This window comes from Dipodomys merriami, unplaced genomic scaffold (assembly GCF_024711535.1).
Source record: "Dipodomys merriami isolate MVZ:Mamm:240054 unplaced genomic scaffold, mDipMer1.0.p SCAF_489, whole genome shotgun sequence".
Lineage (NCBI taxonomy): Eukaryota > Metazoa > Chordata > Mammalia > Rodentia > Heteromyidae > Dipodomys > Dipodomys merriami.
Window position 1 is genome coordinate 754,475 of NW_027206056.1, and position 66,524 is coordinate 820,998.

At 39.4% G+C, this 66,524-nt stretch overlaps 1 pseudogene and 1 gene segment (V, D, J or C); one reads left to right on the plus strand and one right to left on the minus strand.

The window, feature by feature from the left end:
• The first annotated feature begins 52,180 nt into the window (after nucleotides 1-52,180).
• Nucleotides 52,181-52,797, plus strand: LOC138809183 (immunoglobulin kappa variable 1D-13-like). The segment is given in 2 exon segments: nucleotides 52,181-52,243; nucleotides 52,368-52,797. Coding segments are annotated over 2 exon segments (474 nt in total).
• Nucleotides 52,798-60,164: 7,367 nt separating this feature from the next.
• Nucleotides 60,165-60,531, minus strand: LOC138809184 (DNA-directed RNA polymerase II subunit RPB9 pseudogene; annotated as a pseudogene).
• Nucleotides 60,532-66,524: the final 5,993 nt, after the last annotated feature.

The following is a 66,524-nucleotide window of genomic DNA, read 5'->3' on the forward strand; positions in this document are numbered from 1 at the left end:
GTCATGCCATACATCTACCCGACTCTTCTTGCTTTAATTGTCTCTGCTGAGAAAGTTGCAGTCATTCTGATTGTTTTCCCTTTATAAGTGGATTACTGTTTCTCCCTGACAGCTTTAAGGATCCTTTTTGGTCTCACTTGATCTTGTGCAGACTACAATATGGGATGAACTGTTCTGGTCTGGTCTATTTGGGGTTCCAAAGGATTCTTGTATCTGAATGGGCCTATCTTTTTGGATGTTTGGGAAGTTCTCTATTAAATAAGATCCTGTTAAATAAGTTTCCTAGACCTTTAACTTCTGTCTCTAGGCCCTCCTCTACATCCATTAGCCTTCAATTAGGCCTTCTAATGGTGTCTTCTAAATCTTTTATAGATCTAACTTATTTCTTGGATTTGTCTTGAGTACTATCTGTTCTTTCTCTATTGTCTAGGCTCTCTTCAATCCCAGAGATTCTATCTTCTGCATGTTGTAACCTACTATGAAGATTTTCTACTTTGTTTTTTTATTTCCTTTTCTTCTAATTGGTCAGATTTGATGGCTTCAAATTCTTTTTTGGAGCTTGGTTTTAGGTCTTGTATAGACTTCTTTACCTCCTTCATTTGTTTTTCAGTGTTCATTCTCAAATCCCTTAGTTGATTGCTGATAGTTTCATTGGACTCTCTTTCCTTCTGTTGGAGTTCATTCAGCATTCCTTTTGTGTACTCCATGGATTACTCTAGGTTTCTGTTTGTGGATTCCATGATGCCTCTATTAATCTTTGTGTATTCTCATCCTGCTCATGCAATTCCTCTATTAATCTTTGGTTAGCCTCCTCACTCTCACGAAATTCCTGTATTCATCTTTGGTTCGCCTCATCACACTCACACATTTCCATTCCATTCTCATGCATTTTCCTGTCACACTCACACAGGGTCCTTTGCAGGCTTGCAATCTTTTCATTCAGCATGTTTAGCAGTAGTGTTTGTAGAGGATTTTGGGAACTCCCCTCTGTATTGTTCATTAAGTGCTCTGTTGCCTGATTATCATGAGCAGGGTTGAGATACCTAGACTTGCTTTTTTTCTTTTGTTTCTCTGGCTTGTTCAGCCCATTTGGGTATGAAAGCCAAACCAATTCTGAGATGGAAGACTATTTTAAAGCAAGTGTCAACCAGAGTCCTGTAGTTGTGTAGACTGACACAGTCAAAATGTGTACAAATGCAATCTAGTTCAACAATAAACTAGGGATCAATGGACAAAGAAAAATCAAAGAAGGAGTCAGCAGATCGGAAATTAATAGGTTTAGGGAGAATTGTGAGTAGAAAATAAGATTAGAGAAATGTAGTGATGGAAAGTGAGAGAGAAAATATAACTAATTCCTAAATTCAGAGGAGGGAAAGGATAGAAGGAAAGGAGAAGAGAGATGAAGAAAAAGGAAAAGTTTTAAATTTAAAATTTAAAAATGAAACATTTAAAATTATTTAAGCATAAAGACATATTACTACAATTAAAGGAGTTCAGACTGACAGTTTGTGAGTTGAGTAATTGATATCTGAAACAAGTATGCACATAATGAAGGATAAATTCTAATAATTGAAGACAGGTATACATCTGGGGATGAACAAAACAGCAATTAAGGCAAAAAAACTCAAAAATCCTAAAGGACCAAAATGGAAAAGATTATAAAGAGAATTAAAAAAAGAAACAGCAACAAAAACAAATAAACAAACCTAAAATTAAAATGATGAAAAACCAACAGTTTTTTTCAAATTATTTATTGTGATTAAGTGATTACATAATTTCCCTAATTTCACAGCATTGTGGAATAGTGATGCTAGTTAAAGTCACAAACACATTCTAACTTTCATGGGGCAAATTGTCTGTCGTGGTCAATAACATTCATGAGTTCTATGAGCTTTGACAATACAGTTATTTCTTCCACATTGGGATATGTACCTTTCTTTTGTTTTGCATAGAGTCAGCTGTTCCCTCTTTCCAGCTTGTTCCCTCCCTCCCATCGCTGCCATTGAGTTGCTTAGTGCGTTTTGATCAATGACCAGTGTAGCTGATGGGTCCTGTTGTATTGTTTTTCCCTGATTCCCTCTAGTTCTGTGTCTTCCTCCTGGTTTCCCTCGTGTGCACATATATACAATATATGTGATCAGCAGCATAGTGTTATTTAGTAGTGATTTGACCAGATGAGTGAACATCCTTTGTTTCCTTTTTTTATTCTTCTTAATGTGATATTTATTTTGAATTTTTTTTTAAAATTGTGAGTTCTTTGTTTCTTAAGTCTTGTCAACTTTGTCATATCACCTTTAAGTTTTGGATTTAACATCCACTTATCAGGGAGTCCATGTGCTGTTTGTCTCTTTGTTTACCTCCCTCAACATAATTTCTTTTAGCTCCATCCATTTCCCTGCAAATACCATTATTTTGTCCTTTCTAATGGCTGCATAATGTTCCATTGTGTATAGATACCACAGTTTTGGGATCCATTCATCTGTGGTGGGCCATCTGGGTTGCTTCCATATCCTGGCTATTGTGAACAGTGCTGCAATAAACATGGAGGTGCATGTGTCCTTGTATACTGGTTCCTGTTGTTCAGGATAAATGCCTAGAAGTGCTATGGCTGGGTCATAGGTGAGGTCAGTATTTAGCTTTCTGAGGATATTCCAGACTGCTTTCCAAAGTGGTTGTGTAAGTGTACATTCCCACCAGCAGTTCCTCTTTCTCCACATCCTCTCCAGTATTTGTTGTTGGCTGACTTGAGGATGTGGGCCATTCTGATTGGGGAAAGGTGGTATCTCAGGGTTGTCTTTATTTGCATTTCCTTTACAACCAGGGATGGTGAACATTTCCTCATGTGTTTCTTTGCCATTTTTAATCTCTTCTTCTGAGAAGTCTCTCTTTACTTCCCTTGCCCATTTAGAAATTGGGTTGTTAGGTTTAGGAGGGATTAGTTTCTTGAGTCGCCTGTATATACTGGATATTAACCCCATGTCTGATATATTGCTGGCAAATATTTTTCCCAGTTAGTTGGTTGTCTTTCTAGCTTGGTTGCTATAACTTTAGATGTGCAGAAATTTTTTAGTTTAAGGTAGTCCCATTTGTCCAGTCTCTGTCCATGGTACTCTGTTCAGGAAGTTCCTGCCTTTGCCTATAAATTCAAGAATCTCTCCTACTCTGTCCTGCAGTAGTTTCAGAGATTCAGGTTTGATGTTAAGGTCTTTAATACATTTTGAGTTGATGTTGGTGCATGGTGATAGGCTGGGGTCCACTTTTAATTTTCTGCATGTAGCCTCCCAGTTTTCCTAGCACCAGTAGTTTAAGAAGCTATTTCTTCCACTGTATGTCTTTGGCTCCTTTGTCAAATATCAGCTGACTATAGGTGTGTGGTTTTATTTATGGATTTTCTATTCTATTCCATTGGTCTTCGGGTCTGTTTTTGTGCCAGTACCATGCTGTCTTTGTTAGTATGGCTCTATAGTAGAGTTTGAAGTCTGGTATCAAGTTCCCTCCCATATTGTCTTTTTTACTAGAATTGCTTTAGATATTCTAAGTCTTTTGTTTTTCCATATGAATTTTGGGAATGTTTTCTGTATTTCAGAAATGAACATCATTGGATTTCTAACAGGAATTGCATTGAATTTGTGTATCAATTTTGGCAGCATGTCCATTTTCATTATGTTAATTCTGCTATCTAAGAGCATGGAAGATCTTTCCATTTTTTTTGGCAGGAGAATAAGTTTATTTACCTAACTGCTGCTCCCCCCCCGACCCCATGCATGGTTGAGAAGCATGGCTAAATAGGAAGGTGGGGGGGGGTGTGACCCACACCTGGGCCAGGACTTATCTGCGCCAGGGCGAGGAAGTGGTGTAGCCAGGTGGGGGGAAAGGTATGCCAACCTGGATCTGGATGTGACCTCAGGGTCTGGGAACCTCCTAACATGAGATGGGAGGCGTGTGACCAGAGGTGGCACAGGATGTGACCTAGCAGGAGGGGAAGGTGACTGCTTCCAGGTCTGCCAGTTACCTAGGTAACAGATACTTGGTGGAGACTTAGTGAAGAGGGAGGGAGGTGTCCCTGTTCAGACCTAATATTCCAGCCTTTCATAATTATGAAAAAGGGCAAAGATTCTCTCTGGCTACTTCCTGATGGCAAGGAGCATCGGCATTAGGGGTATTAGGATGAGATGTGGTCCCTTCTGGGAAAAGGCAGCAGGCAGCAACTGTCATTTGGTAGGCGTGAGTCCTTTGATGAAGTCTGGAGGAGGCAAATCTCTTGGAAGAAGTCTTCAGGACCTCATGAGGGAGAGAGGGGCATGGAGGAGTTCTAGGTCAGGATGGTCTAGGTAGGAATGAGTCCTGTCTTCTAGGCTGGAAGAGATGAAGTGGATCTACACTGCAGGTAGACTGGCTGGCACTGAACTACAAATCCAAACTGAACAAACTTCTCCCATGATGCCAAGATGGCACATCTACCACATGGTCAATGCTAGAGACAGCAGAGTAGAAAAGTGGTGTGGATGTGGATGTGAAGGCCAGCCATGTTGTTGGTGAAAAGTCTTGCGTGGTGTCTCCAGGCAGTTTGGTTTGCAGAAAACTGTGGTTAGGAAATTCTAACATTTCCAACTCAAAAACCCCATTCGAGTCATGGCACAATATGTAAGGTACATTAAATAGGTAGGTTTCATTAGGTAGCTGATGAAGAGAACACCACAAGCTATTCAGGCAGAAGTTTATTTCCCTAATTGCTGCCCTGGCATACATGGTGGAAAGCATGGCTATAAAGGAAGTGGGGGGGGTGGTCTTTCCATTTCTTAGTGTCCTCTATAATTTCTTTCTTTAAGCTTTTTATAATTTTCATTAAATAGTTCTTTTACATCTTTGGTTAGGTCAAATCCTAAATATTTTATTTTGGGGGGTGTTATTGTGAATGGGATTGCTTCCTTCCTTTATTTCCCCATCTGCTTGTACCTTGTCGGTGTACAGGAAGGTGACTGATTTTTGTGGGTTGTTTTTGTATCCTGGTACTTTGCTGAAGTGGTTTATAATTTCTAAGAGTTTGGGGATGCAGTTTTTGGGATAATGAAAGTAGAATATCATCTCATCTTCAAAAAAGGATAGTTTAACTTCTTCCTTCCTATGCAGATCCCTTTAATGTCTTTTTCTTGCCTTATTGCCCTGGCTAAGGGTTCCAGGGTTATATTGAAGAGGAGTGTAGACAGTGGACATCCTTGCATTGTTCCTGATTTTAGGATAATTGGTTGTAGTTTTTCCCCATTAAGTATAATATTCAACCAACAGTTTTTTAAACCAAAAAACTTTTTAACAAAACTAGGCAGAAAAAAAGAGTTCTTCAATTTTTTTTGAGGGGGGGGAACCTTGTGTCTCCCCTGTGTCTGTAATCAGTCTCTTGGTGGAGTCTCTGCTTTGCTTGTGGTGTTTGGTTTTCCTGTGGTTTGGTTAGTTTCTTAAATCAGCTTGTTTGAGGAGGCAAAATGAAGCTCTGCCTTACCTGAGTCTTTATGACAATCCTCTTCGGCTGGTTCAGTAGGAGGGTGATCTACTTTGACTATCACAAAAGAGGGATGTGGCTGTTTTCTCCAGCTTAGAATTGCTGCTCAGGAACTAGGTTGTAGGCAGTGCTGTGGAAAGTCAGCAATCAGTAGCTTGCTCTAGGATGGGCTAGCTCCTGAGAGAGTCAAGCAGGCCAGCCTGGAGCTATTCTCAGGATTTATGTGAAACAAGGTTCCAATTGTTTCACTTTCACCCTCCAGCAGCTGGAGTTACTGTCTATGCTGCATGGGTAGGTGAGCCTCTGGGTCTATTTACCCACTGAGGACAGTCTGCCTTGCGCAGGTGGAGCTCCCTCTCCTTGGGAAGGACAACTTTCCCCAGGGGTGGAGCTGAGCCCCACAGAACAGCTTCCTATGACCTGTTGAATGGTTCCTACTGTCTTATTCTAAGGCCTGAGTTAGATGTTATCTGCTCTGGCCTGTTCTTTCAAAAAATCAAAGATAGAGTTTTTCTCCAGGGATGAGGGATGAGCTACCATTCCACTGCTGCTATATGAGAAGGAGTGAGGATTTCTTGAGGGTATTAGCCTCTTTCCCTTGGTTTCTGGGCCATCTATGGTATGTGACTATCTATGGTCAGCAGGATGAAGATTTTCACTCTGTCAGTTTTTGCTGGTGATGAGTAGAATCTGCTTTTACACTGCCTCTCGTGTCTTTGTCCTGGACTCCTTCTGTTGATATGGTGGCCACAGTAGCAGCTGCTGCTGCCACCGCCACAGACCCTAGAGTGTTCGAATCTATCTGTGGAACCAAGCTGCCTGAAGTTTTCCTCTCTGGCCAAACTTTTTGTACTATGATGGCATACTTGGTGTGACTCTAGCCTTAGATTTGGCACTGGAACAGTAAAACTGGTTTCTACCTAAGAGCTCATTTAGCCCCCATGTTCTCCTCTGCCATCTTCCTCCAGACTCTCTTGGTTTACATCTTAAGAGGCAGCAACTTTTTCAAAAGTTAATGCACAGAATGGAAATACTAATAGAGAGAACATCTGAAGAGAGAATTATAAAAATGATTTAAAAAATACGACAACATCTACAAAGCAGCATGATTTTATCATTTAACATACATCCCGTATATTGCAAGAAATGTCCTTGAAGACAAACTTCTCGACCCTAGGAAAAATATTGGCAACAAACAAAATGCATGTACATAAAATGTGACTGAACAATTATCTCTCTCTTGTTCTCTCTTTCTCTCTGATCATACACACAGACATATGTAGACACACACACAGTGGATTTTTTCCACTGTAAAAGAAGGATGCTTTCTGTGAATGGCTATGGAATGATACAAGTATTTATTGTTACTAAATTAAAGAATTATTTGGAATATATTTTATATAAAGTAGAAGCAAAACGATTTGGTATTCTAATATTAGCAGGAAAAAAACACAAAACTACAAGAATACAGCAAGTGAATGTGATATCCAGTACCTGTGATACCCAGCAATGTGACAGAAGGATTAAAGATGTGATTTTTCTTTGAGCATGACTTCCTTCATTTTGTTAATTCTCACTGGGGGTGGAATATCAAACTTACACATATACAAAAGGGATAGAGGATGAGAAATAAAGGAAGGTGAAATTATGATTCTTTAAGAGGAAAAGGAAAATGTGAAAGTCAGAATATTTGTGAATAAGAATACACTCTCCTGAATTATTAGCTAGCCTTACAGTCAGATCAGTAGGTAATTTATTAAAAATAATATACAAATATAATCCTTGAATATCCAGGTGAACATAATTTGATATATTGAAGGTTGGACTTTTATTTCTCAAGTAATGAATTAAAATTATAAATTAAAGAAGCACCAATCATACAGTTTTCCTCTACAAGACCCCAGATCTCTGTGACCAGAAATGTGATTGAGGAAGAAGGGCTGAGACATTAAATAGTACATCATAAGAATACTGAAGAATTCCTAAAACATTTTATATTCTTTCCTTTTTTTGGAACCAGGAAGCAACATAGTATGTCAAGCACTATTGTCATCTTCATACATTGTGCTCATTTCATAAAAAAAGAAAGGGTTTTCTTTTTATTCAAATAAGATCATGAAAGTACATGATTTAGGAAATCAGTGGTTTAGGGAAGATAGCAGGGCATCTCATTCCTCTATGATCATCAAGCAGGTGTTTCCCAGATCCCAGGAAATTAACAATTTTAGAAGATGATGTCCAACTGGAACTGAGAATTTGAAGACAAGCTTTCCTCTTTGACCATAATTTCTTTCTACCCAATACGTCCCAACAATGACCAGGGAAGACATTAGCCAGAAAAAGAGATACTGCCTGTTAAAGCTTTAAAGCTTTTGGAACTTAGTCTCTGTGAAATCAAATGGTTTATTGAGTCATGTCACATAACAAAAGAAAAACATCATGTCCTAGGATAAGTTCCTATATCCATCAATGACAATACTGAATAGAAGTAGGACAATTTTCCTCTGGATCTAAACACCAAGAGCATTTTTGTCAGCCTTCACGAAAAGTTCTTGCAATAATTCTATATTAGCTAGAAATGAGAGAAGTTAGATTGTACATACAGAGGTCAAGTGTGGCTGTTTGTAAACAATGTATTTGGTGTTTAGGCATTGAATGGGGTTAGCAGACTATAAATTCATTGTTACTAAAGATTTCTAATTTATGTGTGGGTGGCTACTCAGGTTTTAGTATTTCAATTAACTTTCAGAAACCTTTTGTCAAACTTTCATTCTTTGGGCCTTTAATTTTTAAGTGATTAACTTCCCTTATCTCTCCCTTCTCCTTCTTCCAGCTTTCAAAATTTAGGATGATTGTTTTTATCATGCCTCATAAACAAAGAGTAAACAGAAAGTCTAGCACAATAAAGACTAACTGAATCTCTGGAGCCTAAGTCCAGTGACATTGAAGTCTCTCCAGTGCAACATAGGGAGCATTGGTACGGAGGATTTCCAGGCCTTCAAATGACAGAAATAGTGGTGGAGTTCCACTTCAGAGTCACTAACATCTAACTGAAGACTACATCTCACTAACTCATTTAGCCATAGTCCTAGATTATTCAGAATAAAAACATTCAGGAATTTAATGTCTAGAAAAGAATGACATCCATAGAAGATGATTGAAGAATTATATCCCTCTAATTTTTATTGTGTCCCTCCAGTGCTGTAACAAGGAGGAAGGAAGTTTTGAGGTTTCTTCTTCCCACTTGACCACAAGAATGGACACATTTTCCCAAGGATTGCTCATGTGTTTGGAATGTTTGTTTATGTATCAAAATGATTTTGGTGGTTTACACTATCACTCATCTTTTTGTTAAATTATTTCTTTCTCTCAAAAGATTTTCTATGTTGTTGTGTTTCCAAAGTTTGGTCCCCTGAATTCACAAAGCTAATTCACAAAAAAAATGACAGCATTGTGAAGAGGAAAAAGAAAATAAGGCTTATTATTTGTCACATGTCAAATTAGAAGAATAGTGAAGATTTGAAATCAAATCTCTACTATCCTACTAATCAGAGAAAAGGTCCCAGTTTTAAGACGCTGCTCAAGGGGTCTGCTCTAGGCTACATGAAAGATGTCCATCCCAAGACTAAATGGTAGCACAATTGGTTCTTATCTTTTGGTTTACTGTTGTCTCATCTCTTTAGTTCTGTGTTTGTGTGACAGAGATTTAATAACTTCCTGGGTTGGAGAGATGAGAGGTGACTGTCTGTTTGGGTTGAAAGTATGTTAAACTTGTTTTCCCCTTCATGGGCATGTGAGAGAGAAAGGGGAAAAAATGCAAGTTTGAATTTTTAGACATACAAATTTGTCCAGTAATACAAACTGCCTAGAAAAAATACAGAGGTGGGAAAGGACAGGTAGAGGAGAAGTAAGGCAAAAATTGACATTGATGTACAAATCAGTTTTGGAAATTCTAGAACCCAATTGAACAATGCACTAAATAGATATGTTATTACTTGATTAAGGCAGAAGAATCAATGAATATATAACAATACAATTTTTTAGTAAAAAATCAATGAAAAATGAACAGACAATTCCTCAGAGAATTATAGGTTAATTTAGTGATTACTATGGCAAATTGTATATAAAAACCTATAAAGGAAAAGATAAAAATAAGCTAAAAATATTTGAAAATTAACTGTTAAAAAGAGATTTATTTTTGCATTAAAGAGTTATACTGAATCACAATCAAATAACCACAGATAAAAAGCTGTTATACAAGAGAAGAGAATCTTGAAAAAAATTATGCCTATTTGCACAGGAAAATTCAATAACATCCTGGATTAATTTTATCATTAACATTTGAGGGTAGAATATAGTAGAATGGCTTATGTGACAATCAATAGAAAAGAAAAGCCAACCAAGAATACTATATTCATGACCACATACCTTAAAATTGAAAGCAAAATAATAACATTGTTTTTCTAACGGCAAATGAAGAGAAATTGGTATGTGTAGACATACTCTGGCAGAACAAGAAGCCTTTCAGAACCAAAGGAAGTGATAGGAAGGGCGCAGAACCTATGAAGGGAAAAGACCTCAAAAGGATTTCAGAAACAAGAAGCTAAAACCACATAAAAGTTCTCTCTTCCACTTATGTGATGGTCAAGTCTAGGAAACAAACAAACTATAATGCCACATGTTGGAACTGTCTGTTATGGATTGGAGGAGGGGCCTTTGCGAAACTTGATACTGAATTCCATGGTTTGTCTGAATTGTAGATCTGTGCTAAACATTGTACATTTCTTATTTTTGCTCTATACATTACATGTACTTTATACTAAGCAAAATAAAATGTCCAGACCTAAATTTGTAAACAAATACCTAGAAAATAAATAAGAATGACTCAATATTTATGGAAATGCATCCTTATCAAGAAAACTGTAAAACATACCAGAAAGGGTTGAAGAATTAGGCAGCAGACAAGAGCAGGAGGAATCATGAAGGCATTCCCTTTCTACAGAACACACATTAGATTTCTCTTGCTTTACTTGGTCCCAGGTAATGTCATTTGCTCACAGGACAGGCTCCACCCTCCCAGTGTCTGTTTCCATCTCACCTGACAGTTTGTCTCTCACCATTGTACCACCAGGACATTTGTATATTGCTCCTTAGGGAGGAGCTCCCTTGCAAGTACAACATAAAAGCTCAGCTCTAAGCTTGCTTGGACTGACCAGCATTGCTTACTCTCAAAATGAGGTGCCCTGTTCAGCTCCTGGGGATGCTTAGGCTCTGGGTATCAGGTAAAAACACAGTAGAGCTGAGGAAAGAGATGGGGAGGGGCTGAGCTCTGCTCCCCATGTGTCTTATGTCAACTCCTGCATATTTGCCCTCTTGAATGGAAATATGTATCTTTGAGAGTGAGGAAGATTCCAGAAAGAGCAAAGCCCCATGAAGTTTTTACAAATTCTGCTGTGTATGTGTGTGTGTGTGTGTGTGTGTGTGTGTGTGTGTGTGTGTGTGTGTTCATCATGTATTTAATGAACATTTTGTTGGATGAAACAAAAATTTAAAGAAAATATAGCCTGCAATAAGATAATTGTGAAAATGTCTCATGATGCCTGTAATTAACCCTGTCAACTTTTCTAATTATATTAGGATCCAGTGGAGATGCTATATTGACTCAGACTCCACTCTATCTGCCTGTCACCCTGGGAGTGCCAGTCTCCATCTCCTGTAGGTCGAGTCAGAGTCTCTTATATAGTGATGGAAACAGCTATTTGTTCTGGTTCCTACAGAAGCCAGGCCAGTCTCCATAAGCCCTAATCTATTTGGTTTCCAACCAATATTCTGGGGTCCCAGAGAGATTCAGTGGCAGTGGGTCAGGCACAGATTTCACATTGAAAATCAGCAGGGTGGAGGCTGAGGATGTTGGTGTTTATTACTGCTTTCAACGTACACATGTTTCTCCTGATACACACTGATACAGCCCTGAACAAAAACCACCCTGCCTGGTGTAGCAGAACTGTCACGTGTAGCCTTTTTTAGGAGTTGCACAACAGCTTTTCTGAGTGAATGTGAGAGCAAGGAGCTAGAGAAGTCAGGATAGTAAGTCACTGTTGTGCTCTCTGAGCCAAGCATTTCTGATACCCTTTAGGATATTGCAGCAAAAGCCATGGAATTGCACAGGCAGCCATATGGCTCCTTTGGCTGATGGGATGATAATGCATCATATCATTTGATAAATACACATTCTGATTCCATTTTCTTCTCTATCATTTGTCCACTCGATTTGAACACTGCAAATTGTATAGTTAATATTTAAAAACTAGTGCTTTTCAAAAAATTCTCATCTTTGGCTGTTGTGGTGGGATTTACCAGCTCAGTATTAACCTAAGCTATATAGTGACTTCCAGCCCTTAAGGGAACATGTGCACACAGCATGTCCAGTTGTGGGAGATGAGACAAGGCTGCAGGATCAGTGCTGTCCCCAGCAGGTCATCAGAGTCCTCTGCAGTGAGCAGGTCACTGCTTGTGCTCAAGGGCACAGACTGTGTCCTAAGCTTCATCATGCCCAGGCTAAGAGTGAGGGAAGGACAGCCCAGTGACCGTCCATTATACTTAGATTTTTTCAATTTCAGAATTTAAAATGATAAGTTATACAATTAAATATTAGTTTACCAATCAATTAATTAATACCTAATTTACTACTTATAAACAATAGACATATAGCTTTTGCATTCATGCATTTATGAAGTGTTCCTCAATGTTCAAATAAGAACAGACTCCAGTAGATTGAAGACTCTGTTCTTAAGACTCTGCTGACTCTCCTTATTTTTCCAGTCCCTCAGAAGCAGTGAGAAAGGCCCTTGAGCTTCCTTCCAGCACAGTCCTGGCCCGGGAGCTTTTTCCAGGGCCAGGAGGCTTTTCTGGAGGTTGGTTAAAGAGCTTTGCGCCCATTGGCCTTAGCTTTTCTTGGCTTGGGCAGGCGCTCGCTGCTTGCACACGCTGCTCTTGGTCTTGGCGAAGCCGCAGGTACAGTTCTCGCCAGGACTCACCCTCTGCTGGTTTTTCATCCTTGAATGCTTTGCAACAGCGGATTTGCCACAGCCTGTCTGTGCCACTGTGCCCCACTGTCCTCGGGTGAGTGTTCCCTTGAGGCTGGTGCGGAGAAGGGGTAGAAGTCTGGGAAATGGGTGCTAGGAGAATGCAGGGCGGCCTGGGAGTGGCTGGAGTGCTCTGTTGCGAGAGCCCCTGGACATCCTGGGGGCACCAGGGAGCGAGGGAGTCGCGCTTTGGTCCAGAGTACAGTGGCATCTTCAGGGACTTTCTGACAAAAGGCAAGGCCATCGCTTCTTCTCCCTCTCTCTGTCCCCCTTTGCCTTCTGCTCCCCTTCCCCATTCCCTTTCATCTCCCTTCACCCCTTCCTCAACACCTCCTCCTTCCCCTTCCCATTCCCCTTTTCCCACTTCCCAGGGCACAGAGGCTCCCAGACTAGATGAAGAGAAGGAGGACATCCTTTTCAGGTCAGGCAGCCGACCCGAAAAGGCCTGAAGCCCAGGGAAATGAGAGGTTTCAGTGCTGAGCTGCACCATTGGCACCCTGACTGCTTCTGTGGAATTGAGGGGATTGGCTGGATTGGCGGCTGAGGTTGGCGCCAGCTGTCCCGCCTGGTTTTCCTGGACCTTGCTTGCCCTTGGGACTGAGCTGTGCATGGAATCCGAGGGTCTTCTGGGGCCGCTGGAGCCATTCCTTTTCAGGCCTCCTTGAGCCAAGGCAGCAGCACGAATCCTGCCCTTGGTCCTCTGTCTCCTCGGCAGCAGCTGGGTCTCGTTGAGGGCATCCTCGAAAGATTGTGGAGGTGCCCGGAATTCATGCTGTTGCTGGGATTCGCTCTGGTGATTGCGCCCATGGAGCTTCACTGTCTGCGTCTCTGGCTTGCCAGAGGTCTGCTTGACCTTAGAGGGCAGGGGGCCTGAACCTCTCTTCCCCTCTTCAGAGGATCGGCACCCATCTTTTGGTCTGGCCCCAGCCTGTCCCTGAGGTTCCCAAGGGAGACCTTCTTGTGGGAGCCCTGGTGGATCCTGAGACTGCTGGACCGGAAGGCGTGCGTTGCCAGGCATGTCCCGGATACCAGTGGGCCCAGGGTCCCGCGAGACTCCAGGGCTGTCCACAGCCCAACGATGAGACCTGCTGCTGTCCCCAGAGGACTCTGGGTCCACTCGGGGACGCTTCTCCCGCCTGCTCCTGGGACAAGGGCTGGCAGACCGCTTGCCAGGTCCCTGGAACTCACACAGCTCCGCGGGCAGTGAGGGCTCTGGCCCAGAGTTGGGGCCCTCCCTCCTGGCTGCTGTTTCTTTTCCCCAAACCACACTTGACTCTTTCAACTTGCCATCTCGCACCCACCCTGACTCTGGCAGCCCAAGTGCCTCCTTCCTGGGCTCTTGAGCGCCATCCTGTTCAGAGACCTGCTGTATAATCGCCGATAGAAGCGCTGGGTTGCAGCCCAGGAGAGCCAAGGTCTCCCAGCGTGTGTCCAGCTCCTTTGCCATACTGCCCACCAGCGGGTGCTTCCTAAAACCCTTCACCATGTCTCTGACACCCGTGGCGCCAAGGATTTCTGCCGTGATGGGCAAGACGGACAACAGACTCATGGATTTGCGGAGCTCCTCCGAATGTGTGCTGGAGGCCAGGTGCTCTTGGAGCAGCCGCACGGCTCCCCACAACCACTCGGAGGTCTGCGTCCCCATGCCACCCCTGGCCACGTCTACAGAGACGCGGGAACCACACACCTGGACTCCTCCATCCAGGGGTTCACTTGCCCTGCTCTGAGAGGACAGATCCACATTTGATGCCTTCAACAGGTCCTCCTGCTCCCTCTCACCATCCTCCACCTCCCTCTGCCCCTCCCCCTGCCTAAGATCATACTTCCTGGGCTCTAGACCTCCATCCTGGTCAGGAACCTGGCCCAGAGCCTCTGATTTGTGGCTCAGAACAGCCACGGTCTTCCAGTGTTTGTATAGTTCCTTGGCCAAATTGGCCACCTGTGGGTGCTTCCTCAAACTCTTCACTACCCTTCTGACACCGGTGGTGGCAAGGATTTCTGCCGTGATGGGAATGACTGAGAGCAGCCTCAAGGAATTAAGAAGCTCCTCAGTGTCTGTGCTGGAGGCTAGGCGCTCCTGGAGCTGCCGCACAACTCCGCACACATACTCGGCATTCTGCATCCCCATGCCACCCCCGACCATGTCTACTGAGATGCTGGACCCACTCACCTGTGTTCCTGGATCCTGCGGATCACTCGCCCTTCTCTGAGAGAACGCATCCACATTTGAGGACTTCAACATGTCCTCTGGCTCCTGCTCCCTTGTCTCCCTCCACTCCCCCTCTCCGAGATCATCCTTCCTGGGCTCTTGACTGCCATCCTGCTCAGGAACCTGGCTCAGAGCCTCTGATTTGTGCCTCAGCACAGGAAACGTCTTCCAGCGTTTGGCCAGCTCCTTGGCCAAAATGCCCACCTGCTGGTACTTCCTAAATCCCTTCACTGTCTCTCTGACACCCGTGGTGGCAAGGATTTCTGCCGTGATGGGCATGACTGAGAGCAGCCTCAAGGATTTGTATAGCTCGTAGGCATCTGTGCTGGAGGCCAGGCGCTCCTGAATCTGCCTCACCGCTCTGCACTCCCACTGGGCTGCCTCCATCCTTCTGACAACCCTGTCTATGTCTACAGAGATGCCCAGGACACTCACCTGGCTTCCTGAATGCCGTGGGTCACTCACCGTGCTCTGGGCACTCTTCTTCCGGTTGATCGCTGCTAGGCACGTAGGCTTCCTCCTGGTCCTCTCTGCAGCCGAGTCCAGAATGACCCTGCCCACCAGCTGTCTGCCTTATATAAACTCTTACTGCCCCACCTCTTCCCACAGTTCCTCCTGTAAGCCCCTCCCTGTCTCAAGCCTGTCACACCCTTACATCCTAGCAGGGGGTCTCCCAAGATGCACCTTGCCTGACCTTCCACAAGTCACCTCCCTACAACTCCCAAGGCCAAGTGTCGACTCTGCCCTTCTTGTCCGGAACTCCTGTATCAAGAGATCCCCCACTACTCCTCTGATCTGGGGGACCAGGGGATGGTGCAACTGGCAACTTCCACTAACACTCGCTTTGTCTCCATCCTGTTTACAGGATCCTCTCTATCTGGCCCTGTATTTTCCACCTTTAAAGATAACCCATAATCCTAGACATACTTTTGTAGTTGCTCCACAAATTCCAGGGCTATTGTAGCCAATTTGACCTCAATGTCCTTCATCACCTGGTGTGCATTGGCACTTCCGGGATTGAACACTTGCTGAGGGAATCGCTGATCCCGCCTGCACCAATCCAACTAAAGGCAGTGGACATTTGCCTGGTCAAGTTTAATAAATATAATAATGAATGAATAAATATGTATATATTTGTGTATGTGTGTATTTTAACCTATGTATATGTACAAACATATATACATACATATATATACACAAACATATATAGTTATATATAATTATTTATAGTTTATACATATATTTACATATATATGCAAATCTGTACTGGCCAGTGTCTTTTCCCAGTCTTTTCTTCCTCTTTTGTTGTTCCTTTGAGGTTGTGGGCTGCTGGCTTGCTAAGGAACTGTTTTGTTTGCTTGCTTTGTTTCAGAGACAAGGTCACACTGGGAAGACCAAGTTGGACTGGTGCTTTGGGACCTGGTGATTCTGCTGCCTGTAGGCTGAGCACAGGTTTGGACCATCAACACTGAGCTCCTACCCCCTGTGGTTAGGGTGCAGTTTTGATCTGAGCTTGTTACTTCTGTTATGGTAGGAAGCAGGTTGGGTAGATGGGAGAGAGTGCCTTGATCTCCTCTATCACATGATGTGTATTGGCAGTACCCAGGTTGGATAATTAGGGAATTGCTGCTCATACTTGAAATAATCTAACTGAAGCCAGTGGGTATTGATCTTCTAGAGATACATGTGTATATAAGTATATTTTCCCTTGTGTTTATATATATATATATGCATACATACATATACATATATGTACAAACATGTATGCAGAAACCTATACAAATGTACATATATTGCGTGTATGTGTGTGTGTGTGGGGGGGTGTGTACAGTTGAATGTCTTTTCCCAGCCTTTCCTTCCTCTTTCTTGGTTCTTTGTAGGGTTGTGAGACTTCTGGCTTGGTGGGAACTATTTATTTGCTTGCTGGGTTTCAGTGACAGGGTCCCACTGGGAAGACCAGGTTAAACTTGAGCTTTGGAACCTGGTGAGTTGGCCTCCTGTAGACTGTCCCACAGGTGTGGACCTTCAACACTGATCTCCTAACCGTCCCTGTTGTTAGGGTGTGTTCTGATCTTAGCTTCTTCCTTTTTGTTAGTAGGAAGCAGGTTGGATAGATGGGAGAAAGTTCATCAACTTCTTTCATCACCTGAGGTGAGTTTTCATTTCTCAGATTGGATAATTGTTTAGGGAACTGCTGATCACTTCTGCACCAATCCAACTGAAGCCAGTGGCCATTTGTCTTGTCCATATATATATATATATATATATATAAATATATATATATATATATATACACACACATATATATATATATACATATATATATTTATATAATTTATTCATTTAGCCTTAGGTACATTTATATGTTTACCTATGTATATGTGTGACTATACATATATATCACTCTAAATGCAGATATATATGTGTATATCTATTTATCTATATCCCAAGCTTGAAATATGTTATCAAACAACATTTAGCAGGAAGGCTTTAGGATCTTATTTTTAACTCTCTTGCTCTGAAATTACTCATTTTCCATCCTCCACATTTCTATTGTTAGAAAATTCCTTCAAAAATAATCATTCCCCATAGTTTATTTGTTCAAAATCCTTACTAACAAGAGAAATCATATTCCAAATTAACCACTTCTTCTATTTCATTGTCTTTCTTTCTCTCTTTTCTAGTCTCTTTTCTGGAGTATTTTCTTTCTTTATTGGGGGGGGTAATTGTACATTTTGTTTCTTTCTTTTAATTTAATTGTGAAAATAACATACAGAGGGGTTACAATTACATGGGCAAGGTAATGAGTACATTTCTTATCAAGTATTGCTTTTTCAACATAATGTCTTGTACATCTCATTTCTGCAATGGGTCCACCTGTATCCCTATTTAAGTGATTTGTTTTTTCCCTTCCACTGCACAAATTATACCAACCTCAAGTACAATGAAAGCAGGGTTTATACCATGGGAGAGGGACATACAAAGCAATAAAGAAATCATCTTATAAATAGGTTAGAAAAATCATAAGAAAGAAAAGCTTTTGCATACTTATCTTGGGGTACATTTCACCTAACATCAACTTATCTGACCTTTTCTGCTTGTCTCAGACATATACTAGTTATTGCAAATAAGGGAAACCATAGGACATATGTTTAATTAGGCCCAGCTTACTTCACTTAATATAATTTCTATGCCTCCATCAGAAAGAATGACATTGCCTAATTTGTTAGGAAATGGAAAGACTTGTAATTAATCTTATAAATATTAAAAATATATTTTCTTGCAGGGTGGCTGACACTAATAATCCTAGCTCCTCATGCTGAGATCTGAGGATAGTGGTTTGAAGCCAGCCAGGGCAGAAATAGTCTATGACATTCTTATCTCCAATAAATTACTCAGAAAAAGCTGGAAGTAGAACTATGGCTCAAATGGTAGAGCCCTAGCATTGAGCAAAAAAGGCTCAGGGACAGTGCCCAGACATTGAGTCCAAGCCCCAGGATCAGAACAAAACCAAATATGTTTTCTCTTAATACATAAAATGGTTTTCTTGCACATGTTTCATCTTTATATATTTTTTCTTATTCTTTTTTTTTTTTTTTTGGAGGGGGGTCTGGTCGTGGGGCCTTAACTTTGGGCCTCGGCACTGTCCCTCAGCTCTTCAGCTCAAGGCTAGTGCTCTACCACTTGAGGTATAGTGCCACTTCTGGCTTTTTTTCTTATGTGGTGCTGGGGAATCGAACCCAGGGCCTCATGCATGGAAGGCAAGCGCTTTACCACTGAGCCATCTTCCCAGCCCCCCTTCTTATTCTTTTTTGGGGGTCTGGGGGCTGGTCCTGTATCTTTTACTCTGCCTAGGCACGGTCCCTAAGCTTCTTTTGCTCAACGTGAGTATGCTACCACTTGAGCCACAGCCCCACTCTGGCTTTTTTGAGTAGTTTATTGAAGCTAAGAGTCACATGAACTTTCCTGCCTAAGCTGGCTTTGAACCAGTATCTGCAGATTTCAGCCTCCTGAGTAGTTAGGATTATGGGTGTGAGCCATTGGTGACTAGCTTTCTTATCCTTTTCATAAACATAAGTTCTTAGTAATAGATGGATTAGTTAGTCTCTTTCTTTGTATTTTTGGTCTCTTTCTTGTTTGCTTAAGAAATATTTCTTGGTTTGTGGTAATTATGATTTTCCTATATCTTTAGATTTATTAAGGGTTCTCTTTCTTTTGAACACACAAATATTTGCTCTCAGAATTATTTGATTTAAGCTACATTTTGAAGTAACCGTCAAACTTTACTTTTCTTCTACAGAGGCCCAGTGCCGTTTGTTAAGCAGATCATTATCCTTACCCCAATACTAAGTTTCTTCTTAGCATGGAAGGGGTTCCTTATGGGCAGATGTCCTTCTCCAGGTGTTGTATTTGCTGCTAAACCTTTCTGACACTTTACATTATATGTATATTTTATGTCATTTTCTGGTGTTCTGCAGTGTTTTCCAGTACATTTTAGGTTTTTCTGTTTTATTCAGAAACACTGTAACATTTTGTCTCCTATACAACCATCCTTCATGTCTATAGGGATTGGTTCCAGGACCCATGACAAAATTGGTGTCTGATCATGTCTCTCCTATAAAAAGTCCTATATTTACATATAACCCGTGACATTCTCCTGAATACTTTAAGTCATCTCTGTACCTTGGCATCCTCTGTTATGATACAGGTCCTTTGGTGTGAGGGTTGGAGATAATCTTACTGCCTCAATTCCAGGAGAAACATAAAAATATGGCCACCAATGAATCTCAGTTTCAGCCAGGTCTTGGCTGCTATGCCTCAGTGCCCTATAGGTAAAATGAAATTCTGGAGCAATAACTACTGCACAGAGACTCTACATGAGATGAAACATCATAGATTTTTGAAGAGAGTAACAGAGCGAGGGAGTTTGACCAAAGCAAATTCTATGTATATATGGAAATACCACAATGAAACCCCTTTGTACAGTTAGATGCAAAGAGAAGAAAGTTGTCTGTAAAGTATTGGAAAACTGTGTGGCTCTTCCTCTTCCTAAAAATCCCATAACAAAAGACACAGTGACCAGAGGAGAATATGAATTTATTGTCAAAGTTTGCCTGACAACAGAGCCATCAGAAGACACAGAGTACATGCTGAGATATGATGAGGAATGGAAGAAATGTGTCTGGAATTGAAGGGCTTGACTTAATGATAATAGCTGGACAGGGAAGCTCAGCAACGCCTGTCTGTCCAGATTCTTCTTGGCCTTTCCATGTGGCCCTCCTTCCTCCCACACAGAGGGCAAGACAAGTTGATGTATAGGATGAGAAGTTTCTAATCTGACAACATGGGTGAGAGGTTTCTTCTTGGCTAGCTCCAGCACAGAAAGGTAAGACTAGGTTTTTGTAGCTACTTATGGAGAAAAGGAATTCTAGTTTCTATAATTAGTCTCAGGGATGAAGAATTCTATTTCCTGTGATTTGGCTTGGGGATAGGTGAACAACAAAGGAAGGGCAGGAGAAGGTTAGGAAGATCTTGCATGATGGTGGCATTGGTACCAGGGTACCATACTGGGGAGATACCATTTTATGATACCTCAATATAGTTATTTTAAAATCAATGAGATGTAGTTAAATGATAAGGGCTAATGTAAAGTAGTGGCACTACTAGTAGTTTTCACATTTAGAAAGTGCTTCTCATGTTCTCATCCAACAGCCCAGTAGTCATTCTTCTACTGAGAATTTAGAAACAACTTCTTTAGGGTCTTTGTCTCAAGCTTGGCAGTCTCCTTGATAGAGAGGTTCCTCTACATGGTTAATGCAGGAGCATCTTAGTTGGTGATGCATCTACCAGATATTTTATCACTTTAGTGATTGTGATCTTTAGTAGATTATACAATAGATATTATCCCTTTATTGTTTTATACTTGTGATACTTGCACATTCTTGGTGGTGACACTGGAGGAGGGAGAATTGTGCTTCTGGTGGCACTTGATTATCTCAGGGGAGGGCAAAAATGACTTCCCCAGTAACTGAGAAAAGAGGCTACCCCTGAGGACAGGGATTTTTAGAACATCTGGGTGGCCTTGGTGGGTGCTTGAGCTCTCTACTTCACCTCAAAAGGCACATTTCCCACCTGCATTTTCACCTTGTGTTTGAATTTTTATGATTGCTGAGATAAAAGTTTTGGCCATCAGAAGAGATGACTGAGATGAGAAGTTTGTGGCACTCTGACAGTTCCATGTTGAAAGTGAGCTTCTCTTCCCCTCTGACTGAGGAGGGCTTCCTGTGGAGCAGGTGGCTGGCTAGGCTTTCCCTTCCCTGAAGGCTTTGGTGTTGGCTAATACTCATCAGGATGCTGGTCATTTCTGGCAAGCCCCAATGCTTTGCTCAGGTCCCTGCCACACTTTAACTGGAGCCCTGCAGGACATTTGGCAATTAGTTAGTGCTCACTTAAGCAATTCCTTTTATTTTCGGTGTCCTTTGAAAGACTCTCCACTCTGTGAAGTTTCCTAGGTCCCTGTCATAGCACTTGCAATACAACATGACCTCCTATGAGAAATTATTCAGCCAAAAGTGAGCCAAAGTGATGGGAGCATATAGGAAAACCTGTAATCATTTCCCAATTCAATTCTAGAATTGGAGATAACCCTGTGAGGCCTAAGAGCTTTCTCTTTGGTGAAAGCCTACCCAGCATTTGTTACCTTCTAGTGATAGTTGCCATTCACAGCTTTCAAATATCAAGATATTTGGTTACCACCAGGAGACAATCCTTAACAAGTTCCAGCTGCCATCACTCAATGTTTACAAAAGCATCCAGTCCTTTGATAAAATGTTTTAGCTTCATCTGACCACCTTTAATATGCCACCTTCAAGAATTGAATGGGATTCACTTCTTGTGTTCCTTTTTTCGATCAGTGTGAAAGAAAATATGAAAGAAATATGCTGAGCTATCTGGCACCTGAAGAACAGGATGTTAGCACAAAAGAGCCCTGGCTTACTTTTCTTCCTCCAACAAAACTTGGCCAAATCTTGAGATAAGAGAAATGACAAGAAGAAATTTGGTTTGATTTGAATTTGTTTTTCTCCTTATGATCACTAAAGCTAATTATTCTAGAAACAAAAATAATATATTAGGGAAGCATTAAAGCATTGCTTTGTAGAAACTCTTGGTTTTTTTTTTTCTGTAGACAGTTAAGGCTTCACACGTGAAGAAAAAAGATCATGAGATCCCTGCTTCAACACTGCAGCTGTTTATCTGAAGTAAAATCCTTTTCATCATACATTTGACATTTATCAGAAAAAACAATGGCAGCATTCATATGAGGATTCCTTGAAAATCACTGAAATTTTGTGTTTCATTATGATAGGCATAGATGATTGGTTTTAAGGGCATAAATGGAGATCCTCACTCCTTCTGTTGTGTTTCAAAGGGCACCAACCTTTGTCACTCTTACAGGCCAGAGATGGATTTGTGTGGGGCATTCTATGGCCTACTATGGTGGGCTTTACTTCTTGTCTGAGTGCTCTTGGCCCAGAATCAGGTCTAGGTCTTGAACTGACTGGAGGATTCTAGAGGAACTTACATGAATAAGGGCTGATATATTGGATGTTGGACAATTCAAGAGGCTGAGATATGATGATCATGGTTCAAAGCCAGACTTGGCAGGAAAGTCCTGGAGACTCTTATCTCTAAGCATCAAAAAAGCAGAAAGAAGAGATGTGGCTCAAGTTGTAGGGCACTAGCTTTGAGCAAAAATTCAGGAAGAGGGTCAAAGCACTGAGTTAAAGCCACAGGACTAGCAAACCCATGAAAAGTCCTGGATAGTGTTGTGGATCAGAGAGATATGGAAACATTTTCTTACTCACCATAAGGCTCAGTGCCCAAACTCCTATAAAATGAAAGAAATGTTAACCAGAGGAAAGCATCACAGATTCATTTACTCAAAGATTCATGTTGGGCTGGCAAGGTAGCTCAGTGGTAGAGTACTTGTCTTCCATGCACGAGGCCTTGGGTTTGATTCCTCAGCACCACATAACCAGAAAAAGCTGGAACGGCTTTGTCTTAAGACACATTGCATCAAATGTTTGAGGAGACTCAGATTAAAAACAAGAAGGGAGACCTTTGTGTACAGAGTTAGGGGGTGTGGTAATATTGACCCAGTCTCTAAAGAGGAATTAGATAAGTACAAAGAAGCCTGGAGTATTTTTTTGTTTGCTTTGCTTGTAGGTATTTGGTTGCACCCAAACAGTAGAGGGATAAAGAAAAAAATTGCCCTGCTATGTCCTTGAAAAACTGGTCCCAGGGTTCTTGCAGACAACCAAATCTGCAGAGGCTGAAGTCTCAGGTAATAGGACGTTATATTTGCATAGAACCCAGGCATATTCTCTAGGTCACTTACATTACATAATACCATGTGGATTTTATGTAAACATCTGATATATATTTAAATTTGTGGTTTAACTTTGTTTTTTTAGTTTATGTAGTCCATACTAGGTTAAACTCATAGGTATGGAGGTGTTAGCAGAAACTTAGAGCTAGTTGACCTTGAGTCCCTAGCTCTGGCAAGACTGAAATAGTAAAGGTGATAGAGAAGGTTATTTCAGGAGAAATATGGCAGAGCAAGAGAGCACATGCACACACCTGGACAGGGAAGACAGCAGTTCAGTCCATCTCAACCATCATGTGCTATCTTTAGGGTTACAGAGCTTGATCTTGAATTAAATATGGAGAATTGGGGTCCACGAAGATGGCTTTTGGATTGGTGTTTCTTCTTTCTGGTAAGGCCAAAAATTTATGTCTACATTCTATTGTCTTTCTTCCCCATTCTCTCATAGTCTCAACCCTCATTTCAGGATTGGCTTATCAGCATATCTTGCCACACGTAAGTTGTGTAGCACACAATTCCCTGAGTGCCTGCTTTAAAAAAAAATATTCATGGACTTGAACCCCTGGGCCTGGACTCTGTCCTTGAAGTCTTTTTGCTTAAGGCTAATGTTCTTTGAGCCACAGCTCCATTTTCTGTTTTTTGGTGGTTAATTGGAGATAAAGGTTCTCACAGACTTTCTTGCCTGGGCTGGCTTTTAAATTTAGATCCTCGGATCTCAGGCTCCTGGGTAGCAGGGATTACCAGTGTGAGCCACCAGCATGGGGCTTGACTGCCCAGAGCTTTTCTACTACCAGTAGCTTTCCATGGTGGGGTATATCTAGAGTCAGCCTTGAGGTTCTTTTGTTTGAAGCTGGAAGTAGACCACCCATGCCTTAGATGCCAGAAATCCCTAGGCCACAGCCTTGCCAGAGCAGCCAGCCTGGTGGGGTGGGGTGCAGTCAGGCCTCCCCTCTGTCTGATGGGAGGAGTGCCTCAGATAAGAGAGGCCAGGTGTCCCTGTGCCAGGCTGGAAGCATGCCAGAGAGGGGTGGTAGGTAGCGACCCAGGATGTGGGTCACAACAGGCCCTCCTGTTAAGACAATAGAAATACTTGCAAGATAAAAACAGGAATAATTTATATAGTCCATGTTTTTCTAGTATAAGGGTTTGAACTGAAGAACTCATACTTGCTAGTCAGGTGTTCTACCCCTGAAGCAACTCTGCCAGCCTCTTTTAGTTTTCTCAGTCCAGGGCCCAGAACTCTGTGCAGGGGGGTGAACCACAACTAAAAGGCAGTTGGGACTCAACAGCATAGTATGGGCTGATGATGATGTATTTTCATGTTTGTTCTTCTGGTCGCTATATATGAAGGTACTTTAGTTTGGATAATTGAAAGCAACAGACATCTAGTCTTCCCTGTGCCTCTTCAGTAAGATTCTACCCTGTGACCTACTCACCTTCTAAATTTAGGACCCCAGAGTTCCATTCCATAGTTGTGGAGGTTAGTTTCCACCCTGTGATCTTGGGGGACATCTTCCTAGATTTCTCCCCCCCCTCTTTTTCTCTATCCAGTCAGGTATCATGTGATCCCACCACTGAGGTCTCCTTTATTTTATCTGCTGATGCTCTAATTGGTCAGGGTGGAGGAACACAGAAAGAACTTACAAAATTAAGTGTTAAGTTTCCGTAAGGAGACAACTTTGAAAGACAGGGAATGATGATACCCATAAAAGCAGGAGATGATGAACAGAAAGTATTCTGGTGTAAATGGAGAACACGTGCACCTGGAAAGAGCCAATTAGAAATCCCAAAAGGGAAAACCTCCACGGAACAATAATAATTATTTAACAATATCTAACAATTTTAACAATATTTAACAATCCTTTAACAATTTAACCCAATAACAATTATTTAAAATCAACAAGACACTTCCTCATGAAGTGGATTTAGCCAAAGAAAGAATTGGGATTTTGGAGACTGTAAGTAAAGATTTGACCCAGAGGATAACTGAGAAATAAAGATTGAAAACTATGAAATCCAAACTGGGCTGAAAAGGGAAAGTGGAGAAGTCCTAACTTGCTTTTCATTGGAAGTTCCATTAATTAAGAAGTGAATCCCTGAAAGAGAGACAGTATTTAAATAGGCAATATTTAAATGTTTAAATAGATTGGTGTGTTGAGGAGAATTTCAAGATTTCTATACATGTTGATGGTAGCAGCATCCACCAAAATATGGCAAGCTCACTCACAGTAGGGATCAGGAAAGTGGGCTGTTCATTTACATAGTCAGACCTCTGTTCAAAGGCTTGTTATGTTTTGGCGCACTTGCCAGTTTCCAGGTGACTGGTCTGTCAGCTTCCAGTGTAGTCTCTAGTCCTTTGAGAAAACGTATCCAACTGTGTTGCTTTCCCATACAAAAGCCCGTGATGAGCTGGATGTAGGGCTCGGCAGGCTTCATACTTGCTATGTTCAGATCTCAGTACTGCAAGTTCAAATCTCAGTACCAATGAATGAATGAACAAATGAACAAATGAGGCACTTGGCTGTGTGTTGCTTCTAGCTTGCTTTTTTCAGCCACTCATTTCTATGACATTGTTAGCTCCATTCAGTTAAGCCTTTGTGTTTGCTGCTCGTATAGAAATACTTCACACAGTCTACTTCACATAGGCTATTTCTGAAGATTGAAATTCGAAGTCAGCCAGGGCAAGAAAGTCCATGAGATACTTTGTCTCCAATTAATCAGCCAAAATCTGGAAGTGGAGATGTGATTCAAGTGGTAGAGTGTCAGGTTTTAGTGAAAAAGCTAAGTGAGTCCAACGTCCTGATTTTAAGTCCCAGTACACACACACACACACACACACACACACACACACACACACACACACACACACACACACACACACACATGCACACACACATGTATACATAGGAATATTCATATAAAATATATATGTATATATGATTTTTTGATGGGCATATCTGAAAATCCAGGACCATGCATTATATCTCTTGGTTTTCCCTTCCTGTCTTCACCATCCATTTCTCATCTGTGATTTGTTCTCTTGGTGGACACAGTTCTCCCTGACCTTAGAGACAATGTCTGTTCATGTCCCAAACAGAAAGAGTTTTGACAACTCTGGGAAAGCGAATATTTCCCCACTGTATTCCTTCACTTTGGGGGACAGGCAGAGCACAAGTGTGGCCATAATAACAAGAGTGTACCTGTAGTCAGCAGCAGTTGACATGGTGGCACATGAAATCCTGCTCATATTACTCCAGTGTGTTAGCCCCAAATTGCTCTGAGATTAGCATTTCATGGGGCCACATTTGGGGGAAGAATCCTGTGCACTCTGTATGGACAATTTTGCTACATCTCATGTCCCATTTGCCACACTCCTCATAAAAATCTCTTGAATCCAAACTAGTCTTCATTAAGCCAATTGGCTGCTTGCTTGAGTCTGGTTATACCTAGAACTTGCAGATTTATGTTTGCCCAGGAGATCTTTGAATAAAGTGTATTTTTGTCTCAATTTAACAAGGCAAAAATTAAATTCCTTATATACTTTTACAATTAATAATACTAAGTATAAGAAAAGAAAGGACCACAAGAGTAATAAGTCATTAATTGATTAGATAGTGACTTGTTAGCAGGTTATGAACCCTGAGAATTTGAGTTCACTCACAACTAAAAATAGTAAATGTAAATTCTCCTTACCAAGAGGGCTTAACTTTAGGTGGCTTTATATTTATTTTTGTTTAAAATGATGAAATGAAACTTAACAGTATGTCCTTTTTGTTATTTTGCAGAAAAAAAACCAAAAGCACTGTCTGCAATAATCAAGGAATTGTGATGGGTAAGGATGCGAGTATTCTTCTGAAGCATTCAGTCCATGAATTGGAAGGAACATAGAGTATTTTCACTGGCGGGGTAAAATATTGTCCATAATCCTGTAACAATGATAACCATAAATCTTATTCATAACTGCCATGTGACCCGCTATTCACAAAGAATTACCTTGTATGAGTTACCCATCTTTTTCCACCAAAATCTTTCCCATATTCCTCAGCAGAAAGTCAGCTGAAAGCATGGCTTAAATGGTACAGCAAGAGTGATGAAGAAAAAAACTTAATTGAGCAGAAGACCTTGAGTTCATGTTCTGGTGCCAGCAAGAAAAATACATAAATAAATGAAAGCCACAGGGCAACTCACAAGATCCACTGGAGTAAAGACAGCCTCTTCAACAAATGGTGCCGGGTAAAGTGACTAATAGAAGAAACAGAAACTATAGCCTTATGTCACCATGTACTAAAACAATTCCTAAAGGATCAAAGAACTAGATATAACATCAGAAATTCTGAAATGAAAAGAATAGATAGGGAAAAGTCTGGAAGATATAGACACATGGAATTATCTTCTGAAAATATTCTCAATTGCCAGAAAATAATAGCAAGAATGGACTAGGACTGCATCAAGAAACCATGAGAAAATCCACTGAATGGGAGAAAAACTTTGCCAGTGATTTCAATAGATAAACCATTCTCAAAAGAACAAATACATGTGGCTAATAGATAACTGAAGACATTTTTAGAATCTTTTGCCATGGAGGAAGTTCCAATCACAACGACATGTAAGATTCCATCATTTTGGGCACAGGTGGCCCATGTCTGTAATCCTAGCTACTCAGGAGGCTCAGATCTCAGGAAAGATCTGAGGTTTGAAGCCAGCATGGAAAGGAAAGTCCATGAGATTTGTATCTCCAGATAACCACCAAAAAGATGGAAGTAGCTTGGCACTAAGGCTCCAGCCTTGAAAGGAAAAAATATTCCATCTCATACTAGTCAAATTAGCACTCATAAAATATCAACAATAAATAGTGGCAAGGAAGGGACATGAGGAAAGAACCATCATGCTGCTGGTAGGAATATAAACTAGTGCAACCTCTATGGAATCAATAGGAGGGTTTCTCAAAAAACTGAAAGTATACTCACCTATAATCCTACCACACTACCACTGTGCATATACCAGAATGCATGTAAATACACAAGAAAGACACCTGCATACCCAAGTTGATTGTAGTGCTGTACATAATACCAAAATGGTAGAATCAGCTCAACTGTTCAACAAATGATCAGTGGATAAAGAAAACATAATAAATACTAGGCAAGGACTATCAGTAATATGATACATATATACCATGAAATATTACCCACTCTGTTTCTATTTACCATAGAATGTTAGCATTCAAAAGAGGCATTATGTCATTTGCAGCTAAGTGAATAGAGCTGATGATCATCCTTTTGATAAAGTTATAAATAAGATCACTTAAATTTGATGCCTAGAAACTCCCTCTTACTTTTTTTCTGCTTAGGATTTGTCTACTCACAGGAAAGTTGCTTTGTCTGAAGTGTCTTCTGAAATGAGGTCTTGCTGTGAATTTCTTTAAAAATATTTAATACTAATAATTTAATCGCCACCATATTGTGTGTAATATGAACCTACCTTGATTTGTTCCAGCAGGCTTTTAGTGACCCTTGCAAGCACAACATCAAATCTCGTTTCTTGCCTCTTAATTCCTTTCTCTTCAATAGTATGGCTTGCCATGCTCGAGTTCACCCAACTCAGCATTTCTGATGGAGATGCTATGAGACTACACAGGTCTTTGAACCCTGCTTGCCATTGGCTCAGGCTGGGCCAGACAGAACTGCTCAACTTGCCCCGTGGTGAATATTTCCACTTGTCTGTACACACACACACTCAGTAAAGAAATCTTAGCACTGTAGTATTCCCTAATACTTCCTATGCACTGTGCAGACTATGTGTAGAATATCAGTGTGCAGTGTTCCTGAATCATTTTTTTTTGCTTTTTTATTGTGAAAATACTGTACAGAGGGGTTACAATTACATGGGCAAGATAATGAGTACATTTCTTATCAAGCATTGTAGCCTCCTCCTTTGTATCCCCTTCCCATCCCTTCCCATTCCCTTCTGTCCCCCCTACCCAAAGTTGTAAAGTTTGTTTTTCAACATAACATCTTGTACATCTCATCGTTGCAATGGGTCCACCTGTATCCCTATTTAAACAATTTGTTTTTTCCCTTCCCCTCCACAAATTATACCAACATCAAATACAGTGAAAGCAGGGGTTATACTGTGGGGGAGGGACATACAAAGCAACAAAGAAATAATCTTATAAATATGTTAGAAACAATCACATGAAAAAAACACATTTGAATACTTATATTGGGGTTCATTTCCTTAACATCAACCTATCTGACTTTTTCTGCTTGACTCAGACACATACTAGTTATGGCAAATAAGGGGAACCATGGGACCTATGTTTCTTTGGGCTGGCTTATTTCACTTACTATAATTTTCCCAAGCCTTTCCATTTAGGAAATGGAAAAGTTTGAATCATTTATCTTATGTAGTGTTTACATTCAAACAATAATTATTCCACAACCAACCCATTCCCATAAAATCTTTAGACTTTTAATATGATCTACCATGGAGCTCCCTCTGCTGGATATTTATTTTTCTGTAATTTGTCAAACAAATAGGGCCTTTTCTGAAAAGGAGATTTAAATGCAAACCTGCATGATTGATTATCTCATGAAAGCCATCCTGAGTTGAAAATGATGATTAGCCCTGCTTTCACTGTATTTGATGTTGAATTTCATGTTGATATAATTTGTGGAGAGGAAGGGAAAAATCAAAATGTTTAAATAGGGTTTCAGGTGGACCCATTACAATGAGATGTACAAAACGTTATGTCGAAAAATGAACTATACAACTTTGGTGGGGTAAGTGGGTGGGTGGTGGTGGTGGTGGTAGGGGGATGCAGGAGTTGGGTTGGAGAGGGGAACGGATGGTATGGGGAAACAAAGGAAGAGGCAACAATGCTTGATAAGAAATGTACTCACTATCTTGCCCATGTAATTGTAACCCCTCTGTATGGTATTTTCACAATAATAATAATACAAATTTTCTGCTCTGCCCCATTTGGAAAGAACAGCATCAAAACATAGAGACAGCTTCAGCAGATCCTCGTAGTCCTGGGTGGATTGAAAGCTAAATTTCCTAGTGTAAAATGAGGTAAGCCTGTGTGTGTGTGTGTGTGTGTGTGTGTGTGTGTGTGTGTGTGTGTGTGTGTGTGTGTGTGTGTGTGTGTGAATAATGGTAATGCCTAATAAAATGCAAATGCAGTGTGAATAGTTGGTACATTGCATTTTAAGAGAAGAATGTCAGAAAAAATCTGTATACATTCAGAATAGGAGTAAACCTTTCTCTAGTATTTTCTATTGTTCATTGTGCTGAACCTGTGGATCCAGACGCCAGGAATAGGGAAAGCTCCGTCTATATGTGATCTGTATATGAGAACATAAATATATAAATATATTAAGTGTGTATATATATATATATGGCATGGCATGAAGGGTACATGCAAAAAAATCAATATATAATCCTTATCACACTTACTATATTATTCAATCCCTAATGATCCATTTGTTATAATTCAAACATCATAATGATGATGCACAGACCACCTGTTAATACAATGTCTACCTCTTGTACTTTGATGTTGTAGAGTAGTCCCTTCCAGACCTCTTCTTTGTTCTTTTGAAAGCATGAAAAATTCTAGTTTCCAAGAAATGTTTCTAGAGCTAAAATACTGTACAGAGTGATTACAATTACATGGGCAAGATAATGAGTACAATGCTTGATAAGAAATGCTCTCATTATTTTGTTCATGTAATTGTAATTCCTATGTACAGTATTTTCACAATAAAAACTTATTTAAAAAAGAATTCAATAGAGAGATGGCAGGAAGACCCTTACTACTGACCAAGGGATCACTGATGATTATGATAAAAAGAAACTCGTGAAGGTGTTTAAGAAGAAATTTGCCTGCAATGGTACTGTAATTAAGCATCCAGAATATGGAGAAGTAATTCAGCTACAGGGTGACCAGCACAAGAACATATGCCAGTTCCTGGTAGAGCTTGGATAGGCTGAGGATGATCAGCTGAATGTTCATGGGTTTTAAGTGCTTATGGCTCACTAAAGCTGAAGTGAGGATTTCCTTGCAATTGGTAGAATTTCCCTTCTTTCTCTTGTCACAAGTTTAAAAACCTCACAGCTTGCAAAACGTAACCATTTGGGGGTCCACTTTTAACTTGGACTAGTATAACTCCTTCATGCAATAAACTGAAAAGAGCCATCCTTTCTAGTCTTGAAGTCCCTTATTTAAACTGAGGTCAAGCAGCAGATGCCTGGCAGTGTCCAGCGTGCAATAAAGCAATAATGTGAAGTTTCAGTTCAGCCCAGAGCCCCAGGATCACAGGTGGCTATGTCTGGCCAGAAACTCCCTCTGCAGCTTCCCCTGCCCTAAGAGAATGCTGCTATTTGAACTACCCATTTTACTTCAGAGAGAATGGGTAAGTCATCAAGCAACAGCAGCTGTGCCACTAGGGGGAGCCTTGAGCTGGCCACACATGGGCTAAGTAGGGGGGTCCAAAAAAGAAGGATATGAGACCAGCCTAATAACAATTAAACTTTTGACAAGGGAACAAACATCAGAGTCATCTGTCATGTAGCTAGCTGTAGAGTTTTCAACTTAAGTAACAGCTACTCAGTGCCATGTGAAGTAATGGACTGGTTTTTGGTTTATTTCTCCCAGTTTTAATGTGATATCATTTATATATATTTAAATGAAAAAGAATCAATCTTTTTCCCATTATCAGAGAGGAACCTGTATAGAGGCAAATTTGACACATGGTGTCCTTAAGTCTCTATTTGGTCACTGAGAACTGACACCCTGCAGTTGGCCCAGCCCCTGCTGATTTGCATCTTCCCCAGAGCACAGCCCAAGAACTTGATAAGCTGCTTACACACTGTTCAGTAGAATGTTCCAGTCAGCACAGGGCATGGACATGAGGAACCCTGCTCAACTCCTGGGGCTTCTGATGCTCTGGCTCCCAGGTAAGGATGGCTCTTCTTGGAAAGCATAATTTACTAAATGGCTAATGGTTTTTATGTTTCCATTGTCAGGTGCCAAATGTGATGTTCAGTTGACCCAGTTGCCATCCATGTCTGCATCTCTTGGAGAGAGAGTCTCCATCCCTTGCAGGGCCAGTCAGGGCATTGGCAATTATTTACATTGGTACCAGCAGAAACCAGGGAATGCTCCTAAGCTCCTGATTCATTTTGCAACTAGTTTGCCATCTGGAACTCCATCCAGGTTCTGTGGCAGTGGATGAAATGTCTTCTTTTTGTTGCTCTATTATATATTATCATACATTATAGTATATTATATAATACTGCAATATGGGTACTATTAGTGCTGTGTTCCTCAGATATTTCAATAAATAAATTAAATGTATTATATTTGTTAATATATCTTGTAGATATTTTTGTCATTCCTGCCTGATTGTTTTTTTTATAAAGATCCATAGTTAATCAACTGGTTTTTAACAAAAATAGAGTACAGTGAACCGCCCCAAATCTTTTTTGTTGTTGTTCTTTGGGATTGAACTCTGGATCTGGGTGTTGTCCCTCAGGTCTTCAGCTCTACATTTGAGCCATGGTGCCACTTCCAGTTTCGTGGTGGTTTATTGGAGATAAGAATCTCACGGACTTTCCTGCCATAGCTAGCTTTGAATCGTGATCCTCAGATTTCAGCTCCCTTAGTAGCTAAAATTACAGATGTGAGCCACCGGCATCCAGCTACCCTAAACCTTTTTGGCATACAACCTTAAGCACTTATATTCATCAGCTACTCATGCATTTTTGTTGGTCTTAGGGCTTGAACTCAGGTCCTGACCATTGCCCCTGAGCTATTTTGTTCAAGGCTAGGTCTGTACCACTTTGAATCATAGTTTCTCTTCTTGTATTCCAGTGATTATAGCTGGAGATAGAGTCTCATGGACTTTCCTGCCCAAGTTGGTTTTGAACTGAGAGCCTCAGATCTCAGGTTCCTGAGTAGGTAGGATTTTAAATGAATAGCAGGGAGCAGGTGGCTCACAGTGTTGCCCAGTTAATAGGTGGCATATTCATACATATATGGGTATGTTTCTCTGTGGATCATATATTTTAAAAACATGCAGAAATATTTATTAATTACTGCATATATATGTATATATATAAATATTCAGAGAAAAATACATCATGTGCAAATACACATTCACACACACACAGACACACAGACACACAGACACACAGACACACACACACACACACACACACACACACACACACATATTATGAGTGATCTGATGAAAGGTAGTTTAGTATTTCCAGAGCCTTTTCTAGAGAAAGATACGTAAGAATGCAGAACATGGAGACTTTGGAGTAAATATATATACACTGCTAAATAATCTTCCTACACTTATCATTTTTATGAAAGGTTTAAGAAAACAGAAGTAATTTTGATGACTTCTCAGGTGGTTCTACTGCATTGTCACATTGGTTGGATTACTTGTAGGTTAATTACGCTTCTGCACCTTTCCATGAAAGCTTCTCTAGAGACAATTGACTAAGAGAGAAAGATGAACACAATTGTTCACAGCCCCTTCCAATAGGCTGGGGTCTCTTCTGCAAGAAAAGAGGAGGGTGGAGGAAGTAGAATATCTACTCTTACTCTTGGGGAGGGGTCATGATGTGAACTCCACTACACTGTGCTTACATGGCAGACTACAACTTCTAAAGTAAGATTGAAATGAAGAATTCTGCCCTTCAGGTTGATTTTAGTAAGATATTAGTCATAGCAATGGAAAGTTAACCTATCTTTATAACATGTTCTAGCTTACTTTGACTATGATAAAAGATGGATGAGGAACTGAGAGCATTTGGACTCACTATCACTTAGTTGAAAGGGACAGCTCTTATTTGTAGTGGACACTTTGTTAACTTGTTAGGAAACAATATGTATAGGTAAATTTTTAAGAGACTGTTTAAATGGGCAAAGATAACTATCATGAAGAAAAAGAAGCTGAAGGTGTAGAAAAAACTTCTTGAATTCATAGATTTAACCTGCAGAGGGTGAGATGTGGATATAAACAGCACAGGACAGCTGCAGGACAGCAGATGGGTTCTGAACACTGGTGTCTGGGTACAATATTTCTGGAGCAGGATGAGAGGGGCAGTTCTTCTCTGCAAGAGGCAAGTGAGTACAGAGCCTCAGACAGTTGGGGTTCCCCCTGCAGCTCCACTCTTAGCGTGGTTTCCAGAACCTTTGATTTAAAATTCAATAGTTTGTGTCAAAAATATACCTCATAAGTCCATTGGTTCTGAAGGCACTTGACATCTATAACTAAGAACAGTGACAACCCACATGAAGAGCAACAGGTTCTTTTTGTCAAATTATCATACTTTCCCAGCACAGACTTCAGGAAGCCAACACTAGCAACCTTGTAAGACATCATGACTCAAGTCAGACAAGCACAGGGGGAGCCACTGGTTCTCCTCACATGCACCTGTTGTGCAACAAAGAGAGTTAGATTTTCCTTTATCACTTCAGCTCTCCACATGCAGTTGTGATTCATATTTGGTAGAATCCCAGGGGTGACTTAAAGAGATTCTGGGATCTCTGTGCAGCTTTTATCTCTCATTTTTCTGTCTTCAACTTTGTGGTCTTCTTAGCTCTAGTCTTCCACTTCCTACTCGCAAATCACAGACATATTCTCTTTCTCTCTTTCTCTCTGTCTTTCTCTCTATCTCTCGCTCCATACCCTCTTTCTCTCTCTTACAAACACACATACTACTGGAAAAAAAGTGGAATTATATCTCACTAAACATTTCTCATGTTAAACAAAGCAATATCCATTCAGTTTGATGCCACAACTCTCTATAATGCAATACCAGGGACTAAAACTTTGAGTATAAAATCACTGAGGAAGAAGAGGACTACCTAAAATACAGACAGAAGATACAGACACCTATAGGAATAGAATATTCTTAATAAACTGTGAAGAAACCAAATAGGAAAAATAATGATAGCTGCCGCCATGATGGCAGATATATCTTGCTTAAAACATCTTCATTTTCCTAATTATTACTACCAGAAAAAATAAGATAGGTTAGAATGTAACTCCTGATGTGGCATACTGACAGTATTCTTTCTGTATTACTTTTCTCAAAAAATATGCAATCTAATCCAGGTACAACTGAAATCTTAGTATGAGAGGATAATATCTGAGATCAGAGTTCAAAGAAACTTGGGAATTAAAGACTATGAGGCCCTGTCTCTGAGTAACCAGCAAAAAAGGTTTAAGTTGAGTTATCAAGAGGTAGAGCAACAGAGCTAAGGGCAGCACCTAGTCCTTGACTTGTAGTAGTTCCATAAAGACATGAACACCCACACATAAACCCCAGTCAAGCAATCTGAATTTAATCTATAGGAAAGGATAAAAAGTCATTTTAAAATGTATTACGTAATTAATTCTTCCTTTAAAAAATCCTGGTTTCATAAGATGTAATATTAAAAAAATACCACTAGATGATAGAGAAGCCCCACAATAAACAAAAATGCTGTTTAGTCATAAGGAAGCCATAGAATTAGTGTTCTATCATCAATGACGAGGCTCTGAGCTTGGGCATTTGACTATGATAAGGGACACTCAAGAGGAGCTGGCAGCAGGCTGAATTGTGGGGAAAAGTCTTCTGTTTTTGGTATTTGGAGATTGGAAGCTGGGCCTGCCTCTGTTTCCTGCTTCCTTTCTCAGCAAAGGCCATCTTTTATGGATTGATTAATGTTACCCAGAGATATGTGTCCTTGGCAAAAAGGCCTTTAAGAAGTGTGTGAGGACATGTGAGGTCAATGGAGCTGTAGCAAACCTCGTAGTACTAATACCATTAGGAGATGAGGCATTGGGTTGCTCTGTCTCTGTCTCTCTGTCTGTGAAAGGTATCAAGGCCTCAGGATGTTGCAAGAAGTTGAACAGTTAGAAAGACCAAATAAAATAATAGCTCCTGACTTTGCAAACTTCAGAATTTTGGTTTTAAAAATATGTTGATTTATCTACCTAGCATAAGATATTTATATTCTTCATGGCAGTTCAGGCAGAGTATGGTACCAAACCAGCTCTCTCTGAACAGGATCAGCCTCCCTCAGGAGTTGACTTCTGGACATGGAGTCACAGCCTTGCTTCTCTTCTTCTCTCTGCTCTGACCTTGGGGAGCAAGCAAGGCTGTGGTTTCTTGCTGAAGATGCTTACATTCAATGAGAATATTTCCTTGGAAATAAAAGTGTGAGCCTGCTTCATTTTCTGATCATAATTAGAAAAAAATTGACTATATGCAATGTTTCATTGGTTTTGTTTGTAGATGCATATGCATTTTTTTCTCCTGCTCAGATGCCAGTGAACACCTTATATGGACATGGTTTCAAGACTCCTTCCTGTGTCCTACCAAGAATATAAAGAGCATCTCAGACAGGAATCAGCAGAAACCAAGCCTGAATCCTGAACTCCTGCTCATTCCCTGCTTGGTCATCAAGTCTACCAGAGTTAGGGTAGGGTCTGGACATAGGTCACTCTAGCCATCAGCAGCCCATTGCCTTTGAGGCACATGAACTTCCTCCTGTCACCACTAGAAGGGGAAATCTCACAGTAGCTGCTGCCCTGCAGGGGGCAGCTGGGAGCCTGGGAACTTCTTTAAGAACAGATGTTGGAGTGGAGGCTGAGGGATGAGGGTTCAGCTCTGAAATGACATCAATACCTCTCCCACATCCTTCTGTTTCTCATACAGGGACATCTCCAGTGATTCTGCTCTGCATTTCTGAAAGAGGACTTCTCAGTTTTTCTCACCCCATTTGCCTCTTACAATGTGCTCACAAGCCAATTCTTCCCTACTTCTCACATAGCTGTTCTTGAGTTGAGCTTCAGTTCTTTCTCCAGATCTAGGACTCTGGCTTACTAGTGTCTCTACTGTACTCTATGAATCTTCCTTGGTTAATTGTGGTTATTGACAAACTTCCAAGGAAATGCTATATAGATAGAGGATTACATATGGAGAAGTTGTAGCCTTTCAGGAAGAGATTTCCAGCAGAGCAGAGAAACCCTCATTGCTGCCAGTCAGAGAGGAGGCTGACAGTGTTCTGTGTGGTTCTTTGTTTTGTGCCCACATAGATCCTACGAAGGTATATGCACTGAGTGATGGGAAATTCAAGGGAAGTAAATTCATTGTAAATTCCTCACCCATAGCTTCTCTGCACATGGAGCCTTGATATCCTGAGGTTCCAGAGCACCTGGTTTTCTGTGTCTTAGATCCATTTAGATAACCTATCATCCTCAACAATGCAAAACAAATTCCTCCATTAGCAGGAATACAGGAGGAGTTTCTTTTTTTTAATTTAATTTTATTTAATTTGTGAACATACTGTACAGAGGAGTTACAATTACATGGGCAGGATAATGCGTACATTTCTTACCAAGCAGCCTCCTCCTTTGTTTACCCTTCACCTCCCTTCCCAGCCTCCCCCCTCCCCCCCAATCCCAATCCTTCTCCTTCCCTCCCCTCCCCCCCCAGCACCGACGTTGTAAAGCTCGTTTTGGACATGACAACTTGTACTTCTCATTGTTGCAACAGGTCCACCTGTATCCTTAAACAACTGGTTTTTCCCCATCTCCTCCACAAGTTATACTGACATCAAATATAGTGAAAGCAGGGGTTATACTGTGGGGGAGGAACATACAAAGCAACAAAGAGATAATCTTATAAATGCGTTAGAAACACATGCATGAAAGAAAAAAACATTAAAATACACAGAGGAGGAGTTTCTTGATGTTTGGAGGTCTTGACTGTGGAAGAAACCATGCGAATGCTCAGTTAGCATTGGTTTTATGTCCCCAAGGCAAGTTACCAAAAAATAAAGTCATATATTACATTAGACAGGAAAATATTATCTCAGAGTATCCAAATATTATGAATATTGAACCATGGTGTATATATAAGATTTTACATCCTGTACAAGAGTCAGTCCCAATCAGCACACAGCATGGACCTGAGGGCCCCTGCTCAGCTCCTGAGGCTTCTGCTCCTGTGACTCCCAGGTAAGGAAGAAAAATGTTGGGCCAGTGAGGCCAGTACTGGTCATTATCAGGGAACATAAATAAGAGTAATGATGTTAACTTTTTTATTGTGAAAATACTGTACAGAATGGTTACAATTACATAGGCAAGATAATGAGTACATTTCTTATCAATCATTGTTGCCTCTGCCTTTGTTTCTCCTTCCCATCCCTTCCCACCAAAGTTGTAAAGTTTGTTTTTCAACATAACGATTTGTACATCTCATTGTTGTAATGGGTCCACCTGTATCCCTATTTAAATGATTTGTTTTTTTTCCCTTCCCCTCCAAAAATTATACCAACATCAAATACAGTGAAAGCAGGGCTTATACCATGGAGGAGGGGCATACATAGCCACAAACAAATCAAAATATGTTAGAAACAATTGCATGAAAGCAAAAATATTTGAATACTTTTTGGGGGGTTCATTTCACCTAACATCACCTTATCTGACCTTTTCTGCTTGACTCAGACATATACTTGTTACTGCAAATAAGGGAAAGAATGAGACCTATGTTTCTTTGGGATTGGCTTACTTCATTTAATATAATTTTTTCCAAGTCTTCCCATTTCCTAACAAATGGGGAAATATCATTCTCTCTGATGGAAGCATAGAATTCCATTGCGTATACATACCATATGTATGGTTAATGATGCTGCAATAAACATAGTTGTGCTGGTAGTTTTAGTATGGTCTTGCTTGTGATCATTTGGGTAAATGCCCAAAAATGGGAATGCTGGGTCATAGGGGAGGTCTATGTGGAGTCTTTTGAGGTAACTCCATATTGCTTTTCAAAGTGGTGGAACAAGTTTACACTCCCACCAGCAATGAAGTAAGGTTCCCTTCTGTCCACATCCCCTCCAACATCTGTTTTTATTAGAGTTCTTGATTATAGCCATTCTAACTGGGGTGAGGTGGTACCTCAATGTTGTTTTGATTTGCATTTCTTTTATGGTTAGAGAGGTTGAGCATTTTTTCATGTGTCTATTGTCCATCCTTCTTTCCTCTTCAGAGAATTTTCTCTTTAAGTCTTTAGCCCACTTATTTATTGGGATGATGTTAACTCTGTTTTCATGTTTCCAATGTCAGATACAAGATGTGATATCCAGATGCCCCTGTCTTCATCCTTCTGATCTGTATCTCCAGGAAATAGTCTCCATCACTTGTAGGGACAGTAGGAGCCGTGGTACCAATTTAACCTGGTAACAGCAGAAACCAGGGAAAACTCTTATGTTCCTGATCTAATATGCAATGAGTTTACAATTTGGGGTTCCATTCAATTTCTGTGGCAGTAGGTTTTGGACAGGGTTCACTTGGACCAACAGCAGCCTGCAGCCTGAAGATGTCACAAGTTATTACTATCAGCATGGTACTGGTTTTCCTCCCACCATAAAATATAACAAAACCCTACTGACCTGTATAACTGGCAACAGCAAATTTTGTTCTTTTGTGAAAAACCCTAGGGTCTCATCTCCTTATTAGAGACCACATTCTTCACACATCAGCCCACCTGGGATGATTGTCAGCAACATTTACAGGTGCTTTTCACTTGGAAGGAAAGCGAATGAATCCAGCACAGTGCCTTGAAGGCACTCCTTGCACGATATGGTTTCCCCACTGATGACCCAGTCCATTTGGAGCAAGTCTTTCCTCAGACTTGCCCAAGCTGGGACTACAAAAAAGATCAAGGCAAGGAGGAACTTTTCAATTATTACCACTTTGTTAGCAGGGATACAGGCAGTGGCTAGGAAACCAACTAATTTATCTATGGTGACTGATACTGTACAGCTCCCCAGTGAGTCCCCTAATGCTTTTCTGGAATGGCTCCTAGAAGCCCCTAGGCACTTTATGGCTATAGATCCTGAGGCCCTGGAGAATTGAAGAGCCCTAAATATGGCCTTTGTTACCCAATCAGCCCCAGATATTTGAAGAAAGCTTCAAAAGTTAGAAGGTTTTGAGGGAAAGGAGTTATCTGCATTGGTAATGGTTGCTCAGTGGGCGTTTGATAACAGAGATACCCTGGAAGAAAAATAGTCTAAGAAGGAACTTCGAGTTTTGGTAGCAGCACCAGGATATGTATTAAGAAACCCTTGGTGAAAACAGTATAATTCATTTGCAAATGGCAGTAGGGAACCTCTAGGAGGAGATCAGTGTGCTTACTGCAAGCAAAAGGACAATGTGATGTCCCTGTGGAGATGATGTTACAAAGCGATAACGATGGTACAATGGCATGTCTGACCTCAATTGTCCTTAATTCAAAATGATGATATGGTTACCCAAGGAGACTGTGATGTCCCAGAGGCCGTGTGTTATTTCAAAGGTGCTAAGAGGTCATAATAGGTTTAGCATGTCACAATCTGATTGTGATGTCACAATGGCAATGTGACTCACAAAGGGTTGGTGTTGTCACAGTGCTGATGAGGTATCCATTGGATAGTGATGTCATGACAAATATGTAATATCACCATCACATATCCACTTTCAATTGCTATTAGATCACAATAAAGATACCAGTTCAAGGAAAGAGCTAGAAGTCAGAAAGTCCATGAATTTTCTAAAATATTATGAGGATATAATAAGCTTGTGAAAACACAATGGGACAGTGTATTATATTGGCAATGTGATGTTACAATATCATGTCATAATAATGTTTTTATGTCATAATTAGTTGGTGATTCCATACCGGTGATGAGGTCACAACAGGCTTGTGATGTTGTGATGGGTGATGATGTCATTTCATAATGCTCTGATGTCATTGTAGTTTGGTGATGTCACAATGAGCTGATGGTGTCAGCTCATGACAATGTGATGTCCCAGTGGTGCTGATACCACAGAGGGTTTATGATGTTACAATGGCATGATTGATCTCAAGTGTTATTAGTTTACAATATTAGCACACAAAGGGACTGTGATGTCACAAAAGACTCATAATAGGTTTTCCCAAAGCTATTATTAACTCATAACCTTTTAGAAAATTCTTGCTCTTTGGCACTTCTAGTTCCTACGTTGAACTCATATCCTAATTGTGAAGTGGTAACAATTGAAATTGAACATGCTATTGTGATATTACAAACTCATTAGTACATCACAAATCCATTGTGACCTCAAAAACAGTGTGAAGTCACAAACCTACTAGGGCCTCAGGAAATTTGAAAAATACCTGGCCTTTGTGACATCACAGTCCCATTTTGTACCCATCCTCCCTTTGTGAACTAATGACAATTGAGATCAGACATGTCATTGTAACATCACTAACCCTTTGTGGCATAATCACCAGTGTGACATCACATTGTTGTTATGATACAATCGACTCATTGTAACATAATAAAACTAGAATAGGATCATACCATTAGGACATCACCTTGTTATTGGGATGTCATAGACACATTATGAATGCCAGTTCTGTGATTTCATGCTATTTCAAATGTGGCATGTGGTTGATACCAGAAATTCATTGTGAGATGATAACTATTGTGACATCACTTTGCATGGAGATATCAGTAACTCCCTGTGACATCACAAACCTCTCCTGTCATCATAACTTTTGTGACGTGCTGTCATTGTGATATCTTAGGCCCTTTGTGAGCTGATAATCTGTATTCGACCTCATAATATTTCAGGTATGACATGTGATATCAGAAATCCACTGTGACATCATGAAAATTCTGACATCATATTGGCAGATATCATGACTATTGTGTCACACTGAGACATCAAAACCTGTTAGGACTTCATCACATTTGTGAAAACATTTACCTTTGGATATATCACAGTCCCTTTGTGAACTCATATACTCATTGTGAATGAATGACATTTGTGATCCAGCATGATATGGTAACATTTCCAATCCATTGTGACATCGCAAAACTATTGTGACCCCATCACCAATATAGCATCATCTAATAATTGTGATATCAAAATATTGTTATATCATAATATTGTGACATCACATTGCCATTGTGATATTACTGTTCCATTGTGTTTTTACAAACCCAGTATGACCTCATAACATTCAAGAAAATTCATGGCCTTTGGGACTTTCAGCACCTTCTGTGAATTGGCATTCTTATTGGGAAGTAGCAGCAATTAAAATTGGACATGTGGTTGTGATATTACAAACTCATGACATCACAAAGCTATTGTGACCTCATCACCACTTTGACTTCACAAAATCATTCTGAAATTACTTTCCCATTGTGACATCCCAAATCTATTATGATCTCTTACAACCTTTCAAAAAACATATGGCCTTTGTGACATTACAGTCACTTTGTGTACCAATATCCTCATTGTAAACTAAGGACAATTGAGGTCAGAACTGCCATTGTAACATCACAGGGACATCATCATACATGTGATATCATACAGTCATTAAGATACCATCATTCATTTTGACAATACCAACCTGCAATGACATCATAGCATTATGACACCATGCTATCATTGTGATGTCATAAACATTTTTGAGTGCCTATTCTGTGATTTCATTCTATTTCAAATGTGGCACATGTGTTAATATCAGAAATGCATTGTGGCCTCATAACCATTGTGATATCACAATCTCTTTGTGACATCACATTGCCACTATGTTAACACTAATCCACTGTAACAACATGAACCTGCCTGTCCTCATAACTTTTGTGACATGCTGCCATTGTGATATATTAGTCCCTTTCTAAGCTCATATTCTTTTTCGACCTCATAATATTTCAAATATGAAATGTGATATCAGAATCCACTGGGAATTCATGACCCCTGTGACATCAAACTACCGGATGTCATGACTATTGTGTCATGGTTTGTGACATCACAAACCTTCACAGTTTCTGTGTGGCATGGAGTGAGATCCTTTCATGTTTTCAAGTAAATATGAAGGACTCTATAGAAATCTGTAAGCAAATGTTTGTTGCTTCGCTAGTGCTAAGTGTTGGCTATTTGAAAGCAAAACACAGAACAGCCAGGGTTCACTGATTCCTGTCAATGATGAAACCATTCAATCACCGAGTCCTTCTCTGAACCCTCACTCCATGTGTGAATGACAGAAACCCAAGAGAGGCTGTGAGCAAAGGGCCTTGATGTGACCTGGCTGCATTTGAATGCAGTCTCAAAATGGGAGAAGTAGGATGAACTTTCAGTGTGTTTCTTACGCACCTGACCCATCGCTGGTACTTTCATGCTATGTAGATAGAGGTCAGCCATTAACAATTCAAACAACACACTGAAATAAAAAGTGAAAAAATTCAATGACATCAGTATTCAAATACCAAATAGCAAGATGATGGCAAGTGAAATGAACTCCAAGACATGGACACAAAAGGTTTCTCTTTGTTGTAGTTTTTAATGTACTATGTGATTTCTTTTTCCTTTTGTGTCTTTAGTTCTCCATATAGTTTATCCCCTGTTGTCATTGTATTTGATTTTGGTACCCTGGGTATTTTATGTATGTTTGACTGAATTAGGGAAGAGAAGGGGAACAAAAAATAGACAAAGGACAGAGGAGAATAAATGCAACAGTGATACTCACAAGACAATATGTTGGAAATGTTCTGTACAACTTGGGGTGGTTTGTTGTGCAGGGAAAATGGGAGAAAAAGTTTGACAAGGAATGTACTCACTACCTTACTTATGTAATTAACTGTAACCCTTATATACATCACCTTGATAATAAAATTAAAATTTAAATAAAAAAGAGAAGTGGACTGTTGGTATCCTGGACCACACTGTCTCCTCATCTCTTAGCATTAGAGGAAGAGGAATGGGAAAAAGTTACAATTGAAATCTGATGCAATATCACTGATTAACCAAATCATCTTTTGATCGAAGATGTTAGTTATTCATTCCATCATGTCCCTATAATTAGAAATTCCCCAAGAGACAGTTTAATGTCATAAACAGACTCTGATACTCTATATAATCTACTTGGAGACACAAGTAGTACAGTATAATTGACCATTTTCACCATTTCTGTCAGTGAAGACAACCTCAATTTGTTTTAGGTGTTTTGTACACAGGTGAAAGGAGAGAAAGTAATTTTATCTATTATGTCCCTAGAATTCATAATGATACCTTATTGGAACTCTGACTACCCTTTCCTTCTCTAATATTTAACTCACATCCTTGTTCACAGATGGAAGAATGGACAATGGTTTGTTTTCTCTTCTAACTCATCTATTATACCTATTTATTACAATACACCTATTACACATTGGGGTTCTTATTCCAAATAGCTATTGCTGTTTGTGGAGACATTGCTTTTAAGGATTATAAATCTAAGCCCTTTGCAAAGACAATGTGCAGAAAAGAAGATTGGGCTTTATGAGAAGCCATGTCCTTGGCTATTTAGGGCTTGGCCTTACCTAGCTTGACTTCATATTGAGAAACTGAGATCCTAGTGGTATGTCAGGAAAGAAGCTTGTACATGCCAATGATACTAGGATACAAGGGAAATTCTTCTCCTAATACAGAAATAACAGACAGGAAGGCAGAGCACAGAGGTAGGGAAAAATCATATCTTAGTATACGAATGAGCTTCTGGATCAAGTTTGTTTGAACTTCCTCTCTGGAATTTTCTTTTGTGTTTTTATTCTTCTATTCACTGCATTGTAAACAGAAATCTCTACCAACTCTTCTTGAAATTTTGTCAAATGATCTATGAATTCTAATGGATATTTTTCAGAAATGGAAGAATATTTCTATCTTACATCCTACTATGCAAGTATAAAGAAATATCTAATTATACTTCAATTTAAATTGATTTTAAATAAAAATTAAGAAGGAAAGAAATGCAATGGAAGTTTGTGAATCCTTTCTTAGAAATTAACTTTGATGACTCTAAAAGAAATGCTAATGCATGGGTCATTCTGACTAGAATATGATGTGAGTGCCGGGTGCTGGTGGTAAACCTAGCTACTTAGGAAGCTGAAATCTGAGGATAGTGTATAAAGCTATCATTGGAAGGAATTCAGTGAGTGTCTTTTGCCAATTAATCACAAAAATAACTGGAAGCAGAGCTGTGGCTCAAGTAGTAGAGGGATAGTCTTGAACATAAAAATTTAGAGACATAGGCCAGGCCCAGAGTTCATGACCAGGACCAGCAAAAAGAAAAGAAAAGAAAAGAAAAAGGAAAGTGAACAAAAGAGAAGATAAAAGAAAAGGCAATAAATGTGCGACATGCACAGGTGAGATATCATGGTGAAAGCCTTTCATATATTTAATATATACTAAATAAATGAATGAAAGGAAGACAAAATAGACTCTATGGGTTTCTGGGAAGAAATGACAGAGAAGGAAGGAGAGGAAATGAAGGTGAATATGATTTAAGTGCTTTAATGGAATATGTAAAATAGAAGAGTGAATCCTGTTGAAATGTTTTAAGAAGGTAAAAGTGGGATAATGAATAGGGATCAACGGCATGAAGTTGATGATGTACATTGGACGCACGAGTGAAAAAGTCACAATGAAACCCTTTTTGCACAACTTTTATATATGCTGAAAAACAAACAAATTCATTCTTATTTTCTAGCAGTAAAAAATCAGTGGTCAAAACCTGTATATGTTGCTATTTTCTACAAAAAAATGTCACTATGTCTTTATGCTGTCTAAAATATCTCAGTCCAAAGTCATGAAAATTCTCTTACCCAGACTTGTAAATTCAATTTTTAATCTTAGTCACATTACAGACAATAATCACGAACTTGTTAAGAAATGATTGTAGAAAGTGTAGGATTTCAAAGCACACAGAAAAATTGATGAATTATGGGCTGGGAAGGTGCCTCAGTGGTAGAGCGCTTGCCTTGCATGCAAGAGGCCCTGGGTTTGATTCCTCAGCACCACATAAGCAAAAAGAAAAAAAGTTAGAAGTGGTGCTGTGGCTCAAGTGGTAGAGCGCTAGCCTTGAGCTGAAGAGCTGATGGACAGCGCCCAGGCCCAGAGTTCAGGCCCCACGACCGGACCCCCCCCCAAAAAAAAAGAAAAGAAAAATTGATGAATTAATACCATATTGGGCATTATGGCTTATACTTGTAGTTCAGACTCCTAAGGAAACAGAGAATGGTAGGAATGTGCTTCTAGGTCAGTCAGGGAAAATTAGTAAGGCCATATCACATTCATTAGGCCACCAGAGAACAATTTCTTTTTTAAAAATAAGTTTATTATTGTGAAAATACTGTACAGAGGGGTTACATTTACAAGATAAGTATTCAAGTGTTTTTTCTTTCTTGTGATTGTTTCCAACATATTTATAAGGTGATTTCTTTGTTGCTTTGTATGTACCTCCCCCATGGTATAAGCCCTGCTTTCACTCTATTTGATGTTGATATAATTTGTGGAGGGGAAGGGAAAAAATAAATAGTTTAAATAGGGTTACAGGTGGACCCATTACAACAGTGGATGTACAAAACGTTATGTCAAAAAAAGAGAACAGTTTCTTTAGTCTGGCCTCCAATTTTGTGGTCTTATCACTATCAGTGACCAAAACTAACCATGTTGCTGAATGTCTCTCAGATTAGATTTGTCCTTGTTTTCTCACAGGTTTATATTCAGTAGTGCATATATGTTAGCAAAGTCCAGAAGTGCTGCTGTGTTCTTTTTGTGGTGTCTGTTAGGAGGTTCATGTTTTGAATTACCATTACTAGCTCTTTCTTCCGGTTCTAGACTAAGGGGATAGCTGGTAGATTGCTCTGCTCAGTTATTCTTTCCCCTTGGGAATTTGTGAGAATGCATGGAGAACTTTTTGATAGTTAACAAATCGCCTACTTCTTGTTGAAATATCATTATGAATTCAAGGATTTACAATTTCTTTAATGGATGTGATATCCAAATTCATCAGTGAATAGCACTTGATAGCTCATTTCTTTTCTCTTATTAGTTTAGCTCAAGCTAACTTTGTATCCCACACAATAGTGACTCCTTGGGTCCTGACACCTGCACAGGCCAATCCCAAACATCTGGATGTCCTCTTGTGTCACTCCATCTCAGCACCTTCAGTGGAGTCAACAATGCTATTTCTCCCTTACATGGACAATCAGTTCTCCTCACTCTTGCTTCCAAACCCCTTGTAGCTTTCTCCCCATATGTATGACATTTCTGGGTGCTAATGGTTCCAAAAATCTGTTTAACGATGCCAACATCATCTTCCTTTCTGAGGTTCTACTCATTCTACTTGCACCCAATATCTTTAGCAGAGGTGATGAGCACAGTGTTTTCTTAGTAACTAGGAGACCACTGAGTGTAGAAGACAGATGCAGGATGGCAAATCACAATAGGTTCTAGGATAACCTGAGTTTATACTCTTTTTCAAGAAGAATCTGCTTCTAAACACAGTACCTATGGTGAAGATGTTTAAAACCCAGAAAGAATAATTTGAGGCTAAGTATGAACATTTGAAATTATACACAAGGCTAGGTTGGTAGAAAAGATTGTTCATGTATGAAGGGAGTTAATCTTTGAAAAGACTTGCTTTTATGAACTGATCAGGACAAAAAAAAAACTTCAGAGAAGAAGGAGGAAACAAGGCAGAGCTGTACATTACACAATGTCCAGGCATTTTCTTAATGAGGTCCACTTTCTTATTTCACCATTATGGATTGCTTTATAGGACAGCAGTGCTGTTATATTGCCATATAAAGGTTATCAGTGAGCAAAAGCAATTAAAAAATGTTCTGTTCTGGATGATAAAGACATGTACCAAATTTGTCTGTAAATTTCTGGAACTAACACTCCAGTGGACAGGTCTTGTCTCAGTTAAAAGAAATCAAAAGAAAAACAGCTTTGAAACAAAGGGACCATTGGCATGATCAAGCCACTGCAAAGCAACTTGTTGATTCTTTTCTGTGGCTACAATATTTTCTGTTGATGATCTAGGTCCTCTGAGAATCAAAATGTGCAGTGTTGCTGAAATGAGGCAAGTGGACAACTATGCCTAACCCTACCCAGATGCTGCTGATTTACATGATCAAACATCACAACCCACTATGCTCAGGACTAATTCATTTCCATGCATTTTGCATGCATTTGTTCCATGCATTTGTTCAATTCCATGCATTTTGCTGCTACTTATAGGATGTCATGTTTCTTTATGCATGATTGTGTGTGTGTGTGTGTGTGTGTGTGTGTGTGTGTGTGTGTGTGTGTGTGTTTGAAGCACTTTACTTTCTTATCTTTTGTAGGACACCTTAGTAAATCCAAATTTTCACTACTGTGAACAATATCACAATTAACATAGGCATGCATCAATTCCTTCTTAATACTACTTTCATAAATTGGTGTTTTTTTCTATGGATATATAACCAGGAATGAGCTAGTCAACTCATCTGGTATGTCCCTTTTTAGGTTTTAGTGACTTCTGTACTCTCATCATTACTGGCTATCTAACTTATATCCCTACCAACTGAACTTGCTTATCTAGTAGTTTAGGTTATACGACTAGTTTGGATTCACAGGGCAAATGAGAAGCCATTCTCGGCATTAGAAACAGGGCTGTTGCTGTTCTTGTTGTTTCCTAGTAAAAGAGAATTAAACTTTAAATTATATTGATCCACACATATTAGTCATATGTAGTTCATGTCATGGTATCAAGTTTCAATAAGACTTACATTGTGTAATAAATAAATGTGTGTACGTGGCATATCAACCATCTTAAAATAACTCCTTTCTTTGAGGAGAATTTCTAAAGACCTGGGGGTTTGGCAATCAAATATTGGAAATGAGAGATTCTGAGTTACACAGGAGTAATCCTCACATGGCCAAGAAATCATAGATGGAAATTTCTAAAACCAAGAACTAAAATCATTTTTAAGCTGTTTATCTGAGGTATTTTATTTTATCTCAGGGATGGAAAGCTGGACAGCATACCAGGCATGTTAATCCTGGTATGATTGATTCAATTGCTAAATGTCTAAGAGATCAGCTCATCTCAAGTGGTGTCCATGAGGGTGTTTCCAGATCACACAATCTCTACCATCACTTTCTGGATTAACTATTGATAGTATTATGTGAAGGTGTTAAAGTATGGGGTGGTGCTTAGTTGGAGGAAATATACCACTTACAGGCTCAGACTTGGACTAAATATTTTTGTCCTGTCAACTTCCTGTCTTCTCATGGTTTCTTGTCTGATCTAAATTGAGTGGCCTCTGCTAGATGTTCCTACCCCATAACATTCTGTCTCACCATTGGCCAAGAAAGCCAAGGACTGTGAAGAGAAGTTGTTCCTGTCAAGCATTTGCTTTCAGACACAGGAAATTTATGAAATCTCTCATATCTCTTTTTTTTATTGTGAAAATACTGTACAGAGGGTTTACAATTACATGGGAAAAATAATGAGTACATTTCTTATAAAGCATTGTAGCCTCCTCCTTTGTTTCCCTTTCCCATCCCTTCCCATCCTCCCCACCCCCCAGTCCTCCTCGTCCCCCACACCAAAGTTGTAAAGTTCGTTCATTTTCAACATAACAACTTGTACATCCGATTGTTGCAATGGGTCCACCTGTATCCCTATTTAAATGATTTGTTTTTCCCCTTCCCCTCCACAAATTATACCAACATCAAATACAGTGAAAGCAGGGGTTATACTGTGGGGGAGAGACATACATAGCAACAAAGAAATAATCTTATAAATGTGTTAGAAACAATCGCATGAAAGAAAAAAAAAACATTTGAATACATATCTTAGGGTTCATTTCCCTAATATCACCTTCTCTGACCTTTTCTGCTTGACTCAGACATATACTAGATATTGCAAATAAGGGAAACCATGGGACCTATGGCTTACTTAACTTAATAAAATTTTTTCCAAGCCTTTCCATTTGCTAACAAAATGGGGCAATGTCATTCTTTCTGATGGAGTCATAGAATTCCATTGTGTATGTATACCACATTTTCTTGATCCATTCATCTACTGAGGGGCATCTGGAAATCTCTGATATCTCTTGACTAGCAATCTATACTTTAACCAGGTAACAAGGATTCATACAAAATTTCAGAAACTATGCTTTTGGTAAAGTTTATTTTGGTTAAGAAGATCTTAATTTGGCATAAGTTAGGCATACACAAATATTGCTTAAGACAATGATCTCATGTATCAAAACAATAATGATTTGAGAAATTTGAGGCTAGATCCCAATGAAGTTTGAAAAGTAAAGGAGTAGATTGAAATAAAGGGTACATTGCAAAATTTGCTACCAAGAATCTTTCTTAAAAGATAGATAGGGGGGTAGTTTTGGAGGTGGAAGGGAATGGATGGTAGGGGAAAAACAAAGGAAGAGGCAACAATGTTTAATAGGAAATGTACTCATTGCCTTGTTCACGTAAATGTACAGTATTTTTACAATAAAAACATACAACAAAGATAGATAACCTATATTCCTGGCTATCAACAGGAGGAATATGGTTCTACCTGTATCTGACAAGCAAAACTAAAAGTAAAAAGGGTGATATGAGGGGCTGGGAAGGTGGCTCAGTGGTAGAGTGCTTGCCTTGCATGTATGAGGCCCTGGGTTCAATTCCTCAGTACCACATAAGCAAAAAGAAAAAAGCCGGAAGTGTCACTGTGGCTCAAGTGGTAGAGCGCTAGCCTTGAGCTGAAGAGCTGAGGGACAGCGCCCAGGCCCAGACTTCAGGCCCCACCACCGGACCCCCGCCCCCCAAAAAAAGGGTGATAGGGGTATGGCTCACTTTAGAGTGCTTGCTTAGCAAGCTCAAGGTCCTGAATTACAATGCTTGGACTATAAACCCTCTAAAAATGTGTTTTTGTGTTGGATATATTGTGACCTGAATTTCAATTTGTATCTTAACCTCTAGATGTTGTTTGTGACCTCTAGAAGTCACGGCCCATCTGGCCACTGAGGAAGATCAAATACAACTGATGTTTGTGGTAATTTGAGTGACCCACAGCATAAAGATAAGGAGCTACATCTGGATCAGCAGAAATTCAGAGCAGAACAGTTGAAGGAGCCTAAATTCAAAACTGAGCTCGCAGACAATTAAATTTGTGCCTAAAAACAAACTGAATATTGATTTCAAGACTCTGTTCATAGATTCCAACATACTCACTCTGCTTGGGCCCAATATCTTTAACCCAGGTGTGCAGCCCAGTGTTCTCTCAGGAACTAGAAGAGTCCACAGAACAGAGCAGACATATGTAGGTGTAGGACACAAAATAGGCTTCAAGATAACCTGAGTGTATCCTCCCTTTTAAGGAGAATCTATCTCTGCTTCTGAACATAGTAGATGTGTTGAAGATGTTTAAAAGCCAGAAGGAATAGTATGAGGACCTTCAGCACGAATATATGAAATTATACACATTTCTAGGTCAGTAAAAATTATACTGGCTGTTTAGACATGAAGGGAGAAAGGCTCTGAAAGGACGTGCTTGTATGGATCACCTGGGATAAAAAGTCAGAGATGGAGGAGATAATAAGGCTGAACAGCACAGTACAGAAGTCCAGGCATTTTCTTATCAACACAACAGCTCCACTTATTCCACTTTCATGGATTGGATTCATTACAGGACAACAGTGCTGATAAGTTGACACATACAGATTATCAGTGAATCAGAGCTACTGTAAAACTTTCTATTCTGTATAATAATAAAGAAATGCCAGATATGTGTTGTGCAAAATTTGTAAATTTTTTTGTTTGTAAACTTCTGGAACTAACACTCCAGTGAACAAGTGTTGACTCAGTTAAAGAAATAAGAAGAAAAGAAGCTTTGATCCTCCAAGCTACCATTGTTGTGCTCACATCACAGGAAAGCAACTTGGTGATTCTCTTCTGTATTTAAAACCTATTCTGTTGCCCGACCTACTTCCCTTGAGACTCAGAATGTGCAGAGTTGCTGAGATGAGGCAGCTGGACAGCTGTGTATAACTCTGCTGCTGATTTGCATGAACCAACAGCACAGCCCAGTATGCTCAGGACTTCTTCATAGGCTGCTCACATTAGGCAGTAGTCAGTCCAAGTCAGCACACAACATGGACATGAGGACCCCTGCTCAGCTCCTGGGGATCCTGCTGCTCTGGCTCCCAGGTAAAGAAGGACAATGCTAGGGATTTACACAGCTCAGTGTGATCCAGGATGCTTATTCTTCAGGGATGCTTTCTTATAACTTGATAATTAGTGTGGATATTTGTTTTCATGTTTCTGATTCCAGGTGCCAAGTGTGACATCCAGATGACGCAGTCTCCATCTTCACTGTCTATGTCTCTAGGAGACACTGCCACCATCACTTGCAGGGCCAGTGAGAACATTGGGTATTCTTTAGCCTGGTACCAGCAGCAACCAGCAAAAGCTCCTAAACTCTTGATCCATGGTGCAAATAGTTTGGAGTCCGGAGTTCCATCAAGTTTCAGTGGGAGTAAATCTGGCACAGAGTTCACTCTCAGGATCAGTGGCCTGGAGCCCGAAGATGTTGCCACTTATTACTGTCAACTGACTTATAGTTACCCTCCCACAGTGATACAAGCCATAACAAAAACCTCCCAGGGAAGCCGAAGTGTGAGTCTGGGCTGCCCCAGCTGCTCCTGCTGCTGCCTCCACTTGCTCAGAATGTTGTCAGAAAAGGCCAGTTAATACTTGGAGAGTCTGAATTGTGACATCAGTTGATATTTATGCAATAATAAATTAAATAACTTGGTATTCTAAGCAGGAATTGCCTTTAAAACAAAGAATGGATTCATTGCTTCAGATTTTATTCCTTTATTTTATGATAGCCTATTTTTATTAATGTACTTATCTGTAACCATTAATGGGATTCTTGGTTTCTCAGTATATGTGTATTATGTGCATTGATCATAGTCTTCCATCTTTCTTCTGTGTTCAACCTCCTGCACTCTGATCCTGTGCTCTTGTCAGCCCCATAGAATGACTATTGCATTTTATTTTTAAAATTTTGCTTGAGTGAGAAGCAGTATAGACAATGCTCTTTTTTTTTTACTATTTTGTTTAATAAGATGTTCTCTACTTCTATCCATCATGCTGCAGACTATAGGATTTCTTGATTATTTATGCATGTTGTATATATATATACACATATATGTACTTCATATGTATATGAAATATGTATAGATATATATACATAGCCTGCTTTATTTTTTTTCTCTCTCATCTGTTGTAGCATACTTTACTGAATCCAAATTTTTACTAGTGTACACAGTATCGCAATATATACAGACATGCAGAAATTACTTTATAAATAAATGTCACTTTATGTGTTGGTTTTTTTCCCTTAGGCTATACACCCAGGAATGAGGTGGTCAAATCATTTCATAACTCTATTTTTAGATTTTTAGTCACCTCCTGCTGTTATCCATACTGGTAATACAAACTTACATTCCTTGCAATTGGGCTAGCCTGGGGTTGAAATTTACTTTAAGGGAGATGGGAGTGATGTCTGTTTTCCCACACCTCTTAATCTACTCTCTTGTACCACATAATTACCTATTTTTCTGTTCGGTTCTGTTCTAATTAGTCCATAAAATCAAATTTGTGCCAAAATCCTGTAGTTAAACCTTTACAGATCCAGATTTAGAAGATGGACAGTTATTAAGGAAAACCATACCAAAGCAAATATCGGTCCAATATAATAGGTCAATAGTCATGGTAAGATCATTAGTTTGTTAATAGTAATCTTAAACTAATTACTGTCTTAAAAAAATCTTTAAATAAAATACAGTTTGGGTTCACTGCTATAATTATTCAATAGATTACTTTTGAGATATCTGTATTAGAACCACCAAGTGCTTGTAACAATAACATTTCCAGTTTATTCTGTGGACATGCCTTTTTCCTGCTGTTTTTTGAAATGTGAGTTTGTATGTAGGAAAGTGTGCATTGCATTTATATCCAAGATTAAAGGGGTGGGTTGGGGTAAAAATAGCACCTTCATGTAGCCATAAACAGATGAATCCTCCAGAAACACAAATGGAGACAAACTTCCATACAGGGAAGGCTACTGGCGAAGAGACCACCTCTGTATTAGCTGCTGACATGAATTTAGTCCTTCTGAGGCAGATGTATAGGAATAGCCCTCTTCTCTGGAGAGGCAACCTGGAGTTGGAGCCACAGACACCAGTGGCCCTTCCACAGGCTTCATTAGCAGTGGCATTGTTGGATCTGTTTTGTGAAATTTTTCAGGAATCTCCTCCGTGAATTTTCCCAACAGTGGAATAATTTGACAGTCCATAATGTGCACTTGTCTGCTTTTGATTCATATTTACAACTGGTAGTAATTGTTGCTAGTCCACTCAGGAGCAAGGGAAGCTAGTTTCCTCCAAGAGCGTCATCTAAATCTCTATTTTGTTGCTAATTACTATATTCTTTCAGTGGACCTGACAGAAGAAGCCAAGGTGAGCAATTTTCCAGGCTTTTAAACCTCAAGTGGAACACAGAGGAGCAACTGAGTTTTTTCCACCTCACTGTCAAGTGAAACACAGAGAAGAGACTAAGGAATTTCCACCCAACCATTCATCCTTTATTTCTTCAGCCTTGGATAGGCTCTGCACATGCCTCACTGCCAAATACTAAGGCAACCAAGGGAGCTACCTGTGCGCCTCTCTCCTCTGTTTCTCTAATTCACCATTCTTGGTGTGCAGCTCTTTCTCATAGCATGCATGGTACAATCAGTTTTCTTCTTTCTACATGATTCTCTGGAAATTCTTTTCATATTGTAAGAGAGACATAGTTATAGCTTACCACCACTTCTGGTTTCAAACTATGGCATTACTCTAGTCATGTTTTGTTTGTTTTTGTTGGTTATGGGGCTTGAACTCTGGACACTGGACACTGTCCCCAAGATTTTCATGTCAAGGCTAGCACTAGACCACTTGAGCCACAGTGCCACTTCTGGTTTTCTGGTGGCAAATTGGAGATAAGACTCTCACAGACTTTTCTGCCCCAGCTGGCTTTGAGCTGCAATCCTCAGATTTAAGCCTCCTGAGTAGCTGGGATTACAAGCCTGAGCCACTGGTGCCCAGGTGTTTCATTTTAAAAGGCAATGTTTGTAAATGATTTTTCCACTCATGTGTCTTGTGATTTAGTTAATCCAGACACGCATGTAAATCAACAATATTCAGATTATTTTTAAGCACAAATTTAATTGTCTGGAGCTCAGTTTTGAAGTTAGGCTCCTTCAACTCTTCTGCTTGTTTCTGCAATAGTAAGTCCTGATCTTGTACTGATTGTCAGCAGATCAATTCCACCCTTCTTCTTACATTTCTCCACACAAATCACAAAACAACAACTCTTGTGTGGACTGTCTGTTCACATATTCAGCATCCATCCACCTTCCTAAAATCAGCAGGGTTGGACCCCTGTGGATCTGGGGAATGGATGACCTGTCGTGGAATGATGGTCAAGAGGATAGATCTGAGGACGAGAGCCACAGAGCCTATAAAATTTAAGCTTTGAATTTTTAGTTTAAAACTTTTGTCGTCATGAGGGTAATATAAATTGAAAAAGATGATTCCATTTTAATTACATCTTTATTATCTTTAGTAAGATAAGAAATTAGCATTCAACAAGTCAGTTTATGAGTAAAATAATATCATTCTTTCCTGTCCCTCCAAGGAAAGTTGATTTTTTTTAATTCAATTTTATTGTCAAGACGAAGTACAATGGGGATACAATTCCATATGTAAGGTAGGGAGTACATTTCTTGTCGAACATTGTTACTCTCTCCCCCAATTTCCTCCCACTTTCCCTCCCTCATCACAACCCACCAAGTTGTAAGGTTCATTCCCCTGTTGTCACTATTTTATTTTGGTAACCTGTTTAATATATATACACTTACCTGAATTAGTGAATGAAAGGGGAACAACAAAATGATGAGACAAAGAACGAAAGTTGATTCTCGAAATGTCGTTTCTGTCAGAATGACTGAAGGAGAGGTATGCCAAGGATCTAATTTTTGGTGATCAAAGGAAGTTATCAAAGTGGCAACATATACTTATTGAGTTATCAAAATGGGACTGTTTGGCATGAAACTCTGATTATTGTTGTTAGGCTCTGAGGGCCTAATTGAAATAGAAGATGGGAACTTGAACCAAGACACTGCCCTTTGCATAGGGTCCTTTTTGATCCATCAGTTCTCTGTTGACTTTCTGGTGTTCTTAGATTTCTGGCAGCATTTTTAATCTCTGCCCTCACTCTCTTCCTCTCTGTTTCTCTGAACTCACGGTAATAAACCAGGCGATGGGATGCTGATTTTTGTCCTACATTGGTGTCATTGTTCTGAAATAGATCTGGACTAGTCTGGGGCTTTAGGGTTAACCTAATCCTAGTAGTTCCAATCACAGGGCCAGATTGCTTGGTTGGAGGAAGTAGAATGCTCATCAGTAAAAGATAACCATAGAAATACAATAGACACAAGATAGTAAAGTTCATATTTAAGTATTAAGTTATATGTGTCTGTTCTTTGTCTACAAGTTGTATAATTAGAAGAATCACAGGAAGTAGGTGTAATCTAGGTACATGGTATAACTAACTACATGGAAGAATCTATCAGGGAAAGTCTCTCTCTGGATGTGTGTACCAAACATACATACTTTGTCTCATTCAATTTTATTTAAGTCTACACAGCAAGATTTGCTGTGCATCTCATCCTGACAGGAGTATGGGAAAGTGCTTCTGGGGTCACATTGAGCCCTGTCACATAACTGGTTTCTATCTAATTGTGACTACAAAAACACCCCTCTGTGCAGTATTTTCACAATAAAATAGCACCATGCCTCACTCTTTCCCGAATGTTGTGTTTCATTAGACACAGGTGCTCTTCATGGAGGGATCAATACTGTAAAAATATGAAGTTAAGAGATCACTTGAAATTGTAAAATATTTTCTTCACTTCTCATTAAGCTGATATTTTAATAGTATGTAATTGTGAATTGAAAAGCAATTTTCCTCAAAATACATTGTTTCTCCAATTTCCAGATTTCAAGTGGAAAAGTCACATTAGATTTGAATGTTATCATCTCTGATTTTAAAACTTCTGCTATGTACACTGAATCATTGCTTAATGGAAAATTTGTCCTAAATTTTATAATGACATGCTAGTTCAGACAATTCTCTAACAATTTTACTGAGTACACAAAGGGATTTCTCAATCCACATGTTGAGTCTCTGAGCATATGACAAAGGCAAACCTTATACTATTACCCGTGCTACTTATTCCTTAATTCTGAATTGTTCTTATATGTAGGAATAGTGACATCATTTAATAGCTATGGAATCCTTAACAGAAATGAAGACACTACTTTCTATGATCATTTTTTATTACTCCTTTGCTAACATTTTTAATTTTATGATTATTTGGTTGTCTTGAGACACAGAAATTCCCCACCCCTGTTGCATTTTACAAATGAGTTGCAGATGAGTCTCCATGTGCTCACCATTCAAGAGATGGAACAAGGTTAGAACCGACTTCCAGATGTTGAATGTCATTGCCATGTAGTGTCTATTATATAAGTATAGCACAATTAATCTGCTCTTGGTTATACTGTTATAGCTATGGATCTTACATAGAAAAAACAGTGATGGGAGCAATTATTTTAGTTGGCTTTTTGGAGCTCAGTTCAGGTACAGGATTCTATCTTATTTTTTAATCTATTTTTAAAATGTTTCTTTTGGTATTTTATTTACAATTCTAAAGAACACGCTTTTAATGATATTTATTTAATAATTCATCAACATGTTTAGATATTAGATATCTAATATATAAATTTTCTAAACATGACAGAGATTTAGTGGTATAAAAACCTGCAAAAATCCTCAGACACACACATCCAGATGAAGACTTCCCCTGCTGGATTCTTCCATGTAGAGTTAGTTATACTATGGATCTAGACTATACCTACTTCCTGCCATGCCTTTTACACAACGAGTAGACAAAGAACAGAAACATATAATTTAATACATAAATATAAGCTTTACTGTGTTGTGCCTACTGTAGTTCTATGGGTACAACTACAGAGTGTCAGATATCTCTTACTGATTGGCATTCAGCAGTCTACTTCTATGAAAGTATTCAGACATTTCTGCCAGTAGAGGGAAGGAGTTAGAAAGTTCCTTGTTCTTGTTTTCCCACTAAGAAATTACAAGTCATTTCTTCAGTGCTTTGCAACAAGGAAACTATTATATGTTTTTATTATTTATTTTCAAAAAATTACAAATGTCCATGAAGTTGTGAAGAAAATTACTAGGAGGTGTTTTGCATCCGTCCCCCAGCCTATCCCAGTACCAACATCTTGTATAACTGTGCTACATTATTTAAACCAGGAAATTGACCTTGGTTCAATCCATAGAGATCCTCCAGTAGTCACTTGTGCACTTTGGTGTTTGTTCATGTGCAGATGTGTGTGCATTGGGTGTGCTTATCACATGAGCAGCCCACATGTATGTATGAACGTTGAGAATATATAGGTACCACATATTTGGGTTTCTCTGTTGTCAACATCATCGTGGAAAAACTGTTCCTTACCAATGCCACAGACTCCTGGGGCTGTCCATGAGCCATAGAATTGCCTCTTTACAATCCCTCAGCCCTGGCCAACACTTCATAAAAAGAAATTGTAAAAAAGTCACATTTTAAGATTGGCTGTATTATTCACTATAGATTTTTATGGCTCATCCAGTCAATGTATATGATAGTTTAGCTCCTGTTTTTATTAAATAGAATGGCTTGGTTGAAAACCACATTTTTTAAATTTTTTGTCAAGAATAGTTGGGTAGTTTTTTAGTTTTACTACTGATAAGGATTCTAAGATTATTTATTTACAAGTTTCTATGTGAAAATGAAATGTATTACTCTGGGATAAATGGCCCAACATTTATCTTTTGAAATGTATTTTAACAGAGCTTTCAAGTTTAGAAAGCACTGTCCAAGTTCATATTTTTGTATTTTCAAGGTGATGTACAGAAGGGTTTCAGTTACATAAACAAGGTAATAAGTGCATTTTTTTGTCAAACTTGTTACCCATTTACAAGGTCATTTTCACATTGCTGTAACATTTTAAATTCCATTCAGCAATAGATTAATATTCAGCTCCCCACCATGTTTAGCATAGTTCCTGTTATCTTTATCCTTTTTCATTTTATTTCTTCTCGAAAGTTTATGTAGCTTTTCTTCTGATGGTATAGAACCTTGTGCCAGACCTCATTCAGGTTCATGGCCCAGACCATAAACACTTTCCTACTGAACTGTACTTCCTTTTCCCAGGAAGGTCCACAGGAAAGTCTTCCAGTATCCTCCTTCCCATGAGTCCTCAGCCTCATCTGTCAGGCAGAAACTCACAACCCATGAAGTGTATGCCTACCCACAGCTCTGGTTTGAGATCACACCTACACAACATCCAGCTTCCTTCACCTTGTTTTATTTAGTACCAGCTTTGTCTGTCCTGCAGCTCACATGATAAAGGGAGAATGAAATAATGATTTTATAGTAACTTGAGGAAATACAAATTAGAAATAATATAAATTTGTACCTTATTTTAGAATGATTGGACATCATTTTTAATAATACTTTTTGAGCATTTATTAAGTTCCAAAAACAGCTCTTTGAAGTGATGGAAGGGCTGTGAGTAAAACCTATGGGGTTTCTTTTTTTATTATTTTATTTTATTTTATTTTCTATTGCTTATTCATAGTTTAGATGGTCAAAGCACCTTTGGCTTGTGGCCCAGTTAAATAAATACACACGTAGAAAAAAGTATGAAAAATGTGAATATATAAAATATATTTAGGACACTTATGGGACTGTATAACAGGCATAGAGAGTGACATTATTCAAGATGCATTGTATTTATAAAGTGACATGTTTAATGGTAACACTCTTTTTGCACAACTACAGAGAGATAATAAAAGTAGAACTAAAAACAAGAAATGTGTATGGAGTTCTAAATTTCTTCTTTTCATGGGCACAGAACCTGGCATTTATTACAGGGGGAGTTAGGGATGCTCATTCGGTCCAGCGGTGGCTGCAGTGCACACGTATACAGGCACATGCCATCCTCAGCCCGGGCACTGTGTGACTGGAAGAACACTGCCTCCTTGTGGCCACACTTCTGGCATGGGTGGTCTTCGGTCCATGGCAAAGTGGGGTCCTGGGACACTTCAGCGATGATCTGGGTCAACTCGTCCACTTCTCTGCTTGATTTTGTTGACATTAGATGTAGCTGCTGTCTGCTTCCTGCTGGTAGTCACAGTTCGGGCACGCACACAGCAGGATGCGGTTCTCCTTGTCTTCCTTGGGGTACAGCATGTTATTACATTCCTGGCAGAAGCGAACACCTAAAAGCCTGGCTCATAGTACCATCAGGTTTCATAGTTACACACCGCCCAGCCTGCCCTGCTTGCTCAGACCTGAAGTTCTAAATTTCTTCACTCTCCTCTCTGCTCTCCTGTTTCTTTGAAGGTTATGTTTGAATAGGATTGAATCTTTTATGGTTTCTAATCTCAGATGAGATTAGAAGTGATCTCATCAGTGTTGGGAAATGTACTTCCAGAAAAGACTGTGATGAGAAGAGTTCGCAGCAGATGACCCAGTGCAGTCGTGGTCCAACTCACAGAATATATACAGGAAGGCATTGCCCACAACAAGAGATTCAGTCAAATTCAGTCAATGCAAAATGAAGTATTTGTAGTCATATATAAGGAACACTTCTCCAACAAAACTCCTTCTTGACACATAGGGAGTAACACAACTAAACACAGATGCAATATTATTTTCTTTTCTACTCAGAATTTGTCCAGAAATCAGAATAAGCAGCAGCATCCCCAAGAGTGTGCTACAAAATCAAAATTACAAAATCACCTCAGATCTAGTGAGTTAACAAGTGATCCCTGTTAGGTTTAGGAATTTGTGCTTAGGAGATGAGTATAACAGATACTACATATATGATTTTACTCCACAACACATTTAAAAGCATTTTTACTTAAATCGTATTTCTCAGAATTTATTTGTTTCTCTATCTTTTTCTCTGTCTCTGTCTCCCTGTATCTGTCTTACACATACAGATAAATGAACACACACACACACAAACACACACACACACACCCCTGTGCCAGTACTTTATTATAAAAGAGGAATTGACCTAAGCTCTGAATGAAGAGATTTTTAAAATTCACAATTTTAGGTGCAAAATTTCCTAGATGCAGTAACCCTCATCTTCCTGTACTCAGGCAAGGCCAGTTCTGTCTGTGTCACAATATTTATAAATAGAAAAAAACAGCTGCAAGTTGAGATGGACAAGCATATGGCTGTCTTCACTTTAAAACAAGTGAATATTGTGTGGTTCATTTCATGAGAGCAGTTTTGATACTCTTAAGGAATGGACAGCCAATGGTCTAATAATTTCCCACAAGGCACCTCTTTGCAGGGCTAAATTGGGTACATTGTGGCATCAACACAAGCCTTCTCTATTTGCTCATAATTGCCAGGTGATGTTCTGCCTTACAAGTCCAGAATCTTTGGAGACAGGAACTAGAGACTGAAATCTCTGAGAAAAATAAGCAGAAACAGATTGTTTTGGATTGGGACTGAAGACCTTTAAAGACTGTATGTTAGTTTAAAATAATCATATGTATATATATATATATATATATATATATATATATATATATATATATATATATACACACACACACACACACTCATCATGTGTATATGTATATAATTATGTACAAGTATTTACACCAGGGCATTTCAAGTCTACATGTCAGTATATGAGTGCAGTACATCTTCATCAATTTCATATTTCCATTACTCAAAGAGAATTTTAAAGAATTATTAGATTAATTTGTTATAGAAATATGGTGTGGAAGAATAACAAGATATTAGTGATACAAAAATTGTTACATTGAATATATATTCACACTTTCATGTATAAACATTTCTATCATTTTCCTTTTCCATTATAAAGGCCTTTAAGACACTAGCTATAAGAGAAAATTTTGTTCTCCCTGTCAATTCTTTATCCTAAGTCTTAATAGGAAGTTCCTAGGAATCAGAGTTTCTAACACCTATAGCAAACATCCCTGAACAGATATGAACTATGGTATCAGATGCATCTTCAGTAGCTCAACTCTGTGCACTGATTGGTCAACTCCCTTGAGGATCAGTGCTGCTGATGGTGGACACTGTCTTTTTCTGGACTAGCTTAATTAGATTCAGGGGAGATCAGCCCCAAATCTATTCCTTTCATATAGACTGTGTTGGACATAAACTTACCTATCACTGGGTCTCTGATGCTGATTTAGGGTGGTAGCTGCATATGTCTATTCAAAACCATACTTTCACAGCAGGGACTGTCTTTCCGGGGCTGCAAACATCATGGATTTTTATTGATTATTACCAAAGGATGTCGGGCCTTACCCTCCCCTAGGTTCTTCTCACACTGTTGCCCCAGCTGGCTATTTGCATATTGCTCTCTAAGGAGAGCCTCTCATTCTAAGTCTGAAATAAAGGCTCAGCTCTGAACTTGCCTTCACCTGTCAAGACTCCTCATTTCACTCCTAAAAATGAAGTCCTTCTCTCAGCTCCTGTGGCTGTAAATGCTCTGGATCCCTGGTAAGAGCAAAGGGAGATGAGGAACAAGAGTGGGTGGAAGGTATGCTCTCAGGTGACCTATGCACATGTTAGATGTTCAGTTCTTGTTATCTATGATGGGGCAAGTGAGATTTAGGTCTGGGAAATAGAGAAATATTTCAGAAGGATCTAAAATTATGCCTTGGTGAAGATTCTCCTTGACTCCTGAATACTCATTTATATTTAAAAATACCTTTATTACTAATATGAAATATTATATATTGTAAGCCAAACTATGAAATATGAACAATAGGTAATATATCAAAATACAAATAAAAAGCATGCTTCTCTATGTTTGTACATAACCTTCCACTTCTGTCTTATTCTAATTTCAGAATCCAGTGGAGATGTTGTGCTGACCCAGACTCCACTTTCCCTGCCTGTCACGCTGGGAGAGCCGGCCTCCATCTCCTGCAGGTCTAGTCAGAGCCTCCTGCATAGCAATGGAAACACCTATTTGGATCGGTTCCTGCAGAAACCAGGCCAGTCTCTACCACTCCTGATCTATCAGGATTTCAACTGAATTTCTGAGGTTCTGGATAGATTTGGCGGGGGTGAGGGGGGGGTGGTCAGGCAAAGATTTCACATGAAAACAGGGTGGAGGTAGAAGATGTTGGAGTTTATTGCTGCTTTCAACATACACATGTCCTCTCACAGTGATACAGCCCTGAACTAAAAACTCCCTTCTGGCTATGTGAGCTGCCCTTATACATTGCTGGGTTTGGGGGCACTAGAGAAGATTGTCTGGGCTGCTTTGTATGTCCCTCCCCCAAGGTATAACCCCTGTTTTTACTGTATTTGATGTTAGTATAATTTGTGGAGGGGAAGGGAAAAAACAAATTGTTTAAATAGGGATACAGGTGGACCTATTGCAACAATGATATGCACAAAATATTATGTCGAAAAATGACCTTTACAACTTTGGCGGGGGTGGGGGGAGATACAAGGGCAGGGATGGTAAGGGGAAATTAAAGAGGAGGCAATAAGAAATGTATTCATTACATTGCTCATGTAATTGTAACCACTCTGTATGGTATTTTCACAATTAAAAAAAAGAAAAAAGAGAAGAAAAAAGAGAGAGAACTGGAAACAGCATATGTCTTGAAGCTCACTTTGATAAGCATCATTGTATATGGTCATATGCACATAGCTATTGAATGTTTGTGTTCTTCTCCTGAGAACATACTCTTTTGTTTTTCACTGTCTGAGTCTTTAGACTATTGTTATATTATGTCCAGATGTAATTACTTGTCTTTTACTACCCATTGTGTTTCCTTGTAGGTTTATAAGCACAACCTATGTTCCTACGTGTCAGGTCTGCTTTAATTAGTACAACTTTTTCCAAGGTTATTGTTGCTAATTATAATGTTTATCCAATGTATCTCATCATTGGAGTCAAATAAGAACAATTTTCCAGGTCTTCAAATCTCAAGTCAAACAAGAACCCAGGGATAGTAGTTATTCCACCTGTACATTCAGATGGTACAAAGGAGCAAACAGGGAATTTTCCCTCAGCCAATCAGCTTTTCCTTCTCAGCCAAACTCATGCTTTCTCTCATTCACATTGATCAACATTCTGTGGAAAAGTAGCAAAGAACTGGGCTCTCTCAGTTAGCTCTGTCTTCTCTGCTTACTTCACACTCCTGGATTCTGTGTTTATTCTTCATTGATGGGTTAACAATGGGGTAGAGTTACTGGGAGGTGGTAAAAGCACCTAGTTTGAGGAAATACATTGGTGGAACTGTCCTTAGGCCTAAATCTTGCCTTCACCTCTTTGTATATAATTTTTGAATGGTGTTTGCCATGAGTTGAGTAGCTTCTACTAGATGGTCCAACATCATGATATTCTGCCTCTCCATAGACCAAGGAAGCTAAGGATGGCGAACTGAAATTTCTGACACAATGAGCCCAAATGAATACTGTCTTTCTTCCCTTAGGTTGTTCCTGTCAGGTACTTGGGTTCAGACACACAAATATTAGGAACTCATCTATATATTCTGACTAGCAATCTCTACTTTAATTAGGCAACAAGGATCCATACAAAGCTTCAGAAACTAGGCTTTAGCATATGCTTATTTTGGCTAAGAAGATCTTAACTTGGAAAAACGTATTTAGATATGCACAACTACTTATCAATACCATGATCTCAAGCCTCAAAATAATAATGGTTTTAGAAACATGAGGATATATCAAGACTAAACAATTACTAAACATTTTACCTATAATCCCCAAAGGTCACAGAAGGAAATAAGTGGATTGAAGTTGAGGCTATATTGGCAAATCATTATCACAAATCTATCTGAATGAAATCTAGGCATTGTGCTACCATCTTATACTTAGGGCTACAAGGGAGGAACAGATAGATGGAACATGGTCTGACCTCTATCTGACAGACAAAACTAAAACAGAAAAAGCTAGTTATATGGCTCATGGAGTGTGGAAGGTTGGGGAGCGAAGGGATGTTGGACAACAACAAGGGAATGGGTAACAATGATCGACAAGTAATGTACTCATCTCCTTACTCATATAACTGCAACCCCTCTGTATAGCATCTTTAAAATAAAATGAAATAAAAATAAAATAAAAAATAATTGCTTAGCAAGCTTAAGACACTGCCATCTAATCTTTGGACTACAAACCCTCTAAAAATGTGCTCCTGTGTTGGGTATTTTGTCACCTGAATTATTCTATGTACCTTGATCTCTAGATGTTGCTTATGAACTCTAGAAGTGACTCTTTGGCCACTGTGGAAGATCAAACGATCAAACAAAATCCATGTCAGGGCAAACTGAGTGACCTGCAACACAAGAGCTCCAGTCAGATCAACAGTCATTAAGAGTGTGAATATTCTTGAGCTGGTGGCTCATGCCTGTAAATCTTAGATAACTCAGAAGGCGGACATCTGAGGCTGTCAGCAGGAAAGTCCATGAGACTCTTACCTCCAATTATCACTGGAAAACCAGAAGTAGACATGTGGCTCAAAGTGGATAGTGCTACCCCTAAGTTCAAGCTCCATGAGTGACCAAAAAACGTATGAATTGTTGATGAATGTAAGTACTTGGGTTGTATGCCAAAAACTTTTCAAGTGGTTCATTGCACACTATTTTCATTAAAAACCAATTGCTTCACTATAGATGTTTACAAAACAATCAGAAACAGGAGAAAAAAATCTACAAAATATATGAATAACTAGAATACATTTTAGTTCATTTATGGAAACATCCAAGGAATAGTCAGTTCTATTACCCATATTACAGAAATATATAAAATAATAGTAATTTATGGTAATATATAAATGGAGCAATAAAATGTGACTTTATATGTGCAATAAAGACTTATTAAATAACATTAAGTTCACAGTTAAAAATGAGTGGCATATGTCCCTATGGACCAGATGTTTTAAAGCATGCATATAGATTTGTTTGTTGCTGCAAACATATATATATATATATATATATATATATATATATATATATATATGTGTGTGTGTGTGTGTGTGTGTGTGTGTGTGTGTGTATATTTATAAATATCAAGACAAAGATGAATCATGTGTAGATATACACACACACAAACAAACATACACTAACACAAATTATGAGGCATCTGATGTAAGCTTAGTTTGTCCAGAGACTGTGCTAAAGACAGAAATGTAAGAATACAGAGCATGGAGACTTTTGAGGAAACCTATATATTGCTAACCTATATATTGATAAATAATCTTATTTCTACACT